Genomic DNA, 71,250 nt, shown 5'->3' on the forward strand with positions numbered 1-71,250 from the left:
CCCTATGTATCTACCAAGCAGATTTAACATAGCTTACGCCATATTTGCTGTAGATCTTTTTTTTTTTTTTTTTTTAAATACCATCACTGATCTCTCTGAAACTGACTTTGGATTCTTCTCCAGTCCCATCTCCTTTTTTCTGTCCCTAGAAGTATCAACTATCCTAAAATAGAAACCACAGCCAAACATGTTTCTCTCTGTTCTTATTACATATATATGTATCGGTGAGCAATGCATACATATTCACTTTCCATTTCTGTGTAAGAATTTGCCCTAAAACATAGTGGCTTAAAATGACAATAATCTTTTGTTTTCTCAAAATAAATTCCATGGGTTGGGAATTCAAGAGTAGCTTGATTTGGCCATTCTGGCTTGGGGTCTCTCTTAGGGTTGTAATTAGATGTTGGCTGGGGCTGCGATCATTCGGCGGCTGGAGGCTGAGGCTAGAGGGTCCACTTCCCAGGTGGCTCATTCACAGAGTTAGAACATTGTTAGTTACTGGCAGAAAGCTTCAGTTCATCTTTATGGAACCTCTCCACATGGCTACTTGAGTGTCTACGGCATGGGAGTTGGCTTCCCCAAAGCAAGTGATGAGAAAGAGAGAGAGAGAGAAATTATATTCCTTTTTCTACTTAGCCTTAAAGTCTTATAACATTATTTCCATTGCACTCCATTGGCCAGGGCATCTCCATTTTCCCACCCAGATTCAAGGGAGGAAACACAGACCCCAGTTCTTGGTGAGATTAGTTCTGTTGCAATGTGCTTAGGTAGGAATGTTGGACTGAATTTATCGTGGGAATGCTGCACCCCCACTCACCCCCAACTACTTTCCATAAGAGCGTCCAGAAGACCCTCTCAACAGAGGCTTTGAGAGATACATAAGTGAGGGGAGAATCTGAACCCTTGAACAGTGTGTGGTGGCTCACCTTGGAGTATAGGTATGGAAGTCCTGGAAAACACCACTGAGATGGGTTCTATGATTTCAAGGGCGATAAAGTCACCCTAGAGTAGCAGTAAATGAGTGGCTGCATTTAACTACCAAAGTCAAAGTGGGCACATCTTCTGTAAAGAGCAGCAGGGATGTTACCAGTGATAAGAATGCCTTGGACTTCAAAGATCTTTAGTGGTGGTGAATTGATTCTGGTGTTTCTTTCTTTTTTTTTTTTTTTAAATGTTTTTTATTTATTTCTAGGAGAGAGAGAGAGACAGCATGAGCAGGGGAGGGTCAGAGAGAGAGGGAGTCACAGACTGAAACAGGCTCCAGGCTCTGAGCTGGCAGTCAGCACAGAGCCCGACACGGGGCTCGAACCCACAAACCGCGAGATCATGACCTAAGCGAAAGTCGGACGCTTAGCCGACTAAGCCACCCAGGCGCCCCTGATTCTGGTGTTTCTAGGAAGACAATGGATAGACAGCCCACTAGAGTATTGTACTGTTTTAGATAACAAGAAAAAAACAAAACAAAACAAAAAAACCCTCTAGGTCTGGTAGCCCCAAATCTGACTTGAGTAACTCTCATGACCATTCACTGAATTTCCAGATATAAATCAACTACCAGATCCAGAGTCCTTAGCTGCAGAAAACCTGGGTCTCCTTGAGGAAGTACATAAGCATACACATTATAAATGTACATAAAAGTACATATTATAGGGGCGGCTGGGTGGCTTAGTCGGTTAAGCGTCCGACTTTCGCTTAGGTCATGATCTCGCGGTTCGTGGGTTCGTGCCCCACGTCGGGCTCTGTGCTGACTGCCAGCTCAGAGCCTGGAGCCTGTTTCGGTCTGTGACTCCCTCTCTCTCTGACCCTCCCCTGCTCATGCTGTCTCTCTCTCTCTCTCTCCTAGAAATAAAAAAAAAAAAAAGTACATATTATAAATGTACAAACAATTGATGTATGCATTGTAAATCTTCCTTAAAGCTTTCTCCAAAAGGATCTGAAACCATTTACTGGAGAGACGGTGCATTGGGGAAATGGAAATATCTAGACGTAGATAGTTTGGGACTTACTAGACTGTGGCTCTGAATTGACCTTAATTCCTGGAGGCCTAAATGTGACTGTTCTCACACATCAAAGTGAGGGCTTATAGTGGTCAAGTGAATGACTGGGCCTTAGCCCCAGTCTGACTCACAGTGGGATTAATCGGTCTACAGACTCATCCAGTGGTTATTTCCTCAGTTCTTAGATGTATATTCAGAATAGATGTACGTGGCCCCTTCAGAATTCTCCAAATTCTCTCTGACATTCTTCTCATTATGGTAGGAAGGGCTAAGTTGAGGCCTACGAAATGTTCCCTCCCTACCGAGATAGGGGAAGCCATAGAGATCAAGGTCATCATCAAAAGATTGAAAGATGCAGGGTGGGAGGTGATATCCATCACCATTTAACTCACCTGTTTGGCTTGTGCAGAAGTTGAGTAGACCTTGGAGAAAGTCTACAGATGATTGTAAGTTTAAGCAGGTAGTAATTCCAAATACAGCCCCAGCCCAGATGTAGTATCTTTACTTGAACAATTCCCTGGGACTTAGTACACATCTGCTGACCTAGACAATGCCTTTTCCTCCATACCAATGTGCAAGGACCATCAAAGACATTTGCTTCTCCCTGGGAGAGCCAACAGTATACACTTACAGTCTTGTCTCAGGGTTTTGTCAATTCTCTGTGCCCTCTGTCATGATATGGTCTAGATAGACCTCAGTCATCGACAGTCCACACGACGTTACGGGTATACCACACTGACGTGCTGATTGAATTTGATGAGCAGGAAGTAGGAAGTAACTTGAGATGCCCTTCCTAAAGGCACACGCACATCAGAGGGTGAGGATAAATCTCACGTGATTCAGGTGTCCACCACTTAATTGATGATTCTGGGGGTTCGGTGGCCCTGGACATGTCAAGCTTTTCCCTCTATGGTGAAAGATAAATTGCCACACCTTGCATCCACTAGGAAAAAGGAGGCATAGCGTTTGATTAACCTTTTGAATTTTAGAAGCAACATATACCACATATGAGTGTGTTACTTTGACCAACCCACAGAGTCTCCAGTTAGACTGCTAGTTTTGGGAGGAGACCAGAGAAAAACTAACATCTTACAGCCTATTTGACTGTAATGCAAGCTCCCCTAACATATATATATGTGTATATATATATATATATATATATATATATATATATATACATAGCTCACCATATTTCATATATATATGAAATATGGTGAGCTATCAATAATCAAAGAATTCTGAAACAGCCAGTTGAAACCTAACGCACTTTTGCAAACTCCAAGGGACAAAATTAACCATGTTTCAAGCCGGCTTCAAATATGATTTCATAATCTGTAATTTACGACTATGCTCTGGCCTCTCATACTTTTATTAACGTGCCATTTTTCTCCTGGTACAGGAATTTCACTCTCTCTTTCTTAATTATTTCTGCTTTAGTCGGGGCTGTCAGAAGTTATTTCCTTGTGATTAGAGATGCAAATAGCCTCAGCCTTCCTCAGAGGTTGGAATCTCAGGGGTGGGGGGGTTGGGGAGGTGGTTCTCCCTGCCTTCCTGCTAATTCCTCTGCGGGGGAAGGGCTTACAGAAGAGACTCAGAACTCACAGCCAAGTAAGCCAGTGTTTGGGGAAGAAATGACATCAAAGACACCCCTTAGTGGTGGCGATCAGGGACATGTGTGCAACTGGGGCCCCTGCTTAACAGTTCCTGTTAAATGACACCGCTGAGTCCTGAAGCGGGTGTTCAGAGATACTGAGTGGAATATTCAAGCGAATTCTTTTATTCACTTTCACCCGACAGACAAACGTATCTATTAGGCACCCACTCTCAGCTCAAGATTTGTACATACATTGCTTCCTACGATCTCTCCTGGAGCGCTAAGAAAACGGATAGGACCTGGCCCTTGGGGGAAAGACAGGTGATGAGGGCATGTGATTGCAGCACAAGCAGGTCAACATGAGCTCAGATGGTAGCCTTACACGGGCATCACAGAGGGCGCGGACAGGACAGGGACTATCCTTTCATGCTGCCTCGAGGTTATGGTTGGATTTTTGTGGCTCAGCCTCCCAGCCCGGCTACCTGGCTAGGAGAGGACATACCTTCTCACCTGGGCTCTGGTCTCCGTGTAGCGTCGACACCTTGACCGAGCCAAATCAGTACAGTCACCTCCTACCCTACCCAGGCAAGGATCCCAGGTCCCCCTCGGGCCGCTTCCCTCCCCTGCGACGCTACATAACGCAGTCAGTCCAAATGTAAACCCAGAAACTTCCGAGGAAGGTGTGGGAGGGAAGTAGCTTCCAATGGCCTTGCTCCGACACGTGGCCCAATGACCGTGGCCCAATGATGAGCACCACCAGCAGCACCAGAAGTGTGTTAGGAATGCAGTCTCAGGCCCCACCCCAGGCCTCTGAGTCAGAATCCACATTCTGACAAGCCCCCCAGGCCATTCCTATGCATGTAGGGCCACCCATGGGCGGGGAGCAAAGTGCCAACCTCCCTCCCCACTCCTCCCTCCCCTTCCCAAGTTCTTCAGATACACACCCCCCCTTCTCAGACCTGAACTCCTGTGAGTGGGGAGGGACCTGGCACTAGTGCCCAAGGAGGAGGGGAGGGAAGAAGTGGTTCTAGGGGGAGGCATTTGCGCCCTGGTAAAGGCGGGGGGTGGGGGTGGGGATCAGGTTCCGGAAATTCTGGCGAATTGAGAGGATGCAGGGCTTTCTTGCCCTGGAAATACCCTCTGGAAGAGGAATGTCTGACCCAGCCTCACCGGCCCAGGTACAGTCATCTGGGCGCTTCACAACATGCACGTCTGGTCCCGCCTGCAAAGACCCCTGTGGGGATCACATGTGGGGGGGGAGGGGGCAATGCTCAAACACGGTTTGCCCAAAGTTCCAGGAGATTCGAATGGGTGGCCAGGCCTGAAAACCGCTGATGAACATAGAAACTCAAGTTGCTAGGTCTACCCCAGCGGAGCCCTCCCCACCACTGGCCTCTCCCTGCCTCTCTCTACCTCCCCACTTGGCAAAAGCTGGAAATGGCAAGAGAAGGGGAGAGAGAGGAGGGGGCTCCACAGCGCACTGGGGGCTCTCGAAGACTTGGGTCCTAGCAGCGAGTCCTGGTTGCAAGTGAGAGGCATTCTGACAAGAAAACCCATCACAGCCCTGGGGGGCGGGGGGACAGTGTGGCTCTCCTGCCCAGGCCTCCACCCGACTCCCCACCCGCCACCCCCCCAACCCGGGAGGCCCAGGCTGGAGCTGGGAAGAATTACAGGTGCGGCCCGGAGCTCCATTCCCAAGCAGGTTCTTAACTTCTCTTTTTATCTGAGGCCATTTGTTTTTCAAATGTTGGCTTAAAACCCTTAATCTCCATTTTATATCTTAACTGTCAGAGTGCCCACTGGGATTCTGACATTGCAAGTTCCTATCAGTTGCTTGAATGATACAAATTTGTTATTTTTAAAAATTTATTATTATTATTTTACCAATTTGGAACACAACTTTACACTGGCCAATCCACCAAAAACCACTTACAAAAGAGCACATGTTGTGAGGCAGGAGGTGGCTCTGGGGTGGCTGTTGCCAGTTGGGTCTACACCTGCTGAAGAAGTTGCAGGTAGGATCTTGGTGCAGGGCACCGAATAACAATAGCAATGTGATTCCGTAGCCCTGGGGCATTCACATTCCTCAGCACCTCCAAATTTTTTTTAAAAATTTTTTAATGTTTTATTTATTTCTGAGAGAGGGAGACAGTGTGAGCAGGGGAGGGTCAGAGAGAGAGAGAGGGAGACACAGAATCTGAAGCAGGCTCCAGGCTCTGAGCTAGCTGTCAGCACAGAGCCCGACCCGGGGCTCGAACCCACGAACCGTGAGATCATGACCTGAGCCAAAGTCGGATGCTCAACCAACTGAGCCACCCAAGTGCCTATCAAAGCATCTGCAATGGCCTCATTTGTATTCACTCTTTGGATATAGAAGGCCCTCTTGTCTAAATTTTCTACCTCCAGGATCTCAGTATGGGAGGAAATCTAGAAATGTCTAAGAGAGGGGCGCCTGGGTGGCTTAGTCGGTTAAGCGTCCAACTTTCGCTTAGGTCATGATCTCGCGGTTCGTGGGTTCGAGCCCCGCGTCGGGCTCTGTGCTGACTGCCAGCTCAGAGCCTGGAGCCTGTTTCAGTCTGTGACTCCCTCTCTCTCTGACCCTCCCCTGCTCACGCTGTCTCTCTTTCCTGAAATAAATAAAACATTAAAAAATTAAAAAAAAAAAAAAAAAGAAATGTCTAAGAGAGACCTTTCTCATGGGAAGAATACGCTCAACCCCATCATCTATGAAGCAATAGACTCACGAGATTCTTTGAAAATAAAATTCGAAACGACAGAGGAAAAGATTTTCCATGGGAATATTTATTCCACTTAGTTTCTGAATAGGCAAGACTACTCACAATGACCTTTAAGGTAGCAGCCGACCTCACTCCTGCCTCGCCAGAGGACAAGTAAGCACTTGGAGAACACGGACTCTCTACGTTCATGTAAGGACGTTCTTTTATGGGTCTTTGCTTGGCTTTAAAATGTTTCACAGTGGTTCATTCATGTTGCCATTAAAAATTGGAAAGTAGGAAATATAACATTGCAAGCATAAAACTGTGAAAAATGGTGTTTTAATGCTATTTTCCATTTTTGGTTCCCATGTTGACTTAAAAAGGCATCTGGCCTATGTACAATGCATGACGTGGGACCATGAAGCGTAGCTTTGGACTCACAGGAATTAAATTATCCTATCTTAAGGATGATTTGTTAACTTCAGGAATGAATCACCAGGCTCCCTTTGGGTCTCTCATCCACTACCAAGCTCCAGTCGAATGCTCCCAGTGCTACCAGGTAGAAGCTCTAAATGGCAGCCTGATCCTGTTACGATGCGTTTTTTCCTTAGTGAGAAGCCAGAGTCAATCCATCTGCCTTTAAAGCCACTGATCTAATCAAGAGCTCTTGAAACTGATAACCAAGAGGGAGGGGAACATGTATGCAGCCACAGCAGATAAACCAGATGCTATGGAGGATATGAGGCATGTCACAGCAAAACAGAAAAATAACAAAGGAAGCTCCTGGCGAATCTCAGGGGAAGAAGAGGCTCAGGTATTTCTATACCGATGCCCAAATGGGATAAATATTAACTTGATATTTAAAAGAAGGTAGGAATTTTTCATTGATGGGTATAAGGGATGGAGCTGAAAAGAAAGACAGCAATGGAAGAGTCTATGTTTTTGCCAAATATGAACATCTAGCAAAACTCCTGCAGTGTGGGTATTGACAAACTGATTCTCAACTTTCTATGGAGAGGCAAAAATGACCCAGAAAAACCACTCAGTATTGAAGAACAAAGTTGGAGGGCTGACACCGCCGGACTTCAAGACCTCCTATGAAGCTAGAGTAATTAAGACAGTGTTGTATTAGTAAAAGACTGGACAAATAGATCAACAGAACAGAGTGCAGAGCCCAGAAACAGACCCACATAAATACAGGCAGCTGATCTTTGACAAGTGAGCAAAAGCAATACAATAGAGCAAATACAGTCTTTTCAAAACAAATGGTGCTGGGGCACCAGGGTGGCTCAGTTGGTTGAGCGTCCAACTTTGGCTCAGGACATGATCTCACAGTTTGTGAGTTTGAGCCCCGCGTCGGGATCTGGGCTGAGAGCTCAGAGCCTGGAGCCTGCTTCAGATCCTGTATCTCTCTCTCCCTCCCCACCCACACTGTCTGCCTGTCTCTCAAACATAAACAAACACTTAAAAAATGGTGTTGGAATAACTGGACCTCCATGTGCAAAAAAATCAGTTGAGACACAGACTCTACACCCTCTATACAAATTAACTCAAAATGGAGCATAGACCTAAATGTAAATACGCAACTATCAGATACCTAGAGGGTAACAGGAGAAAAATCTAGGTGATTTTGGGAATGGCAATGTCTTCTTAGACCAAAGCCGTCACTCCTGGAAAAAATGATTGACAAGCTGGACTTGTCAACGATGAGAATCTGCTAAACGGTCATCAGAACGGCCCGGCTCGGGAACACCGACAACGCGGAATGCTGGCGGGGGTTGGGAACAATGCGGACTTTAATGTGTTGTTGGTGAGGATGCAACGTTCTTCTAGAACTAAACACACTCTTACTGTAAGACCCAGCAATCACATTCCTTGGTATTTACCGAGACCTGAGAACTCATGTCCACTCAAAACCTGTATATGCATGTTTGTAACAACTTTGCTCACTGCCAAACCTTGGAGGTGAGCAAGATATTCTTTGATAGGTGAATTGATAAACACACCATACATCACTGTATGGTGATACATCCATACAACGAAATATTGTGATAAAACTAAATGAGTCATCAGGACATAAAAAGATATGGAGGAAATTTAAAGGAAATAATCAAGTGAAAGAAACCAATCTGAAAAGGCTACATACTGTGTGATTCCAACCACATGACATTTTGGAAAAGGCAAAATCATGGAAGCAATACAAAATATCAATTTTTGGGGGGGGTGCCTGGGTGGCTCAATTCGTTCAGCATCAGAGTCTTGATTTCGGCTCAGGTCATGATCTTGTGGTCGTGGGATTGAGCTCTGAACTGGGCTGTGCGTTGGGTGTGGAGCCTACTTAAGATTCTCTCTCTCCCTTTCCTTCTGTCTCTCCCCCATATGCTGGTGCAGCCTCTCTCTCTCTCAAAAAAAAAAAAAAAATCAGTGGTTTCTAGGGGCTGGAGGAAGCAGAAGCATGAAGAGTCAGAGCACGGGGGATTTTGGCAGTGAAATGATTCTGTATGGTATTATGATGATGGACACGCATCATTACACATTTGTCAAAGCTCTTGAGGGGCGCCTGGGTGGCTCAGTCGGTTAAGCGTACAACTTCGGCTCAGGTCATGATCTAGCGGTTCGTGGGTTTGAGTCCCATGTCAGGCTCTGTGTGGACAGCTAGCTCAGAGCCTGGAGCCTGTTTCAGATTGTGTCTCCCTCTCTCTCTGACCCTCCCCTGCTCACGCTGTCTCTGTCTCTCAGAAATAAATAAAAACAATTTTTAAAAAAGCTCTTGAAACAACACCGAGAGTAAACCCTGATGTAAACTATAGGCCCCAAGAGATAATGACGTGCTACCGTAGGTTCATCCATCGTTAACAAACGTACTACTGTGCTGTAGACGTCCATGGTGGGGAGGCTATGTGTTTGAGGGACAGGGACTCTATGGGAACTCTGTGTACTTTCCACTCAAATTGCTGTAAACCTAACACTGCTCCAAAAAAATGAAGTCCATTAAAAGAAATGCCTGCTGAATAGCGAAAGCTACCCCTGTGGGGAGAGCATGAAGCCTGACAAGTGGCTGCTGGTCGCTGGCCTTGGGTGAGGACTGAGGGAAGCCTAGAGGAGACCCAACAGAAAGCATGTGGAGGAAGCTTCCGCGCCCACACTGAGTGGAACTGGCACTGAGAACAGACGCAGAGGTGAGATCAAATGTGCTCCTCTCACATCATCCTCAGGCTTCATGTGGCTAAAAGCTGAGGCTCCAAGGGAACATGCCCCTGTCGTGGGGTTTGTTTGCAGAACATAGGGATGCAAATGAGAAGTTCAGAGAAAATCTAGAGAGCGTTCCAGGGCACAGACGATAGGAAAGAAGGTTCAAGAGGCCTGGGAGGCAGTCCGTCAATCAGTCCTCAGTATTCAAACTCCAGAGATGTTGAAAAAGAGGGTGAAGTTCTATTGGATTAAGACGAGTGACTAATAAGCTCTCGCTCTGCTTTGACGCTAATTCTGGAGATGAGGAAACAGAGTCTGAGTGAGGTGCCGACCACATATCTAGAGAGTGGAGGCAGGGCTTAAGCCTCCCTGTAATTGTAAATCCCTCCTCTCACCACACCCCGCTTCATCGAGGCCTCTTACAGGAAAGCCAGGGAACGTGCTGAATCCAGAGGGCAGTGGTCGGATCTCTGCCCTGAACTTTTGGGTGAGACCCGACTGATTGTCCGCAGCCCCGGGCCAGGAGGCTGCTTCATAAAGAAGAGGTGCCCGAGCAGAAACCCAGAAACCGGATGACCATTGCTGGAGGTGTCAGCATCGGGCTGGGAAATGGTGGCCGGAAGGCAGCCCATCCATACGTTGTGTTTCTGGGTTTTTCCATCACACCATCCGAAAATGCCTTCATGAGGGAAGACACGACCAATCCCGCATCCTAATCACATCTATTCCGAGCTAATGTGTCCAGCTGTTTCTCAGTGGTTCTCAACCCTGGCCGCATATGCATTACCTGGGGAGTTTTCTAAGGTGTAGCCGTCCAAGCTCGCTTCCCCTAAGTGAAAGATTCTCACACCCTGCTCACTTCAAACGGGCAGACTTCCCTCACCTCTCAGGAATGCTTTGTCTGCTCAGTCTTGCTGAGGACAGTGGCAGGCCCCAAATGCTTACAGAGCAGGTTAGAGTCCCCAGTCTGCTTGCTGTGGTGTGTGCGCATGTGCAGCACCCGGGTAAGGCTGACGCATTCGTTGTCAAAGGACAAAGAGGTGGATGCAGGCCCGTGGGCTGGGCAATCAGAGGCTCTGCCACTGGTTTAAAAAAACCGAAGCCCTACTCCCATGGTAGAAACTTTCCAGGTTTTGATGGGAACCTATATTGATTTAAACACAGTAGGGGCCCCTGGGTGGCTCAGTCAGTTAAGCGTCCGACTTTGGCTCAGGTCATGATCTCATGGTTTGTGGGTTCGAGCCCCACGTTGGGCTCTGTGCTGACAGCCAGCTCAGAGCCTGGAGTCTGCTTCAGATTCTTTGTCTCCCTCTCTCTCTGACCCTCCCCTGTTCATGCTGTCTCTTTCTCAGAAATAAATAAAAACATTAAAAAATTAAAAAAAAAAACACAGTAGAGCAACAGCCATTTAACTTCGGAAGGCCTCTTAGAGTTGAGCCCCACAGATAAGGGAACTTCACTCCAATGTCCGCTCACATCACTTGTGCTTGAGAAGGCACCAAGGGCATCTAAGAGGCCCCTAGAGCTGTGCTTGCTGACGAGCCACCACGGAATGGCTCCGGCTGGGCCACAGTACAGTTCTCAGCTGTCACTGTAAAGTTTATTTCAGGATGTCAGACACGTGCAGAGAAGTAACGATAAGCTTCGCCGTGTTAAGACTTTTTTTAAAAGTGTATACTAACCAGCTACAGAACCCCGGGAAGATGATAAAATAATAAAGCTCTGACCCAACATTTTCAGATTCCATTTTTAGTTAAGGAAATCAAAAGCTCTTTTTCTTGAGAATTTATTAATGGGCACAAGCGAATAATGGGTTTGGAAAGTATCCTGTAAATGCTGGGTCTTTCACTTTGTTGATTTCGACAGGATGAGGGTCATTATTGTTGCCACAGCCTATTTCGGCAGAGATAAAAGATTCCAGGGCCAGTGGCACCCCCCGGATCACTCCTGCTGGTCTTCCCCAGATCAGGAGCCCACTCAGAGAAGAGCAGGTGTGGGACGAGGCACAGGTTTACGCTGAAAAGGAAAACTTACGTAACACCGGGTACCTTTTATGAGTGTGCACTGTGCACGTGTCGAGCGCCCGTGCTGAGCATCGGTGAGGGAGCTGTCTGTCCCCGGGGGTGGCCAGTGGGGGGTGGAGGGGACGGGTAAGTGCGACCGCTGTCCCCCATGTGAGGCCGTGCGAACTGAGCCTGCTCAAGGCCTACGGGTGGTTAAGTGGCTTTTAGGGATTCTCAACTCTCACATCAGGTTTGGACAGACCTCAAAGGAGGAAGACTTGTAAGTTCTCACTGGAAGGATATCACCATCACATCGTTCAGTGAAAAGGGAACATTTCTGTAAAACTGAAGAGTGCACTTGGAAACATCACTGGCCTCCTTTCTGCTCCTTTAACACGGCTACACGTACTGTGGTCCGGGCACCAGCAGCATCGCCATCCTCGGGGAGAGGAACAGAGGCAAGTTCGGAATGCAGAGTCTCAGGCCCTGGCCCGGGTCCCCGGGCCCTGAGTCAGAATCCGCATTTAGCAACAGCCTGCTGCTCTGCGTGCTCAGGAAAGCTTGAGAACCTCGTTCCCTTCTCCTGGCCTCCTCCATGCCTGGGGGGAATGCTCCTCCCCAGAACTCCCCTGCCTTGTTTCTTTTTTTTTTTTTTTTTTTATATTTTTTTATTTATTCCTAGGAGAGAGAGAGACAGCGTGAGCAGGGGAGGGTCAGAGAGAGAGGGAGCCACAGACTGAAACAGGCTCCAGGCTCTGAGCTGGCAGTCAGCACAGAGCCCGACGCAGGGCTCGAACCCACGAACCGCGAGATCATGACCTAAGCGAAAGTCGGACGCTTAACCGACCAAGCCACCCAGGCGCCCCTCCCCTGCCTTGTTTCTTAACTCTGTGCTAGTCCTCCCCCTGGGGGGTCTTCCCTGAGCTCTGTGTGGAAAGCAAGAATGCTCTTTTGCTATCAGCTTACCCTGTTTCATCTCACCCAGGGCAACTGTCACTCCTGAAATCGTCGTCAGTTTCTTACCCGTCCTTCCCAAACGCGGCGAACGCCATCCAGGCTAGGACTTCGTGTCCCCAGGACCTAAGGTGCTGGCTGGGAGAGAAGTGCCTGATAAGCATTTTAGCGATGGGCCGCTATGTCTGCCGGACTGCACAGGGCGCCCGTACAGCTCAAACAGTGGAGACCTTCAGAGGCTGCGGAAACAGATGAGCTCCTTTTACCCGTCTGTGCTTCTTGTAAGTTTTCAAAGGAGTATGCATTGTTTTTATAATTTATGAAAAGCACGTTTCCAATAACTTATCCAACCATCTCAAGATAGATCACGCCACAAAACAAAGCGGGTTACATCTTTCCTTTTAAAAAGATTTTAGGCTTTATTATTAATTGATTGGGATATACTTTAATAAACGAGAAATCACTTCCTTTTAAGGGCCTGTGTGTTTCCCTTGGAAATGCTATGATGCTATGCAAAGAATTCTATCTGAAACTCAGACGTTACAACTACACCGTGTGGCTTGTGCACTGCCCCCACCAGCAGGTCCAGAAGTGGCCGCGAACCCCCGTGCTTGGTTCAGAATGACTGCCGCGAGGGCCACAGAGCCTGAGCGGATTCAAACCGGAGCCCACAAAAGAAAACAGTCTTCACTGATGAATCATTTATTTGGACAAGACAAAAATGTCTCCACATTGTTTCCTTTTATACAGAAAAGTGGAACATTTCAAATATATTAGTTTTTCTCTTTTTCAACAGAATTCATTTCAATCTGGTGCCGGGAACTTCTCATCTTAGGATTCGCGTTTGAGTAACACGTATGCACCCATTACAGCCAAGAGAGCGTACTGGGGAGAAAACACAGTGGAAAATTACCGTGAGGGCTACGGGTAAGTTTGGTCTATAAATGTATTCAGATGAAGCCTGCTGGATACTAGGCTGAGGACAGAATCAAAAGATGACCTCTTCCCCCATCCCTGTTCCCCAACTAGTGGCTCAATGCCATGCTCTGGTTTTAAAAGCCCCCGGTGTATTAATGGACCAAGGATCAAGCACCCAACAAACACAGCTAATTCCCTCCTCATTCTCGCATCCATTCCCTATTGTTCGTCAAGTGGTTTTTTAAAAAAACATAGATACCATTTTTACTGAACTAGGGAGATCAGCATTACTGGGTCTATTGTATTACCTTTCTTTTTCTTTTTTTTGTTATGTTTGAAGATTTTCATGATAAAAAGCAATAAATACAGAAGTGCCATTTTAGAGGATGCAATGAACATAAAAGATGAAAGTAGCTATTTTAAATAACTAATGCAAATATTGATAATGTAAATGGTTATGTTAATTTGTATTTAAATACAGATGTTCTGCAAAATAAAATAACCAGCAAAACATTTGAAACCGACTGCATCTTTACAACTGCACGTGTAAAAGCGCCAATATATAAATATATATGTGTATATGGTTTTTTTTTAAATGCAGACATACACGCAAATTCCTACCTTGAATTTTGGATAGTCATTCATTATTATGGTGACCATACCAACATACGGTAAAAACCTAAATTGTGGGATGAGAAGCCAGAAATATAAAAACTGATTGTAACATGATGACAGCAACATTTAAAAATACTCTAAATCAGCCTTAGGGAACAAATCTTCCTTGGGAATAGCACTGATTGGGGCTGTAAGATTAATAGTCACTCCGGCCTCCAAAGGCTTTATTAATCAAAAGCATCACGACGATCGGCCGGGACCATTTTTTAAGCAGGCACATGTTTTCCACTCGAGACGCTACTTGACTGTACTAGCCGCATTCACTGCAACAGAATTAAAATAATTAGTGGAGCCACTTGTACAAGTGGAACTGACAACTTTCATCAAGCTGGTTTTTAATGTTTTTCGGGGAGAAGTGACATTCAGAGACAGCCTGTGTGAAGACCGCTGTTAGAGGAAGCTTTCAAAGTACACAGAGAATTAGTTTGCAACAGAAAGATCCATCATCATTTTCATTTCACAGGGCTTTTCAGATGTAACGAACACGCTCGCTGGGCAGCAAACACAGATGTGAATCCCATCATTTCTACCCACACATGATTAGGCTCCCAGATGCCGCCGGTCCAGGGCACAAGCCAGCCAATGATTCTGCTGACGAGGTGAATGTCAATATGCAATCAGTGTGGCCCAGGTCTTCCCTCACTCCGGGGAAACCATATTAACACGTGGGGACCCTTCAATCTTATGTAAATCGGCAGCTCCAACTCTCCTTTATACAAAGCCTGTCCCCAAGACGTCTAAAAGCAGAGGACAGGCCAGCTGGAAGCCACTCCCATCTCCCCACAGATGTTCAAGGGGCAACGTAACCGCGTACAGTAGTTAAAAGGTGAGCCGGGGGAGAAAAGGAGCAGAAAGAAAGAGGCCTCAAATCACAAGCTGACTAGTAGAGCTGAATCGTAGAAAAGGGTAACCGGTGTTCTCCGGCCTCAAACACTCATGGGATTTAAAGATTAAAAAGAAAAAAGAAAAAAAAAAGACACTTCCAACAAGGGTTAAACATAAAAAAGGAAGAACTGCCTTCTTTTTTTTTTTTTTAAATAAGAGGCCACGCGCTCTGCTGTGCCAGTCAGAAGCAGGACTCCTTGCTGGCGCAGTTATGCAAAGGTGAATATCACAAGATTTATCACATACCTGTTTTGGGGCATGAAAAACAGGAAATAACCTAAATGTGTCCCCCCGGAAGAGGACTGGCTAAATAAGGTGTGATTTTGTGATTCCCAGGGGAGCAACAGTACGTAGCCATTTAAAAATACACGGATGTAGATTTGACACAGGAACCAGGAACCTATTTCTGACTTCTTGTTGGGTCAACAGAGAAAGTAAAACCCTCGTACGTAATATGCACACGCACCTGTATACGTGCAGGGAATGCCTAGAACATTCACCCAAGGGTTTGACAGTGGTGATCTCGGGAGGATTTCCTGGCATTGCTATTTAAAACCACAGGTAACTAACCTCTAGGGGACGATTTCTTTCAAGAACAGGATTAAACCAATGATAGAGCTCATTTGCTTGCATCCAGCTTTAGATTTTCAGCCCCTAGCGCTGAGCTGTATGTATACCGTGAACACAGTACCTACAGCGCAACTCAGCCCCCTCCCAGCTCCTCGGACAGACAATATTGGTAATGAGTGGTTCTATTCAGCCTGTACATTCAGTGTGTTTCTGATTATGTTTCTGGTTTCCGAATCCCTTACAGAACTTAAAGGTTCACGCTCACCCTCTGGCTCGTCCCACCACGTCCTTCTTTTCGAGCCAATTCTGGCCCTCTTTGTACAAGCCTCTGTCGTCGACTTCATTATTATCTCCTTTAGTCAAAAATTTGATGTCTCCGTTGTCTCTGGAAAGCGAAATAATGTCTTTTCAAAAACGGTTTTTGGCACGGCATCATTAGAAAACAGTTTGTTTACCTGGCACTTCATGGTCAGAGGCGGGCGTCGGAACAAGCATTCAGCGAGAACGTGAGCTTTTGGTCTGAGGGGACTGCTCACGAGTAACCATCCAGCTAAAGCACAGATCTACGGGTGGTTCTGTGGCTCCACTTCTAGAATGCTCAAGTTACCCTGACAACCAAAAGGCACGGCAAAGCACAAGGGCACTGATAGACAATGATCAGCTTCCAGCAACTGCTTTCACTTCCTTAGTCAGCAAAGACCGACGTGTTACCGTGGGTTATATACATTCCTCTTCACCCTGGACACGAACTTGGGTCCCGGGTCAATAGATTTGAGCGCAAGGTAATTCACACGCGAGTGTGCCCTTACCCCTCCTCAAACTTACTTTGCCTTGCCAAATGTGGAATGTTCATGCATTACCTCCTTCACCACTGAGAGAAGTGGTGTCAAATCCGGTTTGCAGAGAAACAGAAACACAAATGGCATAAAACCAGTGTGTTAAAAAGACATGTGGGATTAATTTTAAACCTTCGAAACTGGTGCTTACGCAGCCCTGACACTAGAAACACAACATTACAGCATTCTAGAGCTCTAAAGAAGGCTTTCTTTCAATAAGACAAATGGAAAAATACACTTTTATAATTAGATAAAATATTGAAAGCCCACAAAGATTTGAAGCCATTGCCAAAAGGAGCAGGCTGATTTGCAGCTGCGGTTATAAAGGAAACCCAGAGGATAAAAATCCACGCAGCCTCTCTCACAACTCATGCAAATTGCAGAAAATCATTATTTCCTCAACTTTGAATAATTTCTCCTTCAAGTATCAGCGTCTTTAGCAACTTCTTTGGGGAACAGCTGGAAGCAGTGAGTGAAACGGGAACCTCATTCCGGAAATGTTCACGTAGCTGCACTACATGTGTACATGCCCCGCACCCCCCCACCCCGTCCACACTATGAGAAAATGAGAAACGCTGTTACTTTAAAAACACAAATACACACATCTAAGTGCAATTCCATACCTCAGGCCGGTGAAAATGCTACACTAAGCTGCGTGAAGGTAAATGATTAACCGAGTATGTGAAATGTAACATTCCCACTAATCCTGTGGCTGTACTCTCTCCCATGGGAACTTAGTATAGTGGAGATAGAAATTTCTAGTTTCCAAAAAGCATCTTCAGAGGCCACCACTGGCATGTAAAGGAAAGGAAGCGCATCTGTGGGGGGAGAACTGGTGCAGGAGATGCGCTGCCCGAGCCACAGGGTGAGCCGGGGAAAGGAACGTTCGTCCATCCAGGGCTAAGGTGACCGCCGAGAGCATTGCCACTCGGCCCAAAGTGACACAGGGAAACAGGCACTTTTTGTGTCTCAGACAACAGTCCTCATATCAAGGTCAACCTCAGCTGCGGCGGGATGGGGCTCCCGCTGAGCCTCCCTTCAGATAACTATGATGCTACAGCAGGTTCACCTTACGTCACACAGCAATTTAAGTTTCCGAGCGCCTCAGGAAACACCTGTCATTTGGTTCTCATGATGGCCCTGTGAAACACTGTGGGCAATGATAATGCTATCAGTCCCGTCCTACAGACTGGGCGAAGTGGCACGTCCAAAGTCGCCCAATTAGCAAACGGCGGGACGAGGAACATAATCCAGACCGAGCTTCTGCTACTTTCTAATCAACCATTAAAACCGGCTGCCAAAACCGAATTACTAAATTCTGCACCTGAAACTAACAAACTGGAATTTAAAGAAAAACTTGAGGAGGGGGGGAAACCGTGAAAAAACAAATAAAAGTTTGATAACAATCAGTGCTGATGAAAAAATACATTAAAAATATATAAAAAATAAAACTGGCTACCGAAATGTACCAAACCCCACCAAAAGGAAGGAAAGCCTCCTTACTTTTCATGAACTTTGATTACTCTGTGAACTATTGGAATGTCTCGTCCCTCGACTTTAAAGACCACGATTTCACCAGCTCTGATAGGGTCTTCCCGGAAGTTAGTGAGGAACAGAAGGTCGCCCCTGTGGAAGGCCGGCTCCATGCTGCCACTGGGAAGAGACACGTCACATCCGAATTAGCCTGGGCTCCCAAGGGGAATGTTCCAACTCACGAAGAATCCAATCGTAGACACGTCAGTGGGAGTCTCAACTTCCGCCGTCGTGGCGGTCTAGGGCCCGAAGGACAAGTGTGGCGGTTTCCTCCTGAGTGCTCCTGGTGAGGCCACTGACCGAGACAGGAAACCACCTCCTCTTAGATTTAAGTAGGAAAAGGGTAGCAGCAGGCCCCTCTGCACCGTGTATTAGGGAGACAAAAGAAGCAAGTATAATGTGAACCCTTTGAAGTAAAAGCTGCCAAGGTTTAGCCTTAAAAAAGTCCTACATCGGGGCGCCTGGGTGGCTTAGTCGGTTAAGCGTCCAACTTTCACTCAGGTCATGATCTCACGGTTCGTGGGTTCGAGCCCCGCGTCGGGCTCTGTGCTGACTGCCGGCTCGGAGCCTGGAGCCTGTTTCAGTCTGTGACTCCCTCTCTCTCTCTGGCCCTCCCCTGCTCATGCTGTCTCTCTCGCTCTACTAGAAATAAATAAAACATTAAAAAAAAAAAAAAAGTCCTACATCTACGGAGACATTACTATTCTCACTCAGAACTGCAGACTCCGCAAGCTGGTGGGTTCTCTAGGGCAGTTCTTGTGTTTCGTGGCTCACCCCCAGCACCTAGGACATGGCACTTCCGCTCGAGGAGGAGAAACGAACATGTGAATGCCTTAGGAGAGTGATCTATCTGAAAACCAAGCTGAGGGTGGGGACGGAATTCGGACCCAGGTCTCTGGGCTCCTGCGGCATCATCCGTCAGGCCATACTCTACAGAGAGCTCAATTCTAACAAACGCTGACTGTATCTGATGTGGAGGTCAATGAACAATCCCACACCTTGCCGGTTTAAATTCATGCCCAAAATCTTCGATGGATTCAAATAAATTGTAATCTAGCAGAAGCTGAGATTATCACAACAGAATTCATTTTACATACGTTCATGCTCTGTCTTAACGCAGGAGAAAATAAGTAAGGCCTGAAAATATAGCAACACAGGGGCCACAGAATCAAGAACCGGTGAGTTTGTTGAGGGCAGGATGGGGCAGGAAGAGCCAGACTGGTGAAGAAATGGGGTGCTTTAAAGGAAAACGTGGGCTCAAAATGGGAGCGGCTCAAGAAGTTGACCCTCCTGTCCCTCCGCACCCTGAAACACCTTAAGCTTGTCAACGAGTGCAGATCACCAAGGAGAAATACAGTGGGCTGGGCCTGTCACTGGGTACCTGCCGATGTAGTTATTTTTAAGTTAAACCAGTGACGCTGCGTATTGTAATAGATCTGGCATCCCAAAATAGGAAATCTGAATAAAAAACAGAGAGGGGGCTAGAAATATAAATGACGAAGAGGGAAAGAAAGAGAAAACAATTAAGAACTACAGCTAGAAAACCTTCCGGACAAGTCTCGGAGGCAGGAAGAGCACTGTTTGTCACCAAGAGTCATGACCATGGCCCATGAGGAGAGCACTTCTGTGAAATAATTCACTAATATCAACTACACCTGCTTTCCCCATGAGTCAGGGGTTCCCCAAAGGTTAGTGTTCCCCAAGGGCACACATTTCTCATGATGTCAACAGTTTACATGACAGACCAAATTGCTTTAGAACTATAAAGGATGCTTTAAAAAAAAAAAGTCCCCATACACTGCAATGTTACAACAATTTCTGTGTACAAGCGTGTCTGTGTGATTTAAGGAAAACCAGGGAATGTGGGGTCTAGTTTGGGTTCTGCCAAGAGCAGCTGTAATGGCTCGGCCTTGGTGGGCCTCAGGCTCTTTATCTGTTAAGTAAAAGGGCCCGTCGAAATTTGAGGTTTTTAATTTCTATTTAGAAAAAAAAGTCTAAAACCCTTCCCTCGAATAAAATCTTACGAGGAAGCATAACCACATACAATACATAAAAATGGAGCTGTCACAACTAAAGCAAGGCTGAGGTGTCTCTAATCCACACACGTGGTCCCCTTCTCCCTCCTACCCTATCTGCTGAACCCCAGGGCACTCAGAGCGCAGAGTGAGAACGAGTGAATGGGGGCCCGCATGCTCTCCTAAGGCTCTGACATTTATGGAAGCAGCGCATCTCTAGAAGCAGGCTGCTTGGCCAGCCACACGGGGGGCAAATGGTGAGGCCGGGGCCTCAGCCGAAGTTCCGTCATGTGGCAGCAGGTAGCAGGGGAGGGAAAGGGCACTGGTTTGGGAGCCAAGACCCCTGCGTATTGGCCTGGGCTCCTGGCACTGGCCAGCGGTGGCCCCACCTATAAAACAAACAGGCTCCATTCCCACCCACAGGAAGGCCCAATGGTCAAAGTCACATGGACAGAGAGCATCCGGAGGGACCTAAGGCTCCCACATATGGTTATTTAATTTCGACTTGATTAAATTTCCCCCCCGAATGACTTTGTGGCTATATGAAGTTAACTAAAGTATTGAGTTTTCTAAATTTAACATCCTGTGCTTTATAAGAGTAACAGTCCTGAGAGACTAGCCACCTACATCAGTATTGCAGAAGCGGCTTGAAAAAGTACAGTGTGCTCTGCTGGGCCCTGGGGGTACACGCTCCCCTGTCTGCTCTGTACAAAGGAAACCAAGTTTTCAATTATGTTTCAAAATCAATCAACGCAGTAATAACATATGCTTGTTACTTTGGGCAGATTAAAGCATGAAAACACAGAAGCAAATATACTGCACTGGAGCATTAGCGAAAACATCTGTTGAAAAGACCAGATTTGTCAACAAAAGTCAGAAACAATGAAAACAGGTCTCAACAGAAAATTCAAATACTTTATCCAATTAAAGTCCCGAGTCCGGGTGGCCGTGCAGGCTTTCACTCCAGGCGACACCGCTCCTCCGTCACCTGTCACGAGGCGGCCGCGTCACAGCCTGCGGAACCTACCTCAGCACCACCACGATCGGGCTCTCGCTGCCGGTGAGGACGATCAAGCCCTTCCAGATCATAAGTGCCGAAGACACGATCATGGCAAAGTTTAACACCTGGTAATAGAGCTGGAATGAAAGAGGCCAGACCCAAAGTGAAAAGCAGTGGAATTATATTCACTGACCCCAAGCTGGCCATGAGCTGGTTTTTAAACAAACAAAACACACAAAGCTGTGTTTATTTTAGGACGTTAAACTAATTCGTGCAAACCACACACATAGGTAGCATTTCAACTTTTGTCTGTGGAATGAGCCTTCCATTTATTGTTTCTTTTACAATAAGAGAAAGGGGGAGGGGAGCAGAATAATCCATGGGACCTACTTTGTTAAAGCCTTGGTGGAGGCTCCACTTACGTCTTGCATTTCCCAGAAGCTTCAACCCTGAAGAGTCCGTGACTCAATTTCTACCCCGGGGGCTACAACTCTGGCGTAGAAAGCCCACATCTGATGTGAGAGCCCATCACAGGCAGTGTGCTTTACGGAGAACCACCCCTGAGCCCCTGGCCAAAGAGGGCCCCAACGAGGCTTCAGAGTCCTCTAGAACTTAGCAACAGAGTCCTCTAGTACTTAGCAATGAGGCTGTTCTGCATCTGAAATTACATTTCAAAGTGAACAAAAACTTTAAATACCTGGATGTTCAAATTTTCCATGAATGTCTTGTGTTTTATTTACTTTTTAGAGAGAGAGTGACAGCGCAAGCAGGGGAGGGACAGGGAGAGGGGGAGACACAGAATCTGAAGACAGGCTGCAGGCTCTGAGCTAGTTGTCAGCACAGAGCCCGACGCGGGGCTCGAACTCACAAACCGTGAGATCATGATGTGAGCCGAAGTTGGATGCTTAACTGACTGAGCCACCCAGGCACGCCTCCCATAAATGTTTTAAAAAGTAAACAGTATCTGGTTAAAAACATAGGCAGGAAGCCACACAAGATGGTATCTAGTTCTAAGCTGACCTCGTCCCACCTTAGACGACTGAGTTAACATCCACAGGGCTGGCGGTGCTGCAGCGCCAGACTCTTCCTCGCTGACAGCTGCCTGCCACAGCCACCAGCCCCTGAGGACTCCAGGGGGGAAGTACCTGCCCGCAGCACAACCCCCTATCGGGCTGTAGCGGAATTGTTGGGCCGGATGCCTACAGTCTTCCAAGTCACTGTGTCTACTACAACTCGAAATGTAAGTCCGTCCGGGCATCTGCCCTTCGTGTCCTCCGGGATGGCTCCTTACTCCAGTACCTGCCTCCATCTTCCTCCTCACAACCCCTGTCCTGGGTGATCCCATGAGCCATGTGGACGGTCTACCCAACGCTCAGTGGGTAGGAACTGTGCCTCAGTTCCTAGACATCCTCGTTTCTAAAGACCTTCTCCCTCCACCAGAACCAACCACTTTCGGCAACATACCTGGAACTGAAACGGCTCAATCCCCATGTCTCTGCTTCAATGATCCCCTTCCACCTGCCCGCATACACCTGTTCTTCTGCCCTATGTAGTCACCTACCTGGCAGGTCTCTTGTTCTTTCAGGGGCCACCCCCCTACCCACCCATTCACTCTATACATTCTGACCTCCTAAATACTTCTGGACTCTATTCCATTCTCTCTGTTCCCACTGGCTGCAGTCTCATCCAAGTCACCAATGTCACCCACTGGGCAACTGCAAGAGCCTGCTAACCAGTCTCCCAATATCCATACACACCTCTTCCCGTGCATTCTCCATGTTACACTCTGTACTCCTTTTCAAATGCACCTCTGGCCATCTGATCATCTCTACGCCCTGCTTCGACTGCATTCCTTCAACCGTATCCCACTACTCTGAGGATGAGTGTGGTCTCTTAGGCCCTCTCTGGTACACCCCCCAAATCCACAGCTTCAGCTGGTGAAGTGCGCTGCATTCTCGGTACCCTAGTGGTACCTGCCAGTGCTTCAGAGAGCACACACCCCTCTCCACTCCTTCACCTGGCTGTTTCCTCTGCCCAGAGCCCAGAGGCTCTCCACCCGGACTCCTTAGCATACCTAATACTCACTCATCTTAAATCCTACTTTCAACATCACTTCCCCAGAGAAGCCTTTCCTGACCTACTAGACTAGGAGTCAGCAAACTTTTTCTGTAAATGGCCAGATAATAAGTGCTTTCGGTTTACAAGCCACATGGTCTCCGTTGAAATGACTCAACTCTGCCATGTAGTGAAAAAGAAACTAAAGACAATGCGTAAAAGAATGAATATGACTGTGTTCTAATAAAACTTTATTTATAAAAACAGATGGTGGGCTGGAGTCGCCACCCTCTGCTGTAAACCAGCCTAAGTTGTTACATATTCTCACTGCATCCTGCACTTCTTTATGCCACCTGTCACTACTGTAATTAGTGTAATTTTTTTTTTTTTTTTTTAGAAAGAGAGGGCACAAGTGAGTGAGGAGTAGAGAGAGAAAGAAGTGGGGCTCACCCAGGGTTTGTGTTTTTCCCTGAAGTGGGCTCCTGTTCACCCAAAGCAGGGTTCGAGCTCACCCAGTGTGGGACTTGAACTCACGAGCTGCGAGATCATGACCTGAGTCAAAGTCAGATGTTTAACAACTGAGCCACCCAGGTGCCCCATATACAGGTCATTTTTCATGTGTCTTTCATTTAGACTGTAAGCTCCACAAAAGCAAGGATCATTTTGGCCTTGTTCGCAGCTATATCTTGTTCAGTACAGGTCTGGCAAAAAGTAAGTACTCGATTTGTTGAATAAAAAGTGAGAAAATAAATATCTTCAATACACAGTGGGTACAAACAGACTAGTAGTAAGGAAAACACTAAAATCCCAACAGCAACAAAAAGAGGTAAAAGCTTAAGATCATTAATTTTCCAAAGAAGACATACAGCAGTGAAGAATCACTCCAGGTGTTCAAACCAAATCCTGCCTTCCCCCTCCCCTCTCCTTTTTTATGTTGAGCAAATTTCAAGCTTAGGTGGGGTTTTTGTTTGTTTGTTTTTAACGCTAATACTCAGTGCCTGCCCAGGGCGCGCTGAGGTGCGATACGGATACGATATGGATACGCGCAACGTGCATGTGGGTACCACCACTGTGAGAGCCATCTGACCTTAGTATCACAAGGTTACTTCTGGCCCAACAATTCTACCTCTAGGAATTCAGTCTCCAATAAAGGCAGATAGAGACGTATCATGGTCCTATTTCTCATAACAGAGAGAAAGAAATGAAGGCGCGACAACAGAGAAATGCCGGAGTAAATACTGGCAAGTTACTGCACTATTTAAAACAAAAGTGTGTGTAGGCTGCAGGAAAATCTCCACACACTAAAAGTTTGTCAGATAAACACAAGGAGACGCCCTCAACTGCTGACAGAGGCCAACTCAGCACGGTGCAATTATGAGGTGTTGGATTTTCTTCTTTTAAGCTATTCTCTATGCTTTAAAATAGTGACGGGTATGGAAGAACTCCAAAGTCTGGGGAAGATAAACGTTTAAAGGGGTTTGACAGAATATGATATGGTCATTAAAATAACTACTTTGAAGAGTGTGACAAAACACGAAAGCACATCTGACATGGCGGTAAGGTAGGAAAAGCAGAGCCCGTATTGCTACGACTAGACATCTGTGAAGTTATGTAATTCCAGCTAGTTATGAAGGAAACTGAAAGTGGAAACATAAAAATGAATTAAAATAACCATGACGGTGTTTTGATGTAAGAGTTGAAAAGAAGACAAACGTAATTCACAATTAAAGCTACGTACCATATATGTGTATATATGTATATTTTTTAATTCTTTGGTGGGGCACCTGGGTGGCTTAGTCGGTTAAGCGTCTGACTCTTGGTTTCGGCTCAGGTCATGATCTCATGGTTCATGGTTTTGAACCGCGATCAGGCTCTGCACTGTGCAGAGCCTGCTTGGGAATTCTCTCTCCCCCTCCCTCTCAAAATAAGTAAATAGAAACTCAAAAATACAACAACAAAAAAAAAACAACAAAAAAAAACACAAAACCTCTTTGGCTACTGCGTCAATAGCAAATTAAGAAACTCTCGGTAAATTATCAGAAAAGCAAATAAGGAAACTGGAGTGCCAAGCAGACAGCGTATAGGTGTGGGGCTGTAAGACATTAAACTGTTGCTTCCAAAGTAAAATCGGCCTTGCAGGGCACATCAGTCTCAAGCAGAAGTTGTTCACCGTAGCTCACATTCAGAAACTTCTCTACCCGCTCTGCCTGACTTGAAGGATTTGATAAGTAAATGCTGTTTCATTATGAATTACAGATCTGACTGGGAAAGCCACAAGCCACAGTTTTAAACAGAAGTTGTCATTTGTAGACCAGTTTTCAAACCATCGGTCTCCACCCTGATCAAAGCAAAGCATAAAACCTCGTCATTTATGTAATAAAGATCTGGCACTGAGAGTATCTTTTCCAGTACGATTTTCTAGGCTTGCAAAATTCATCATGGGGAAGTAAAATCGATTCTCCAACCCCCCCCCAAAAAAAACTTCCTTTGAGCAAGACATCTATTTGCTAAAAATATGACCGACTATACAAAAACCTAATCATCAAGCTAGCTGCAAAACCACAGATCATAATTCAATACCCTACTTTTAAGAGACCAATGAATCCGAGTCTAGGATTAAAACGTAGAATCTAGAAACATAATTTGGATCGAACGGCTGACAAACTGGGATCTAAAGAATACGCCACCACCTTTCACTGGGGCCTTGTTTTTCATCTTTACCTACCAATTCTATACGCTCAGCAATTCATAATCCCAGCAAAGTTTAGAAGGAAACCCACGCTCAGTCTTTGTCAACCAAAAATGAAATAGGCAATGTCTGAGAGTTTTAAACACACATTTCAGACCAGAGATTCCGGCCCACAAAGCAACAGAAATGCCAGTCGCTGTATTTCTTCCTTCTTCTGCTCCTCACTGCAGAAACAAAGAATCCTTGTGTTCACATGTGGCCCTTGCCTTACTTCAGAGCAGGCTGGGGCAGCAGAGAGAAGGGATCCGACTTCCAAGACTGGCGAAGCATGCATGCCTGACAAGGTGTCAGAGGATGCCGTTTTGGAAGGGAAAAGAAAAAGAAACAAAGGACAAAGCTTAAGGGGGGGGGGGGGGAAGTACCGGGAGGCAGCAGATTTGAGCTTCTGAATTTTAATGAGAAAACTAGCAAAACACAGACAATGCAACGGCTATTGACAGGCCTGATCACCGAGAGGGAATATGGAGGTTTTTCAAAAAGCAAACGAGTTTAGGAATTGATACATGCATCAGAAGGCCTTCTCTGAGAGTCTGCGATGATAACCACCAGGATTCGGTACCAGTTTCAGAGACGTTTCAAAATGCTAGCCAATTAGGTCTAGATTTTTAAATAAAGCTCTATTTTCTGGAGGATTTCCTTGGGAACGGCATCGATGCTCAGGGAATTAGCTGTCGGTCTGTCAAGCTGCTGATAATCACTGCCACATCCATCTTTTATTTTTTTCATGTTTTTATTTATTTCTGAGAGAGAGAGAGAGGGGCAGCGTGAGCAGGGGAGGGTCAGAGAGAGAGGGAGACACAGAATCCAAAGCAGTCTCCAGGCTCTGAGCTAGCTGTCAGCACAGAGCCCAACGCAGGGCTCGAACCCATGAACTGCGAGATCATGACCCAAGCCAAAGTTGGAGGCTTAACCACTGAGCCACCCAGGCGCCTCTGGCACAACTCATCTTAACTGCAGAAACTCTCAGGACCTCGTTGGCTATGAAAACCTACGAACAACAGGATTCTAGACAACTGTTCATGAAATTCAAGTCACCAAACTCTCCTAGGCTACCGCACTAGTATAGAATTCTATTTGGACAAAAAAACAAATAAATAAACCATGTGTCCACAGGAGTAAGTTGTGCCATGCCACAGGCATCGCCCGACTCCTCAATCTAGTGGCAACAATTGCAGGATGTCTCAAAATCATGAGAATTTATACAATTTTCAAAGACAATCAAAATTACCAAAGGATGGTTCTGTTTTTCTTAGCATAATTTATTGTTAGGATCAACAGAAGAATTAGGATCCATTAGGATGTACCGTGCCCTCCAGGTCCCCTAAATTCTCCTTCTAGAAGCTTACACTATTGCGGTTATTTTTTCCTGGCGGAGAGGGCCTCCTTTCCAGTCCCTCCTCATTCTTTCCTTATACTGAAGACTTAAAGGCAGCGATGCTGGCCAAGGAGCTAAGACACGAGCAAGAAGGACGTTTTCCTCTGAGGTCACAAGAGTGAGAAATCAACCCCAGCTGGGCGCCTGGGTGGCTCAGTCGGTTGAGCGTCTGACTTCAGCTCAGGTCATGATCTCACGGTTCGTGGGTTCGAGCCCCGCGTCGGGCTCTGTGCTGACAGCCAGCTCAGAGCCTGGAGCCTGCTTCAGATTCTGTGTCTCCCTCTCTCTCGGACCCTCCCCTCTTCATGCTCTCTCTCGCTCTCTCTCTCTCTCAGAAATAAATAAAACATTAAAAAAAAAAAAAAAGAAATCAACCTCAGCTGCCCACAGGCCACACGCTAACTGCCTCCTATATTCAAGGTGCAGCCAGATGACAGAGTGGGAGATTAGGGAAAACTTCTGGAACACTGCATCAGTCTAAAATGATTGAGCACCACCAGGGAGCTCGCCAGGCGCCAAGGAGCTTTATTTGGTCCCGAGTCAGGTGGACAAAACACTTCCCAGCACGGGAAGCAATGACTTCGGGGGGCGGTACTGGACAGTTCCCGCTGTCAGAAAGTTCTTTCCTTTCGCCTGCCTTTCGGCCCCTTCCGTCCGCGGGTAGCCTTCGGATGTCAGGCCTCCAGAGCCTCACGGAGAAATCTATTCCCTCCTCCAGGGGGTGGTGGCCCTTCAAACAACGTGCAGACATTTGTCACTCACGCCCGACCCATCCCTGGCTTTCTCAGCCACATCTGACATCCATGGGACCAGACTGCTATTCTCTTCCCCTTCCTGGCCGCCCTCCCCTCACTGCGCTCCTGTCAGTGCAGGAAAGCGTACACACGTGCCCACGCCTCGGTTTGCACGGACTTGAACCCAGGGCCTCTGAGAGCCCCGTGGGCGAGCCTGGGGGCGCCGGGCGCTGTCCTTGCCGGAGCCCCACCCGGGAAGCCCCGACTCCCCGCAGTCGCAGCCGCTTCTCGCTGCCGGGCGCGCCCCCCGCACGGGTCTCCCTTACCTGGCGCTTGTTCATCTTCCTCAGGTCCCCGAAGATGTCCAAGCCCGAGGCCGGGAGATGCGTGCCCACGGCGCCCGCGCGCACCATGGCGGGCTCTCCAGGGGCCGACACGGCCCGCCGGCTCCGGGTGCCACCGACAGCTGCGGAGCACCCGCCTGGCCCCCGCCCACCAGCCCCTCGGCCTTGCGCACCACGTGACCGGCGACTCGCTCGGGCGTCTGGGAGTGGTAGTCCTGCGAGTCTTAGCCACCGGGCCACCTGGAAGGAACTGAGAAGAAGAAAACTACCACTCCCAGAATGCCGCGGGGCGAGAGGCTCGTCCAGTGAAGACCCAGAGCTCCTAGGGAGGGCAGCGATGGGACTCAGGAGCCTTGTCCGACCCTTCCGAGCGAACTTGGGAAAGAGAGTGATCCTGCATATCGGAGAGACAACTCGGGGACGTGACTATTCAAGAGGAACTGAATTCCGCAAGGCTCTGGTCAGGCGCCAAAAGGACACCTAAAGCTCCCTGGCATTCACCTAACCGTGTATCTCAGCCATTGGATGGTTGCGCCGAGCGGAGGCGGGGCCTCTCTTTTGGCCGCGGCTGAGCTGAATCCGGGAGGAGCCCGAAGAAAGGCCAGGCGGGTGGGCGGGGCTTAGAGGAGGCGGGACTTTTGAAGCCCTGGAATTCTGTGCTCTGGAAGAAGTGGGAGGATTTTGAATGCAAGAAAGCATCTTTGTATCCTTTTGACCGTAGTTGTGTTGCACCAAATATCACTTGAATGAGTAAATAGCCACCTAATTTTATACACTAGGAGACAGAGACCCGCAAAGGCTAAATGACATGGCCAACGTTAAAGGTCCGAGTCTGGATTAGAACTCAAATTTTACAAATTCTAAGTCCTGGAATACTGCGGCCTTGACCCTAGATTAGCTAGATCATTCATTGACTCAGTTATGCGTTATTTATTTCATTCGTTTATTCACAAATCGTTTTGAGGCATCAACTATGCGCCTGGCCTCGTTCTAGGCACTTGAGAACCATCAGTGAACAAAACGGGCAAAGATCTCTGGCCTCATGAAGTTTACGTTCCAGCAGAAGTAGATATAATAAATATGCAAATTATATAGTATCTAGAGGGCAGTGGTGCTACAGAAGAAATAAGAAATGCAGGCAAGAGGGACAAAGTGCTCTGGGGGAAGGGGGTAGGCTGTAGTTTAAAATATCCCGGAAGCTAACTTACTATAAAGCTAATGAAAGGTGAACTCTGGGACCCTTCACTTGCAAAGGCCGTTTGGAAGGAGTTGGAGAAAAAATGGTCATATAGTTTCGTAAAATATTCAAACGCAAGATATTTGAATTGCTGTTGGTTGAGTCTTGTTTCTTTGCATTCCAACCTCACCTCCATCATACTCATGTCAGAGGGACAGAAGCCTTTTGAAGATCCAGCTAAGGAGAAGTTGGGTTGGAGAGACCTTTAGTTTGGGTTCAGTAGATTTATTTGTGTGGTTCATGGTCATTCCCTGCCACCCTGGTGTAGGAATGGCCTTAACACTAGGCTCTTAAAAACAGGGAAAGAGGCCCTTTGAAGGAGATAAAGCAGAAGCTATGATATGGTTGTGACAGGGGTGATCCCTCTAGAATCAACTCCTGATGCTCCTGGGCCCTCAGTTTTGTCTGTTTGTCTTGTTCTTACACAGGAAGTCATGAAAGTAAGAGTGAGGTCTCGAAGTACCACAAAGCAACCCCAAAATCTCCAACCCCACCCGTTGACTGGGCTTTGGTCACTTTGTCTCTGTTCTCAGCTCCTCATTCTCCATCTCCAGCAGTTCTGTGATTTCAAATACAGAGTCTTAGCTCCTAGTAGCTTATTTCCTCCAAAGACCTAGGAAAAGGAGCAGAATCGAATTACTGTAGGCCCTGCTGCCAGTATCTGCGGAGATCGAGTTTAGTGCCAGAAATCAAGCATTCTTCTGGCTAGGGGTTGATTCTGGAGCTGTCTTTGATTCACTGCATGTCTTAAACCAAAATGTAATATTGCTTTATTTTCCTTTTTCCATGGAGAAGTAAGCATACTAATTTTCTGAGTGAAATCCCCTAAACAGAGGCCATACACCCTCCCTTCCCTCATGAGACATGATCAGAAACAAAACTAAGAGATCTCCTAGACGATAATCAGTTCAGTCTTTTACTTACGGATTTGTCTGCTCCACTGAGCACTAGGAACCCTGAGGTGAATAAGACACCTTTCTGGAATCCAGCTGAAGCAGACATGATTATCATATGGTATAATGGGTGAATGAGGTAAGGCGCGGTAAAAGGTCTGGACTCTAGTTTAGAGCCCACTTAGCAAATCTGGATAGCCCTTTTGAGCAGGAAGGGGGTGAAGAATTGCTACAGAGTCAATACCAACTAACATTTTCCCCCATATTTACTTTATATCAGGTAAATGCTTCTTTATACTTATTATCAATAACAAAACCGTATTTTACAGAAAATGGAAAACAAGCCTTGGATATGATAAGCAGCCTTCTCAATGACATAGAGCTAAGAGAAGACAAAGGCAGAATTTGAATCCAACGCCCAATGCCGACTCATTCTCTCCTTCCCTATGCCACGCAGTCTCTCTCCTCTATTCCTTTCTGCCTTTTGAAGCCCCTGGGACTGCATGAGCCCACACAGTTCCAGGTGGGAGTTTCAGCGTTCAATTTCCAAGTTCAAGCTTGCGCCTACAGACCGGTGGTATTGGGAACCATCACGAACACTGCAGACTCTCAGGGACCTTCGTGTACTTGAGCTTGGCGGAGACAGGTAGGACTCGTTCTTAAACGAAGACCGAACAGGAAGACATCTGTTGGATGACTTGGAATTTGGTCGATCCTCGAAGGAACACTGGAGCTCGGCTGGGTGGGCAGCGATGAGTCGCTTCGTGTCACATCTGAATCCGCAGCACCTGGTCAACGGCGCCAGACACCAACCCGCTGAGTTGCTCTGTGCCTTGCCTCTGCGGAAGGATAGCCTCAGAAGAGCTGCACTGCCTCAGGAATGGCATCATCAGAGCGTGGAAATTTGGCCGCCTCTCTTCCTCAATCTACCTCCCACCTGCTGCCCCAGGGCTCTTGTAAAAATAAGCCATTTCTCCCGCTGTCATGTCTTCTGATTACCTCCCTCTGCCTCACCGGTTGTTACAGCCGCCCTGAAGGGACTTTATCCCAAGTGTCAAGCATAGCAACAGGAAGGGGGTTGGGGGTGGGGGTGGAGGGTGCGGAAGATGATATTCACTAACCAAAGATGCTCATTTCGTTGTATGTCCCACACTACTTGGCTGTCATGTGACTGTCAAAAGAGCTTTGAAAACTTGGTTTCCTGGGGCACCTGGGTGGCTTAGTCTGTTAGGCATGGGGCTCTTGACTTCGGCTCAGATCATGATCTGGTGTTGGAGCCCCGCATTGGACTCTGCTTGGGATTCTATCTCCCTCTCTCCCTGCCTCTCCCATGCCTGGGAGACTTAAACTTAGCTACTAAGCTACTTAAACTTAGCTACTAAGTTTAACTCTATTTGGGGAAAAAAAAAAAAGCTAGTCAGACATTTTCTTACATTTGCTTTGTCCATGAGGCTTCAGTGCAAGAGTTTGATGGCCACAGGAGGACAATGCCCTGGGGTGCTGAGCACCCCGGGACAAGATTTGGGAGATCTGCGTTCCTCTGGTGCCCACGCATGGCAGAGTCCTCTCGAACCACCCATCTGTCCCCTTCCACCTCAGTTTCCTCATCTGTAGAAACAAAATTGTGGTGAGGCGCCTGGGTGGCTCAGCAGGTGAAGCGTCCAGCTTCAGCTCAGGTCATGATCTCACAGTTTGTGGGTTTGAGCCCCACCTCGGTCTCTGTGCTGACAGCTCAGAGCCTGGAGCCTGCAGCGAATTCTGTGTCTCCCTCCCTTCCTGCCCCTCGCCAGCTCCTGCTCTGTCTCTGTCTCTCTCTTTCTCAAAAATAAACAAACATTAAAAAAAAAAAAAAGGAAACAAAGTTGTGGCCTCTGAGGTTCTGTGGCAGGTATCAATTTCACAGCGTGGCCTCTAGGGAGCAAAAGGTAACTAATTCCAGCCTGGAATGACTTTTCCTAAAGCTGAGAAAAGTTATATTAAAGCCCCCCTTCTGCCTCATTCGCAGTAACTTAAGAGAATCACATTCAGTTTTAAAACTGGGTCAGTTTGAGAGTATTTAAATACTCTCTCTACCCCCTCCCTTTCCCGCCCAGATGGCAACCGAGTTAAGGGAGTCAGAGGCTGTGGTGTGCATGCCTCTCCTTCTTGATCTGTTTCCCTCCTGCTCTAGCATCCTTGAAAATGTAGTTTGTCTTACCTGGCCCTTGGATGTGAGCCTTTCCCCTAGTGAGTCACTGGCTTCTGTCCTCACTGCCCCCACTGACGTGCCTGTCATGGCCTCAGCCTTCACAGGCACACACATCACCTCAAGCCCCAGGCTTACAGGATCTACCAGGTCTGCTTTTCGGGTCCCCTCTTGACTGCCTTCCTGAGTCTTTCAATTCCGAAGTGAGTTTTGGTACATCATTCAGCCTCCTTTGGCCTTAGAAGCCTCCATCTCCTTCTCTTCTGTTATCTGACATCACTGCGGCTCAGGAGACACCAGTAAGGTGCTCAGAGGTCCCAATGATGCACTTCCAGTCTGGAATTACCAATCTTAGAACAAAGCACATATGGTGCACCTGGATGGCTCAGTTGGTTAAGGATCCGACTTCACCTCAGGTCATGATCTTGCAGTTCCTGGGTTGGAGCCCCGTATCGGGCTCTGGACTGACAGCTCAGAGCCTGGAGTCTGCTTTGGGTTCTGTCTCTCTCTCTGTCCCTCCTCTGCTCATTCTCTCTCAAAATAAATAAACATTTTTAAAAAAGAACAAAGCATGTATCTTTATACCTTGTTCTATCTTCAGGACTCAGCTGGAAGGGGGTGGAAGTGAAGACAGCCCTTGTAACCTGTACCAGTTTCCCTCTAACTTTCCTCTCCATGCCCGAGCTTAGCATTTTCAAAGGGATTCAAAGAAAAGTTGCTTGTGCTAGATAGCGCCCCCTTCATATCTTTTTGCTCTTGCATCCGAATGGCGCCTTTGATCTTAGAAATCAAGAATTTACCACCTTTGTCTCAGATTCTGAAATGATCCCTTATGCCCCAAAGGGGGTAACTCACCTTTGGTTGTCTATGTTGGGGCAAAGACAGAATCTTGGGGTACAAAGGAAGAGATTAAGAAGTAGGACATGGGGGGCACCTGGGTACTTCCATCAGTTAATCATTCGACTCTTGATTTCGGCTCAGGTCATGGTCTCAAGGTTCATGAGATCAAGCCCTGCATCAGGCTCTGCACTGAGAGCACGGAGCCTGCCTGGGATTCTCTCCTTCCCTCTCTTTCTGCCCCTCCCCTGCTCACATGTGCTCTTTCCCTGTCTCTCCCTCAAAAATAAATATTTTTTTTAAAAAAGTAGGACATGGAGACACGAAGCAAAGCTATTAATAATATACATGACAATTCCATGCATGCATGACTTGCCTCTGCTAAATGTGAATCCCAAGCTTAAAATTAAGAGTTTGCTACTTTTAAAGAAACTCATTAAATGCGTACATTTATTGAGTCTTTGCTGCTTATGTTGTCCTCGGACCCAGGAATTTAGCAGTGCCTAATACTGACAGGGTTCTTGGTGCATGGCATTTGATTGTAGTAGGGAGAGAGACAACAAACAAGTAAATATAAGTAAGTAGGATAGTTTTAGACACTTACAATGTTACGAATGACGAGGGGAGGTCAGCCATGCCTTCTAAATCTCAGGAAGATTTAGAAGCTGATTTTCTGTCAACCCTCTGGGGAGGGACAGCTGGAGGACATGGCATTTCCTGGGAGGTAGTACAGGACAGTGTGGGCATAGACCAGTGTCCCAGCTCTCAGATTTGGTGTCAGTATCTAAGAGCAGGGGGTCAAGATAGACAGGAGGGCCAGGAGCAGCCCCCCTCTCCCCCCCCCCCGCCGCGTTCCAGGAGGATCCTGATCTCAGCCTTGGCTCCTGGCACAGACTCCCAGTCACAATGGGCTGACCTCAATGCCTATCCCATTGGCCTCGGGGATCCTGCCCAGGAATGGGCGCCATATACAGCTTGCACAGGAAGTCTTTCCTCCCGTATCTGGGGCTCCATGCAGTCATGTTTCCTCAGGAACCACGCGAGAAGAGACACCGTGTTCACAGAAAGAAGGAGAGGAGGAGCCAGTGGGATGCACAGGGTGAAACCCAGATGAGAGATGGGGAGCCCTGAGCACGTGTGACGTCCATGTCCCAGAGGTGCCAGGCACAACCTCTTCCCTGTCCTGGATTCCATGACACTCTCAGTATTTTTATAATAAAGTCCCCTTTTGGTTAACCTGGGTAAAATTAGGTTTTTGTCATGGGTTACCAATAATCGTAACCAATCCAGAACATTCTTACAATTGTGTGAGGAGGCTCATGGAAAGGGAGAATAGGAAGGAGATGCTGGCTTCCATAATAGAAGGAATTGCGGGACTGTAAACACCTCTCCCTTCTGCCCTCCCTGACCCCCTTCCCCCCACAGAGGCCCATCCGGAGCCAGAAGTCAGAAGCGTCGTGGGCTGGGCCTCAGGATAGGCTCCAAAGCCAATCCACTCAGAAGCTGGTACATTGGTCGCAGAATAGATGCTACGCGGAATGCGACTTAATTTCATTAGCAATTTTGCATTTGCCAAAATATGTTTTTGCCAGAAGTGCCAGCACATCAGGGTTGTGCGTTTGTTAAAATCAAACACGAGCCTGGGGAGACCTGGGGAGGGTCACAGGCCACCTGGGCAGATTGACTCCCGATTCCCCACGGCAGGAGGAGCCCACGAGGCTGAGGCTTCCTGGGAGCCCGGGAGCCCTTCCCCAGCCCCCACCGAGCTAGGTCTGTCACAGTGATGGCTTGTCATGGGTGGATGACGGCTGAGCAGTCTCAATGGGGCCGCCATCTAACAGCCAGCATGGGGGCGGGGGGGGGGGGGCGATGGAAGTCACTCCCTTCCCAGCCTCACAGACAGAAAGGAAAGGAATCACTTAATTCCCGTGGGGAAATTACGGAGCATCCTAACTGCTTGGAGATATATGCTGTCCCCTGAGGCCAGGGGTAACGGAACAGTGACTGCAGTCCCTTCTAGAACCCTGTGACGGGGAGGTGACAGTGGGAGAGGGGCTGTTCTCTAAATGCGTGTATTCTCCCCATTGGACTGAGCAGGTCCCAAGCAGAACCAGAGGACAGACGACTCTGCAGGGGTCTGCGTCTTACAGAAGAGCAGGCAGAGGCTGGGAGAGGAAGTCACCTGCCTACCTCTCTAGCCAGGAAACAGCAGGACCCGGGTTAGAGAAGGACTGAGCCATCTGCGCACATGACATCGTTTCCAGTCCCAAATGGAGACAACGTTCTGACAACTAGTTTGATGACCTTGGGGCAGAATCTTTGAAAGCAGGACCGGCTGGGAAATCCGACCTTTTTCCTTAAGAAGCGATTACTCCCCCCACAGCACTTCCCATGCGGTAGAAACTCAAACACATGGGATTTTGCACCCTGGTGGCAGTTTATTACTTCTCTTTCTTCTTAATCTCTCCTTCTTTCGATGCCAGAGTTTGCGACGCCGCGCGGGAGGCAAGTGCAAGGCTCCGAGCTTGATGGTCATGCAGTCAGGCCGCCGGAGCCCGCAGCTCCCAGGGCGCTCAGAGTGCTGGGCACAGGCGGGGGGCCTTGAGGGAGCGAGCACCAGGCGCCCCGCTATGCTGGGAAAACACCCAGGACGGGTGCCTTCAGCCAGGGGACAGCAAGACCCCCCCTGCTCCCCAAAACAGGGGCAGCAGCTTGGTTGTTGCTGCATCAGCCTCCTCTTGACCTTGGAGAGCGCCAGTCCCACTGTAGTCCCGAATTTCACTGTAGGGATGCCCTTGGCCATGGGTGTGGCCTGCCCTGTTAGGGGGCTACCCTCCCTCGGTACCAGGCGTTGGCTCAGAATGAACCCACCCTTCTCTTTCCTACCCCAGCCTTCCTCCCACCTCCCCGCCCCCACCACCATAAAGCGGAAGTACAGATGATGGGACACCCAGAGAGCCGAGAGGCATCTTCCTCGCCCAGAAAAGTCAGCAAGCTATAAAGAGCATCTAACTGCTAAAACTAATCACTGGGAAGCACTTCCATTTTGATCAATAATGGCGGACTAGGTATTCAGACAGATCCCTTTCAATACGGCACACTGAATTTGTTTTTATTTTTTTTTTATGTTTGTTCAGTTTTGTGAGACAGAGAGAGACAGAGTACAAGCAAGGGAGGGGCAGAGAGAGAGGAAGACACAGAATCTGAAGCAGGCTCCAGGCTCTGAGCTGTCAGCACAGAGCCTGAGGTGAGACTCGAACCCACGAATGAACTGTGAAATCATGACCTGAGCAGAAGTCAGAGGAGGCTCAACCGACTGAGCCACCCAGGCGCCCCTGAATTTGTTTTTTAATCTAATGCACAGCTGAACTGTTAGGAAAATAAATTCCTGGGAGAGCAGAAAAGACAATAGCTTGGACTCAGTGGGCAAGCAATACTACTGCTGGTATTTTTTTTTTTTTTTTATCTCCAGTGGCCTAGAGCTTGGATTCAGTGGGCCACATGCACAGGGGTTAGGGATACTTTTCAAAATGTTTTTTAAAACACACATTCAAGGGGAGCCTGGGTGGCTCAGTCGATTAAGCATCTGACTTCAGCTCCGGTCATGATCTCATGGTTCCTGAGTTCAATCCCCGTGTCGGGCTCTGTGTTGACCGTGTGGAGCCCACTGCAGATCCCCTGTCTCCCCATCTCCTGCTCGCTCTATCAAAAACAAACAAACAAACAAACAAATAAATAAACATTTTAAAAACACACATTCGGGGCGCCTGGGCGCCTCAGTCAGTTAAACGTCCGACTTTAGCTCAGGTCGTGATCTCATGATTTGTGAGTTCGAGCCCTGCATTGGCCTCTGTGAGGACAGCTCAGAGCCTGGAGCCTGTTCTGTGTCTCCATCTCTCTGCCCCTCCCCCACTCACAATCTCTCTCTCTCTCTCTCAAAAACAAAGAAACATTAAAAAAATAAAACCTTAAAAAAAAAGTAAGTTGCAGTATAATTATGTTTCTATATCTTTCAAAACCAGGCAAATTGACATCATGTATTGCTGAGGGATATATACATTGTGGCAAAACACTAAAGTGAAGCAAGAGAGTGAGCAGTGAACACTTAGGAGAATGGTGACCTGCGAACAAAGCGTGGGGCCCCTGTGAGAGTCAGGGGTGTGGTAATGTTTTTACCTCTTAAAATGGTTGGTGAACACATCAGTGTCGATTTTATTTTCTTTAAACTCGAAAGGTACATTATACATACCCTCTTTTGCAGACATGATGTATTTCACACACACACATCTTAAGGTCGGTCAGTGTGAAAATAAGCAAAGAGAGGCGGAGGGAGGCAGCAGGAGAGTTTCTTGGAAGCCCTTTAAATAACTTGGGGGAAACACTGCGCGCACACCTGCCAGATGGCACAAAGGATGGGGTGGAACAGGGTTCCCGGCTTTTCTTCCCCTGCCCCCACGCCCTCTGGTGGACGCGAGAAAAGCCACTCGTGTCCTGAGTCCCTGCCGCCTCCTACTGTCCACACTACTCACCCCAGGGGCTTGCTCTGCCCTTGAATATTTCCGCTTTGACTCTTTTCTCTCCCTAGCGAGACTGGAACGGCTTCTGAGGGTCGGATCTATGTCTCATATTTCTTCAGTAACTAGAATGTGTAAATAGATGCGTCAATGTTAATTAACAGGGTGAATACTTCCCTTATTTTTTCCCCCCGGAATCTATACAGGAATGTGATTTTGGAAAGAGTGGATTCAGGCATAGAGTTTGTGGATTATGGGTCATTTTTCATTAGTGTGATTAATAATAATAGACATTTTGGGGTGCCTGGGTGGCTCATTCGGTTGAGTCCCACTTTGGTTCAGGTCATGATCTCACAGTTCGTGAGTTCGAGCCCCGCATCAGGCTCTGTGGAGCCTGGAGCCTGCTTTGGATTCTGTGTCTTCCCTTCTCTCTGCCCTTCCCTCTCTCGCTCTCTCAAAAATAAATAAACATTAAAAAAAATTATCTGTACTTGGATAAGGGTCTAAATCCACACATGCTCTCAGTATTTGAAGAGCAAATCTTTGGTGCCTTTAATCAACAGAACTGGATTTGAATTTGTGAAATCGTGTATTTCCCATCACTTAGTCACCTTGCTGGTTAGGCGTCTTTGTACTAGGATAGCCTACCAGCTATTTATCTGGCAAATAAAGCAGATAAAGTATTCTAGGTGTGGTTTGTCTCCATGAAGCCTGCTAAACAGCTACTAGCAGAAGTGTTTTCCTGAATTGAATCGAGGACCTGAATTAATAAGGACCAAGACTTGCAAACAGCAAACAAAGTCCAGCTGGTGAAAAGCAGCGACGAAACCGTGTCCTGTAATTACCTGTTTGTCCGGAAATCGGGTGGAAGTGTCTGGGGAGCCCTTCGTTTAGAGGGCCCTCCCCACGTGCCCGGTGCCCTTCTCGTCATCAATCATCAAACTTGGCCGCAACTCTTCATCTTCTCACTGCCTGTGCCAGGAAAACAGAAGGCGTGGAAAACAAAGCCTTGTGGGTCAATTCACCCAACACTGCCTCTCCTCTTCCCTAGCGATTCTAAAACACACAGAAGTATATTGTTAGTGTCTTTCAGGCAGGCTGATGGCACGCCTTGTCCTCACAGTCTGAAGCAGGGACGTTGGAGCCCAGCCTGGATTTGCTGCCTCGCTCCACGCCATGCCAGGTGTACTCACTGACGAGAGCTACTGTCCCGGAGAGTGAGCGTGGGGGGCTTCAGCAACAGGAATTCACTCTCTCAGAATAAGACAGTTCTGGAGGCTGCAAGCCCAAGATCAAGGTGTTTCTATATGAAGATGTGAAGGAGAATCTGTTCCATGCCAATCTCCTCACTTCTGGAGGTTTGCTGGCAATTTTGGGGTTCCTTGTCTTCTGCTCATCACCCCCATGTCTGCCTTCATCTTCACAACACACTCTCCCGTGGGCGTGTCTGTATCCCAACATCCCTTTTTATAAGGACACCAGTCCTGTTGGATTAGAATTCCCCCCTGTTTCAGGATGGCCTCCTCTTAACTAATTACCTTCACAATGACCCTATTTCCAAATAGGGCCACATTCTGAAGTCTTGGACCCCAATCACATGGATTTTAGGCAGATGTGGTTCATCTCACAACACAAGGTGAGTAACCCGGACAAGTTTCTCAACCTCAAGGTGAGTAACTTGGACAAGTTTCTCAACCTCTTGGATCCTTAGTTTCTTATCTCTAAAATTAGGGGACTATGCCTATCTTGTGGGGACCCGTGAGGAGTGAACTTGATGGCCTGGTACAGCACCTGGTGCCCAAAAGACACTTAAGATCTCTTCAAATAATTGCAGGTGGGGCGCCTGGGTGGTTTAGTCGGTTAAGCGTCCGACTTTCGCTCAGGTCATGATCTCGCGGTTCGTGGGTTCGGGCCCCGCGTCGGGCTCTGTGCTGACTGCCAGCTCAGAGCCTGGAGCCTATTTCAGTCTGTGACTCCCTCTNCGGGCTCTGTGCTGACTGCCAGCTCAGAGCCTGGAGCCTATTTCAGTCTGTGACTCCCTCTCTCTCTGACCCTCCCCTGCTCACGCTGTCTCTCTTTCTCTCTCCTAGAAATAAATAAAACATTAAAAAAAATTAAAAAAATAATTGCAGGTCTCCACGCTGTTTATACTATTGCAGCTAGATTGGTTTGGCCCTTAATTATTTTATTTACAAAAAAACATGATTTTATTTACTGGGTTCCACTTCTGTCTAGAGGAAAAGTTGTGCTACTTTTGTAAAAATAAAACCCACGCATACCGAAGTAAGAAAGGAGATACATCATACGGTGAAGAGTCCTACAGTAAGATTGGAGGAGCAGGGCCCAACCCCACCCTAGGCAGGTGCCGATCCACAGGGTGACCCCAGACTTCAGCGCCCCCATTCGTGAAATGGGATAGCCACCAGACCTCCATACTCTACGGAAGAATGAGCAGGATAATTTAGGTAAGAGCCGTCTACGAAACATATGCTGTGCAAAAGAAAGTACTGTGCTCTGGCCGCACTCTGTGATCAGAAATATGAGAGGAATTAGTTCCACATCCGCATCGGCTATCCCCTATTTGCCAACTCCGTGTTTTATCGATCCCTCTCACCAGCGCCTCCCTTGTTTCGTGCTGATTTACGGGGGGAAGGGTAGACTTGTAATGCCTCTTTCATTCATTATACCTCACGCTACCACAGAATCAATATAAGCATTACAGGAAAGATCAAAATTCTCCAGACTCTGGCCCACGCCCGTAAACTATGGAAAGTTCTGGAGTCTGCCATTCGATGCAGCCATAAGTCTCAGGAGAAGCAAGAACAGAGAAGGGAGCAGAAGAGAGGGAAAAACACCAAGAGAAGTCAGGATCCCAAACACAGGGCTTTGGGACTCCGTTGCCAGGCACTGGGTTCTGGGGTTTGGTGGACTGTTGGGTTCGTGATCCCAGTGATTCCATTTTCCTGCCCAAAGCCCATGTAACCCCAAAGACCCTTCAGGGAGAAGAACCCTGGTTTTAACACAACTTAACTAAAATATTCCTTGGAGAAGGCCAAACCAGTTGTGTAAATCAGATGTCTTCTCAACGGTGACCAAGATGAGCCAGGACCCGTAAGAGCTTTGGGAAGAGGGATCCAGTCAGTCTTCAGAAACCTATTGCATGGCCTTGAGTTAGAGGCACATCAGAAACCAGGCTTCAAATACGACCTGAAGATTTCAGAGACCACTGCACATCAGCAGATGTCTCCCTACCTATGTCCTTCAGATTAAACTTGTGTGGTTTCTTGCTGATACCCGCACCAGCCCCAGCTGCCTCTTATCTTGGGTTTTTCTCAGATTTGAGATTTTCCCATTTCTTCGGTTCCGATTTCTCCATTGATTGTTGACATTTCCTTCTTGACCAAGGCCCTTCTGCCATAACTACAATCTGTCTACTCGTGTCTGTTTTGACACTGGCATCTGTCTCTTGCCAGTATATAAATTCTAGAAAGACTCTCTTCTGAGCAATGGGATGATCAAAATCAGACTAACAATCAGGGCCCCAGGGGAATGAAGAGGGTTGAGGCAAACCAGACAGAAAGGTGAGACAGAACCTAGAGAGGAACGTGGATATTGGCAAGGAAGGTAGGACCATCAGGGATTGAAAAACCGTAGGAACCCTGGGTAAGCAGGAGGCCAGCCAGACCTCCCTGATGCTCAGGAGAAGCAGGTCAGGAAACGGGGAGAAGTCTGGCCACAGCCCAAATGCGATATCGCATGCACTGTTCTGAAGACAAATGACCTTGGAAGTGACAAACAAGAAGGCCTTAACCCTAACGAAAACATTTAGCTCATTTGAGGAACTTCTAGAACTCTTTCTTGGGGAAGGGTCAAGACAATGGGCTTGAAGACAGGGCACTCGTAGGAATGAAGACAGACTATGGACACCAGCCTCTTGGTCCCTTAGCACTAAGGCAGGCCATGTGGGTGGAGGTGGAGATAGCCTCATGCACAAGTGAGCCTCCAGCCTGATTCTGAGTGGGGTGCCGGAAGGAAGGAAGGAAGGAAGGAAAGGAGGAAAGAAGGAAGGAAGGAAGGAGGGAAGGAAGGAGGGAAAGAGATTATCACATCTTCCAGTACAGTGGTAGGCTCTCAATCCATGTTAACTCTTCAATAGGCTCACTTCCCCAACCTGATAAAAACACCACCCTCCTCCTCTCCCCTCGGACCCCCCCCCCCATTTTGGCTTAACTAAACCCACTCTCCCTGTTTGCAGCAACAAGTTAAAATTCTCTTTTTGTAGGGGAACCTGGAGCAGGCTGCATTAGAAATTGATCATTGGATATTGGCCACACTCCAGTGAGGGAATGAAAGGAAATCATATTTTCCCACACCTGAGGGCCAGGCGCAGGTCCCCACCGGTCTACAGGCTGGAGAGTTAGGTGGCTTGTTCCTTATGTGTATGCAGAGCGAGCATTTGCACATGTTTACAAGACACTGCAGAGAAGCAACGTGGTAAGCTGGACATTCTGGGAAACACTGGGAAACAACCGCATTCTTTCGGAGCTGGCTTGTGTCCGAGTCGGGACGAGTCCATAACTGAGAGTAGATGAAATTCTTCTTGCTGAATCTGTAACAACCAGCCCATCTCTGCCCACGTGGCCAGCTGTCAGGCAGCCTCTGTGTAGACTTTATAGGGCAAACATGTCTGTCTCTAATTGTGGAGTCAGGAATACACAATACGTATATTGGCACATAAATTAAATAAATAGACATGAATTCCTGGTAAACTATATTAAAGGACCTTTGTTAAGAGACCAACTTTTCCTTATATGCATGCCATTATTGAGGGACTTTTTTTTCTTTTTTATGTGAACCCATAGGCATTTTTCTTTCAAATACCAGAGGAAAAAAATGTTCTCATATGCTTTCAGAGTTATCATTTGTAACATAAAAATCAACAATTGCAATGTGGATATATTAAGACCCAAAGTGATAAAGTTACTCCGGAAGGCAATTTAAACAGACATTTAAATTTTGTTGAAGGAAAAGTGAATATGGACATAGAAAAAAAATTCCTGGAAGTTTGCACCCCAAAATGTTAACAGTCATCTTTTTACAGCTTGGGGAGGTAGAACTGTGAGTGATTTTATTGCTTTCTTTCATTTCTTTTCCTGTAGCCTCATTAGTTTTCTTTTCATTTCTTTTTTCTTTTTTCTTCTCTTCTCTTCTCTTCTCTTCTCTTCTCTTCTCTTCTCTTCTCTTCTCTTCTCTTCTCTTCTTTTCTTTAGTAGGCTCCATGCTCAACATGGGACTCAAACTCACAGCCCTGAGATTAAGAGTTATGTGCTCTACTGGCTAAGCCAGGCAGATGCCCCTCTCTAAGTTTTCTTAATTGAGAATGTGTATGGCTTCTTTTTAAAGATTTTACAAGAGCAGTTTTAGATCCACAGCAATGTCAAGCACATGTATAACCTCCCCCATTGTGAATATTCTCCGTCCGAGTAGAACATTCGTTAGTTGATGAACCCAGAGCAACACATCATTACCACTCAAAGTCCATAGTTTACAATATGGTTCACTCTTGGTGCTGTGGATTCTATGGGTTTAACAAACACGTAATGATATTTATCTCCCATTGTGGTATCATACAGAGTAGTTCTACTGCTCAAATAAGCCTCTGTACTCTGCCTACTCACCCCTCCCTCCCCACTAACTCCTGGGAACTGCTGATTTTTTTACTGTTACTCCATCGTTTTGCCTTTTCCAGAAAGTCATACAGTTGGAATCATACAGTCTGTAGCCTTTTTCAAATTGGCTTCTTTCACTTAGTAACATGCATTTAAGATGTTTTTTCATAGCTTGATAGCTCATCTCTTTTTAGCACTGAATAATATTCCGTTGTCTGGATGTACCACAGTTTATTTATCCTTTCATTCACTGAAGGCCATCTTGCCTGCTTCCAAATTTTGGCAATTACGAATAAAGCTGCTATAAACATCCATGTGCAGGTTTTGGGTGGGCATATGTTTTCAGCTTCTTTGGGTAAATACCAAGGAACACAATTGCTGGATCGTATGGTAAGAGAATGTGTAGTTTTGTAAGATACTGCCAGTCCATTGTAGTTATGCCATTAGGCCATTTTGCATTCCCACCGGCAACGAATGAGAGTTCCCGTTGCTCCAAATTCTCTCCAGTATTCGGTGTCGTCAGTGTTCCAGACTTGGCCGTTCTGATAGGTGGGTAGCGGTATCTCACTGCTGTTTTAATTTGCATTTCCCTGACGATGAATGCCGTGAAGCATCTTTTCATATCCTTATTTGCTCTCTGTATATCTTCTTTGGTGAAGTGTCTCTGGTAACGTCTTGGGCCTGTTTTTTAATCAAGTTGTTTGTTTTCTTCTTATTGTGTTTTAAGACTTCTTTGTGGGGCACCTGGGTGGCTCAGTCGGTTAAGCGTCCGACTTCGGCTCAGGTCATGATTTCACGGTTTGTGGGTTCGAGCCCCGTGTCGGGCTCTGTGCTGACAGCTCAGAGCCTGGAGCCTGTCTTCGGATTCTGTATCTCCTTCTCTCTCTGACCTTCCCCTGCTCACACTGTCTCTCTCTCTCTTTCTCAAAAATAAATAAAAACATTAAAAAATTTTTTAGAAAAGACTTCTTTGTATATTTTAAATGAGAGTCCTTTATCAGATGTAGCTTTTGCAAATTTTTCCTCCCAGTCCGTGGCTTGTCCTCTCATTTGAAACACAATGTCTTTCAAAAAGCAGATATTTTTCATTTTAATGAAGTCGAGTTTATCAACTATTTCATTCACAGATGATGCCTTTGGTTTTTGTCCAAAACATCATCACCAAGCTTAAGGTCATTTAACCTTATATCCTACAAACCCATTAGAAATGCTTATTAATTCCAGTGTTCCTTTTATAATTAGAAAGTAATTATTTTTTTTAAGGCTTAACAATGAGAGGTGCTGAGGGCACAGCCTGACTGGAATCCCAGCTCTGTCATTTACTAGCTGTGTGATCTTGGGGCCCTCACTCAACTCCTCTGAACCTCCTTTTCCTCAACTATAGGACAGGGCTATTGATAGTGTCTACTTCACAGGGTTGTTTACTACCTAGTTGTGTGGAGGAAAGGGGATAATCCTGTCGGGCATGTGTGGTAACAAGCACTTTACGGATGGGGAAACTGAGGCTCAGCTCTGGTGGCTTGTGTAAAGATCCAAAATCAGGTCTACCGACTTCCAAGTCCACTCTACCTCAAGGTGTGGATTTTGTGGGGTCGAAACAAGATAACAAGTCGCTTGCGGGATTGAATGAAAATTAAGATTGGGAAGCAGCTCAGCGGGACATTGAAGGGGAGGAGATGACTGTGGCCGAGAAGGGATCAAGGAGGGCGACGAGAGGAGAGAGAAGGAAGAGATGGGCAGAAGGGGTAGAGGGCTGTCCGAGGCACTAAGGCCCTGAAGTTCTCATTGTCCAGAAAGGGAAACTGAGGCCTGAGGGTGTCACGTGCACCTCCGACAGCTAGAGCTGCAGAAGTCCAGAAGGAATTACGTCACGCTGGAGAACTTTCTCATTCTGGGGAGAAGTGCTGAGCAAAGCACCTGATCTGCTTTAGCCCCCCCTCCCCCTCTGGCTCATGGTGCTGTTTTCTGGAATGACCTCAGGCCCTTCGCACCGGCTGCCCACACTGTGGTCGGGCAAGTGGTGGCAAGCTGAGGGAGGACAGCCCCCGACACACATCACAATACGTCCTTCTCTCTTTTGTTTTATTGTAATCCCTCCAGGAACGGGCCCCAGATAACCTTTCAATAATCCGAACTCCCAATAAAAAGAAGTCTCGGGCAAGTGCATGGTGTTTGGGAAGGCTTTAGGATTTTGTAGACTTTAAAGATTTTTGTCAGCCCTCTGAGTTCTGTGTGCTCTGGAGGCAGGGAGGGGAGCAATATTAGCTGGGTAAAAGGTCATGACCACAGAGGTTGTCTTTAGCCAAATAAACTTGACATAGTAGAGTGGGAGGCTCTAGAAGGAAGGGAAGTTGGTGACGATACCCTGGGGCAGGGGCCTCTAGCGTTTCCCACCCGCCCAAGCAGGAGAAGCCTGTCCGTTCTGTACTTGCTCGAAAATGCTTTTCTCCTGTTTTCCTTCTTTTTCTATATTTTCTCGTGTTTCCTCCACAATTTATTTCAGGCTTCACCTGGTTTGGCAATCATGAACACTGCCGCTGAAATACGGCTTTGCTGGTTTTTCTCAAACTTGATCGAGCATCGGAATCATCCGGAGGCCCCGCTGAAGCACTGCCTGCCGGGCCGCATCCCGCACATCTCGGATGCAGCTGGTCCAGGACCGAGAAAGGAGAATTTGTGTTTGTGACAAGTTCCCAGGTGCTGTCGCTGCTGGTCTGGGGCGACGCTAAGGAAAAGGACTCAGATAAACCTCCTTGGGCTCTGCCTCTGCCCGGGGCCACCCAGGGGCTCTGCACTCAGACTCCCAAGGAGGGTCAGGCTCCAGGTTTGTCCTTAAGTTCATGGTATCTCTTGGCTGGCCCCACAGTCGGGGCAGATCACAGGTCCTGGAACCCCGAGAGCAGCCTGGGGCTGAGCACTTCTCCCAGCTGGCCTCTGACCAAGGAACAGGGCCAGTACCTTCCACCGAGATTTCCATCACCAAGGAGCCAGCACTGTCCCTCGGCTTGGGTCAGGAGATGGAGGTGGAAGGGACACATCTGGGGGCGCCTGGGTGGCTCAGTTGGTTAAGCGTCCAACTTCGGTTCACGTCATGATCTCATGGTTCATGGGTTCGAGCCCCGCATCGGGCTCTGTGCTGACAGCTAGCTCAGAGCCAGGAGCCTGTTTAGGATTCTGTGTCTCCCTCTCTCTCTGACCCTCCCCTGCTCATGCTGTCTCTTTCTCTCTCTCTCTCTCTCTCTCAGAAATAAATAAAACGTTAAAAAAATTAAAAAAAGAAAAAAAGAAAAAGAAAGGACACATCTGGGCATTTGTCTGATGTCCTGGGTGTTAAAGATCCAGGAACTTGAGGTCAAGTGTGACAGGCTGACCTCATCTTAACAATTGAAGAACAAATGAAGTTGGGGCGCCTGGGTGGCTTAGTCGGTTAAGCGTCTGACTTTCGCTTAGGTCATGATCTCGCAGTTCGTGGGTTCGAGCCCCGCGTCGGGCTCTGTGCTGACTGCCAGCTCAGAGCCTGGAGCCTGTTTCAGTCTGTGACTCCCTCTCTCTCTGACCCTCCCCTGCTCACACTGTCTCTCTCTCTCTCCTAGAAATAAATTAAAAAAAAAAACATTTAAAAGAAAAAAAAAAGAAAAACAAATGAAGCATAATGTTCATTTCAACTTCCTCAGAACAAAGGCAGTAAAATCACGGAGAAGATCATAAGCTGTTTTCAGTCGAAAAGAACAAATAGATTAGATTAGAAATAAGAGATACATTTCCAAAAGGATGCGCTGGAAACCTTATTCCGGTCCTCATGATGTTCTAAATCTCCAAGGAGGCTGGCCATTTACGAGGACACCATGAATACTCTGACTCTTCTAATTAGCCCAGCAACAGCGCTACAGTTTTCCTAGGAAGCTTCTGGCGAGTTTCCACAAGGCAAAGGGACCTTGCACCGGTCTTTCCAGTGCTGCCCTCTTGTGGCCACCTGAGCACATGCAGCTAAAGCTTTCTTCTGGATCCTGTACGGCAGAGACCAGAACCCACTTCTCCCATCGAAGGGGGAAAAGGGGGGAAGGCCCCCACAGCACAGATGTTTCCCTGGCTCTGAAAATGTTGCTATGGCTGTCGCTTCATAGTGCTTTGTACCAAAGGAGGTAATAGAAATCATCGAAGCAGGTCGATTTCCCTAGACTTTGCTAATAGGAAATTTGGAAGCTACGAGGAGAAAACCACAAATGTGTGTGTGTGTTGTCTGTGTCGGGTACATGTAAGAAGACACAGACAGAGGGTTTTCTTGTCTCCTCTGCCCGACTCGTGTGGCCCTGGCTCCGTGGTGACCTGCGTGTGAACCTGGACCGGTAACAGCCTTTCCGGCTGCAGCTGGGTCACTGTAACACGCGGGCACTGAACAGATAATCGCTGAAGTCCCTTCCTGTTCCGGATTCTGAATCCACTTAAAACAAAACGGACGAGAGACCCCTTCTCTTCACTCCTTTCAGACGCCTGAGCTGCTGCTATTCTTTGCCTACCGTTTGCCTTGCTGCCTTCCTGCGTCCCTTCCCGTATCTGCTAGCAGAGAACCCCTTAGGCTGTCATTCTGACTTATCTACGTGCTACCCTCTTTTTGAGATTTTCTTATTATGTAGGGAAGTTTTCATTGTTCTTTTTGAATCTCAGTCAAGGGTATTCAGTGGTCACATCTCTGTTTTTCTTCTTCTTTGCACATTCCCCTAAAACCTGGTGTGCGTCTTCCCATGTCCTTCACTGCCGTCAGTCAGAAGTTCCTGCTTGGAGGGGTCAGGGTCGGGCTGCATCACAGAGCTCAGGCTTTTGTGCAGGTTATACGACAGTCAGTGCTCTCGTGTATGTATCAATTTAGAGCAGTGATTCTCAAAGTGTAATTTGGGTACCCCTCCCCCGTACCCCGAGTCCCTGAGAGCCTTCCAGGGCACCCAGAAGGTCAAAGCCATTACCATAACACCAAGACACTATTTCCTTTTTTAACCATTATTCCCTCATGAGTATACACTGGAGACTTCCAGAATCTCCATGATGTGCGGTATTGCAATAGGCTGTAAGCAGTAGCAGATGTGAGATGCAGATGTATCATCTGAGAAGCTGGACATTAAAGAGATTTTATGACCGTAACACAATGACAGGTCTCTTGCTATTATCTTTGGTTTTGAAAATATAGGTATTTTCCATAAAAATATGTTACACTAGCATGTAGTAGACTTACTGTTCTGTTTAGATGCATTAATAAATGTTTTCTCCAGTTTTAGGTTCTAATGAGTATCGAGAGCAGCAATCCACGTAATAAAGGCTCTGTGGGCTCCCAGATAATTGTGAGCGTGTGAAGGGGTCCTGAGACCAAAAACAAAGACAGTAATTGTATCTGCTTTAAAGCGACAAGAAGTTTGAGTCCCCTGGAGAAACCAGGGGACCTCCCTAGGGTCCTTTGCAGCCAGCATGCTCATAGAGACTGAGTATGTTCCCAAGAATTCCCAGGTTGAAGCCCTAACACCGCCTCCCCCTCCCCCCCAGTGTGACTATATAGGGCGACAGGGCTTTAAAGAGGCAATTAAGCTTAAATCGGGTCATCAGGGCAGGATCCTCATCCAAAAGAATTAGTGTCCTTGTAAGAAGAGGGAGAGAGGCCAGAGATGCATGCACAGAGAAAGGCCACGTGAGAGCACAGCAAGGGAGCCATCAACAAGCCACAGGGGGAGAGTGGCCTCAGAAGAAACCAAACCTGCGGCACTTGGATCTTGAATTTTCAGCTTCCAGAACGGTGAGAAAATAAATGTCTCTCACTGCATTGAATATTTGAAAATTGTGAAGAGAGGAGATCTTTAAAAAAATTCTCATCACAAGGGGTGCCGGGGTGGCTCAGTTGGGTAAGTGTCTGACTCTCAGTTTCGGCTCAGGTCACGATGTCACAGTTTTGTGGGTTCGAGCTCCATGTCAGGCTCTGCGCTGACAGTGTGGAGCCTGCTTAGGATTCTCTCTCTCTCTCCCTCTCTCTCTGCTCCTCCCCTACTCTGTCTCTGTCTCTCTCAAAATAAACAAATAAATTCAAAAAAATTAAAATCATTATCACAAGAAAAAATGTGTAACTACGTGAGGCGATGGGTGTTGACTTACTCTGGTGACCATTCCAAAATATATACAAATAACCAGTCTCTGTGTGTTGCCTCTGAAATGCATATAATCCTATAAATTAGTGATTCTTCAATTTAGAAAAGTGAGTCAATAAAAAAATAATTGTGTGTTAAGCCCCTCAGTCTCTCGGATTTTGTTTAGGCGGCCCTAGCAGACTAACACGGCCAGTGACCTTGATTTAGATCCTGTCCAGTAGGTATTCGTGTGCAGTTTGGAGGGCGGAAGTGAGATAAACACAAAACCTTGGCTGCTCCTGTCGGATCTGCCGGGAACCCTCGTGGAAGTGTCCGGGTCTCCCGGGCAGCTGCCAGGCCGTGGTTGTCTCCGGCTGTATTGGAGTCCTGATCGCAGCAGGTTCCTGCTTATACTGGCTTCCACAACATGGCAGCAGACACATGGCTCTGGGGTTAGTAGCTGCAAAGCTGAGGACTCATATTGATGGGTGACTTCCTGGTCACAGAAGAGGCAGCAGCTCCCATGGCACTGAGGTGTGCTTTGAGAAGTGTTCCTGAAAGTTCTGAGCAAGAGAAGGCTGTCCAGGGATTGTAGCTTGCCATTTGGCCCTTGTCGCCCAGCTGATCCGATGGTGCTCCAAGCACCCAGAGCAGACAGATCAAGATGTTCTGTGGATCCCGTGACTAGCCTTGAGGCCAGGGATCCAAGCCAGGCCATCTCTGGCTATTGATATTCTTCCCTTGAGAAATAGTTCCTAACCTGGTGCTGCGCCCTGGTGAAGATAAAATACCTGGCTATGGGGTGTCAGCCTTAAGCTGTCCATCATAAAGTGCCCACTGTCTAACCCAGCAAGTCATAGGGTTGGATGCATGCAGAGGTACGCCATCACCGAGTGGAAATGGAATATACCAGCAGGACCTGGAGCAGTCAAATTGCTGGCCAGACGCCGCACAACCCCCACACACCACCTTCTTCCACGCTCCCCCCCTGCCTTCTGCTCTCGGCCATGACCTCACGGGGGGTTCCCTCGAATTAGCTGACTGAGAAGAAGTTGAGTCTGGTTTTCAGAAGGTTCCACACAACAGTCCGAAACAAGGCAGAAGGCTGATACGGTATCATAACCCCACCGCAGAGCATAACCCCACCTCTGTAGGACAGAGGAATTCTTGCAGTGAGCAGAACTCTGGGTTTCCTGAAAGTAGACGTGTTCAGACACGGCTCTTCACTAATTTCTGGACAGCACCTAACCATTTGGCTGGATGGTTAGCAGCTTGGGAGGAGCGAGAGTAGGGGCACTATTGACAAGTCTAGGCAGGGAAGTTATAGGTAAGATCCTCTCAGAGTGAGTCCCCGGTGTGGCAATAATTTCACCCCATGCGACTGTCACCAAAGAGCACCACGGCCCATGAAACTCTTTTTTTTTTAATTTTTTAATTTTTTTTTTTTTTTTAATTTATGTCTGAGAGAGAGAGAGAGACAGCATGGTCAGGGGAGGGTCAGAGAGAGAAGGAGACACAGAATCTGAAACAGGCTCCAGGCTCTGAGCTGTCAGCACAGAGCCCGATGTGGGGCTCGAACCCATGAACTGTGAGATCACGACCTGAGCCAAAGTCAGACGCTTAACCAACTGAGCCACCCGGGCGCCCCGAAACTCTTAATAATCCAGTGAGCAAGATGGCGCCTTCTGTGGCCGTCAGCCAGCCTCTCCCCGTGCAGCCAGCATGCCACCTTGTTGATGGCCCGGTTGAGAGCCAGCACTCAGTGGCTAGAGAAAGAGGTGGAAGCATCACGTTTTTGGTTCTCTTCTTGCTCTGGTAGCCGGCACCATTGGTGGAGGTATCTGACTGGAACCTTCGTGCGGGGCAGTAGCCCTGCCACTTACAAGGTGGAGCCTTAAACCACAGAAGAGCCACACGCCAGGTTCACGTCTCCTCGCTGTTCCTAGGAGAAATATTCACATTTCAGAACAGAGTGGGCCGTGCCTTACCAGCATCCTGTGTTTCAGCCCGGAAATCGCCCTGCTGACGGAGGAGGCAGGCAGCGGGAGACCAGGAGGCTGGAGATCCCATAATCAGCAGTCAAGAGGAGGTCCCCCAAGGGGACACGGCGCCTACACTGCCAGCTGGGAACAGAGCCTGGGGAAAGAGAAGCTCCTCAGTGCAGATCCATTCCCAAAGCAGAGAAGGCACCTTCTGGTTCCCTCCAGTCTCAGCCAGTTGTATGGCTTCCTGCAGCCACACAGGCAGACGCTACTGCCACCATTGCCATCTGATCCCTCTGTCCCCACCCCCCCACCTACTCCTCGATGAAACTCTGCTGATACTAGTTGCTGCCTAGGTGTGCCCAGCCTCCTTAGCCTTTCAATGCAGCCATGATGACCTGCTCAGTTGCCTCAGACCGAAGAGCAACTCACAAATCAAATTTTGGAAACTGGGAATAGTTACTTCACCAACCAGATGTCTGTACGTCAGGCCCGTGATGGATGGAAAACATTTTGGATTTTTAAAATTCACTTAGTATTTCTAATTAAATTAAATCGCATTTCCCCACCATTCCCAAGAGCAGGCAGTGAGTCACAGGCTCCTGACTCTGATAAAATAGACCCTTTTAAAATCTGTCCTCGAAGATTTAGGGAGTGAAATCGTGGGTGACGTTTACCTTTCCAACGCAGAGGCAGTAGTATGGCATCTATCAGAATAAACAATGCTTCCTCATAAGGCTGGGATCGATTACTCATGTGGGACATTGATTGGCTGTGTGACTTCAAGCACATTTGTCCAAGGTCATTCTCTACAAATGAATTTTCTAGGGAAAAGCGTTTCCCTACAAGGGGCTTCTCTGGGCCTCAGAAGGCTCTCTGAGGCCATGAGCTTCATTGGATGCTGGAGGAAGAATTACCAGCTCTCTGTGCACATGTCCATCCCATTCCCGGCGCGGATCCAGAAATCATTGCTGCCAACCTGGAAGGGTCTCGGTGGTTTCTGGCCCAGACGTGTGCAGTTGCTGAGCATGCTGGCAAATCTGGAGGGAGCCAGGGGGCCTTCTGGGGTGGGGGGAGGGGTGCAGGGAGACTGAGGGAAGCTGCGGAGAAGCGGCACATGTGAAGGAGCCCCAGGTCGCCAGATCTTGTGAGTCCTCCCTTAAACGTCCTTGGTCCTCATTTTCGCTCAAGTGCTGAGGAAATGCGCAAGTCCTCTCGGTATCCTCCCTAAGTGCGAATGTGCTGCCTTTCTATCCTCAAACTGCCCCCCCCTTACACTCCAGCTCTCCTCCCCTCCCCTCCCAGCCCACCTGCTGGAAGGAATTTTTCATGCACCCCCCCTGCCTGGCTAACAGTACTCATCTTGAAAGCCCCAGAACGTGGGAGCTGAGAGCGTGGGCTCTGGACTCAGGAGTTCAGGTTTCAATCTCAGTGCCGCTACCTGGCTGTGGCCTTGGACAAATGACTTATCTCAGTGCCTCAGTGTCTTCATGTGTAAATGAGGATGAGAACAGAACTCATCTCAGAGGGCTGTGTTAAGGATTAAATGCCTCCGTTTCTACAAAGTGCCTAGAAGAGTATATGGCATGTAATGGTCCTTGCTAAACACAGCTATGATTGTCTTTCAAATCTCAGCTTAAGGCTAATGTCTCAGAGATTCTGTCCACGGCCTCCCAGTGAGGGTCAGGCTTTCCTAATTCTCATCCAGGCTGTAATAATTAGGTATGTCTGGTGTGGTTTATTATTACTCTCGCCTGGCACACTATAAGATCAAAGAGAGCAGAAATTGCCTCTGTATTTGTCAACATTGTATTCTCATGCTCAGCACAGTCCCTGGCACATGACAAGAGCAAATAAACATTTGTTTGGTCATATAGTTCCCAAAGGATTGGGTGAGTGAATATGTGCGTGTCCATTTGCCTCCAAGTATGAATGGACACTGCCTGCAGGGAGCCAGTGCCCCCGAGTCCCATGATAAACTCACTATGGAAGACTTCTTTGGCCAAGGGATACCTGGTGGCTCGATCGACTGACTATGACTCCCAGAGGGAGCCTTGTAGGGAGTCCCTTTGGGCACGAGAAGTCTCCCTTTGAGCCAAAGACTGTGCACGTGTTACAGAAGTTGTTTGCACGTGAGTGTCATTAATTCAGACTCTGACATAAGACAAATCCTATCAATCATTGGGTTCAGGGGTTCAAAAACATGGTTAGCTACTTACTAGAATCCTTCAGGAATTTTTGAGAAAAGTGCAGATTGCTGAGTCCCATCCCACCTGCAAATCCCCAGTAATTTATCCTGGGAATCTGTATTTGTTAAAACCTTCTCAGATGATTCTGCTGCAAGCAGCCCACGTGGATCAGCCCCCAAGAACCCTGCATCTTGTCAAGTTCTGTCATTTTACAGAGAAAGAAACAGAGGCACACTGACACCATGTCAAGATTGACAGCATGACTTTTTTAATGAACAACGAAGTAAACATAATTTGCTTGGGACCGGAAAATACAGTATGCCTTTTGAAACAGCGCACAATACAAATAATACATGTTCGGGTCCATCAGCGTGGCTGTGAGACCTGATGAAAAAGCGCTTCAGGACTCCCTCCCCTTCTCTTGTGATGTGAGCAAATATCAGGTTGTTTGGCAGATTCAGTCAAGTTTCCCGCAGGAGACTTAGCACGCTTGGCTGGGGTGTATCTGCCAAGTTCAACACAGAATGACCCAGTGCTGACGGCCCCAGATACACGCCAAGTCCTTCCATATGGGGCTTTGCCTCTGAGTGTTCCTGGTTTGTGAGAAATCAGCAATCAAAGCGATCGTTCTAAACTCAGAGTTTCTCAGCCTGGGCACTATTGACTTGTGTCAGATAATTCTTTGATGGGGGGTGGGGGTAGCTAGCCCATGTATTGTAGTATCGAATAGTATCCACGGCTTCTGCTCGCTAAAGTACAACAAAAATGTCAGCAGACGTTGCTAAATCTCCGCTGGGAAGACAAAATCGTCCTCTCTCGCCCACTGAGCACTATTTATTTATTTAACCTTACAAACTGATTATGTTATTTATCCAACCTTACAAATCTACCTTACAAAGAAGCAAAGGACTTGTAGCGTGAGATCAGGAATCTTTACTGGGGCCTTTTTCTATGGATTTCGTGAATAAAACCGCAAAAAGCACAAGCCAGAAGGAATAAGTTGGTAATTTTGCCTATATTAACATGCAAAGCATGTATCATATACAAAGTTGCCGCTGATTGGGAGAAGGTACTTGCAACACAAATCATCAACAAAAAATCCACCTTTGGGATAAATAAAGGACATCTTAGAATCAATAATAAAAAGAGAAACACCCAAGAGAAGAATGGACGAAGGATGCGGCAGGCAGGCTCTGGAAGAGAAACTCCATGGGGCCATTATGCACTTGGAAAACAGTCAGCCCCATTGGTAGGCCCGGAAATGCAAACTGAAGTAATCGTGTAAGGCCACAAGTCTAAACATCTAAACCAAACTGATTCCATGACAGGCTTTAAGTTTCCCCTGTAAACTAGAAGGCCTGAGTTTCGGCCGCCCCCGAAACTATCAGGCAGTTACACATTGCCCAAGGCAGGAGAAACCACCCTTGCAACACCCAATCAGGAAAGGCCAGTGACCACCCTCCACATTGTTAAGGGAGAGGCCTGGAGATAGAAACTATAGATAGGACCCTGTTACCTAATATTAAAGTTAACCTGTTAGTTGCCTAACAAGACCTTAGGCTCGCTCTGTGATTGGTTGAATTTAAAGGTACTCTAAATGTTGTAATTGGATCCCACCAAAAGTAACAAATACTCTAGACAATGTGTATGGTCAAACCCGCTGTCAATGATGTTGAATTATTATGATTGGATCACTGTTCCCATGTCACAACTTCTGTAACTCCCCCGTCTCAAACCCCATAAAAACCCTACTCTGCCCTTGTTCGAGGCTCTCAGCACGGACCCATACGCTGGCAAAGTCTGTGAGCCCGAGCTTAAGCCCGTAATAAAGCCCTTTGCCTTTGCACGCGTGACTCGGTCTCCCTGGTGGTCTCTGGTCGGTGAGGATACTGCGATCTGGGTATAACATTCAGATAACACCTTACATTCATCAGGGATTTAACAGTAAAATAACAGGCTAATAGAACTATGTGCTGGGGAGGGTCTTCACTAATGGTATCTACTCCCCTTCCTCCACTAGTGAAGGTGAAAATTGGCAAAATCGCTTTAGAAAACTGGATAGCATTATCAGCAAGGGTTGAATAACCAGATACCTTGAGTCCCTGTAATTACTCTCCTGACTATACACCCTGGGAAACTAACATATCGCCATGAGGAAACACACACAAAGAGTTGGTTACAACCATGTTTGCAATCATGGAAAACTGGAAACATACCAAAGGTCTACCTACCAACTGGTGAAAGGATAAATATTTAAGGCACACATGCACTCAGTAAAACACTATGAACACTTAACAATGAATTGACCGGCTAGACAGATGATGTTTAACAGGAAAAATCATATTTCAAAAGGATATTAACAGCATGGATTTAATTATATAGGGCTTGAAAATAACATAACATATAAGATTTATAGACATCTGCATGTTGTTAGTAAACATATAAAAATGTGGCTGAAACTTGGATAAGGGAGGAAGGAAATGAGATGCAGGAGGCCTACAATTGTGTTTACAATGTTTTATTTTTAAACAAAAAGAAACACAACTGAAAGAAAAGTGCAAAATGTTAGCCTGTGTTTATTAGAGATGATGGACATGTGGGCTCTCGGTCATTTCATTTCTGTAGACTTGGAATGTCTGAAATATTTTATATTTTTAAATATTAAACGTTTGAAAATAAATACATCTGGACAAGGCAGAACTATAGGGATGGGAGACAGTTGCTAAGGACTGGGGTGACTACGTGCATTTGTCAAAACTCACATAAGTGCACACTTTTTAAAAGTTTTTTTTTTTTAATGTTTATTCATTTTTTGAGAGAGGGGGAGACAGAGCACAAGTCGGGGAGGGGCAGAGAGAGGGAGACACAGAATCCAAAGTAGGTTCCAGGCTCCAAGCTGTCAGCAGAGAGCTCAATGCGGGTCGGGAACTCACCAACCAGATCATGACCTGAGCGGAAGTCGGACACTTAACCGACTGAGCCATCCAGTTGGGTATACACTTTCAGAAAGTATACACTTTTAGAAAAGGTGGATTTTTAGGAGTGCTTGGGTGGCTCAGTCAGTTAAGTGTCCGACTTTGGCACAGGTCATGATCTTGCTGCTCACGAGTTCGAACCCTGCACCGGGCTCACTGCTATCAGAGTCCTCTGTCCCCACTCTGTCCCTGCCCGTCCCTTGCTTGCACTCTCGCTTTCAAAAATAAATAAAAGATTAAAAAAAAATAAATGGTAAATTTTATTGTATATAAGTTATACCTCATTTAAAAAAATTAAAAATTCATCTAATAAATGTGAGGGGAAAGGTGCAGAATTAGACGTTGTTTTACGAGCCTCTTAGCAAATAAAAATGAAATACTACATAAAATTACATTGTTGCTTGAAAAAGTATATTAATGCATTCCTAGTCATAATCCATGAATTTTAAAAATTCAACCGCCATTTTAAGTCATAATCATCTCAGTGTACTGCATAGTCTGCTGAGACACCCGGCACTTTGTCCCCTCCTTAGTCCACAGCAACACGTAGCTGCGGGCCATTGCTTCCTGCTCTGGCAGCCCTTTCCCAACAATGTGTGACATTCACGTTACTGGTCCTGAAGTCCTTACAAACAGGTGGTTATTAGACACATTCGGTTATTGACTGAGGACTGAACAACGGAAGAATCGCTTCTTTGTCCCGCCATGTTTAGCGGAGGCAGTGTCTTCGCTCATCTCAATGACAGTGACGGTTCTGTTCTCTCCTGTGTAAACTCTTGCCTCCAAAGGCCTTTGCTCCATGCGCTCGTTTTAGACTCGGTCTTCCAGATGCTAAAGACGTTCCTCAGGTGGGACCTGGTTCTGCCCACGATTAGAGGGAAGAACTAAAAAGCTGACAGAAGCCAGCTCGGTGACCACACGTCCCTGTTAGCTCATGACCGAGGGGTGTCAGGACAGGTGTGGGCCCAAACCCACAAAGTCCTGGGCAAACAGGGATGAGTTGGTCACCCTGCTTTGAGCCCATGGTTTGAACCTGTACCGTTTGAGCTTCACTGGAGGGCACCCGGTGAGGACACTTTGGGGACAGACTTTTATGTCAATAGTTTTCAGGCTTTGGTCTTGGGCCCATCAGAATCCCCAGAGAAGCAACTTCCAGTCTTCTACCCGGAGGGTCAAGCCCTGCGAGCCTTCAGGATACAACATCCAGACAGTCCCTTGCTGCTGGGGTTTTAGTACAGGGTCTCCACCTCAAGTCGGCCCGGCGTCCCTCAGACCCGCTGTCGGCCTCCGTGTGCCAGCCTCGCCCACCTTCCTGTTCACAGGATGCTGAACAACAGCCCCACATCCTCACAGGGCTGAGGGACGTGAGGACAAGAAGCACGTTCTCCTTGACGCCCCCAACCCCCACCCGCTTCCGCGAGGACAGCCTTTCCCAGAAGCCCCCTGGGCATACTCCTCCCTAGGTCTCATTGGTCAGAGCCGGGTCACATGACCAAACTCGGACCAATCACCAGCAAAAGCACCAAAATTGGCTTCTACGAAGTATGGGGCTTCCTCCCTGTGTGGGCACGTGGATGCCGGAACGTCAGAGTTCGTTTAGCAAGGGAGGAGGGGACAGGAATATGAGAGGCCACTGAAAATGGCTGCCTCTGAGCATCTATTAGCGCAGCATTGTTTCAATCCCAGTTGGGGGTCTATGGACTATAGTTCTAAAGGCTTCTCACCTTTTTGAAAGTACTTCGGAGCTTCTCAGCTTTGACCTTCACAGGAAGGGGGTCTGCTTGGGCCATTTGAGGGTAAGTATCTTATCAAACTAAACATATCTAAGACCTGGTTGAGAGGTGCCTGCCTGTATGCATGAGAAGCCTCCTAGAAAAGAAATCACCTACAAAAAGTAGGGGTTAGGGGCGCCTGGGTGGTTCAGTCGGTTAAGCATCTGACTTCAGCTTAGGTCATGATCTCACGGTTCGTGTGTTCGAGTCCCGCATCAGGCTCTGTGCTGACAGCCAGCTCAGAGCCTGGAGCCTGCTTCGGATTCTGTGTCTCCCTCTCTCTCTGACTCTCAAGAATAAATAAAAAATATTTAAAAAATTTTTTTTAAAAAAGAAGGGGTTAATTCCATCACTGCATCAGCCTCCCCACCATTTATTGAATACCAACTGTGTGCTAGTCATGGTGGTCAGGGCTAGTGGTGAACAGGACAAATGTAAAGGGGAAGCAATTGTCACTCAGATTACCCTCCATCCCAGCGCCCATCAGCTCACTGGTGCACCCAAGGGAAAATGACCTCTATTAGACTAAGGAAAATCTGCAAAAGCAGTTTCTGTAAAAACATGCTGAGCATTTAGCAGAGCTGCATCAAAGCCTACATGAGAACGCACAGATGGCACAAGGTGGGGCAGAGGGGACTTATCTGCTTGTGGCATTTATGTAGATGATTTGTGCTCTGGGTGAACACAGTGGTCTGAGCAACAGCCGGCCCAGCCCACATCCTGCCCAGAGAGGTCAGAGGAGAAGGCGGCATGCTTGGAAGAGTGGAATGGGGACCAGCGGCTCTGGGCAGTCTGAGGGCTGGGTGGGGGTGGGGCAGCGCAGTGGAGAGCCAGCCCCATAGAAAAGGAACTAGGAACAGGTGTTTACAAGCTCAGTGAGCTATCCCTGGACTCCCCCAAGGCCAGCCAGGAGGAACTTAAGGGCTGGAATTCCTTTAGATCTGCCGGGGGTGACTATACTGTCTATGTGACCTATCCACGGGTTAGTATGTGTGGATAAAACATGAATTTCCGAATTTAGGGAGAACTGGAGGAGGCATTGATGCTTGCTCTGGGCTGATGTTGCTGCCTCTATAAATTTGCTTCAGTTTATTATACACAAAAATAGAAAAAAAAACACAGTACAATGAGGCCCCCCATACCCATCACCCAGCTTCAAAAATGATCACTACATGGTCAATCCTGTTTCATCGTCTCCTCTTCCTCCTGATATTATTTTGAGGTAAATACCAGATTTTATCATTTTGTCCATAAATATTTCAGTATGCAGCTGCGAGATAAGGGCTCTTAAAAAAAAGAACACGACCACAATACCACTATCACACGAAAACATCAATAAGTCCTTAATATCACCGAATATCCAGGCAGTGTTCAAATTTCCCACTGTCTCATAAATGTCATATGCTTTTTTTATAGTCTGTTTCAGGATCCAAAGAAGTTCCACACGTTCTATAAATCTTAAACTCCTAGGGAATTCCAGGTCGAAACAGAAGCCAGAACAAAATTGGATTTCTCCATCCCTACTTTATATGTTATGAAATTGCAATAGTGGAGAGGGTATTATTTTCCTTATTTAAAAAAAAACAACAACTTTCAAAGGCCATGTCACTAGTCATTATGAAAGCTATTTCCACAGCCCCAGTTTTCTAGCCTCATAACCAGAAGCGCTTGGCAATTTGACTGCCCAGGCATGTTAGCAGGCAAGTCATTTCCCACCAGAGTCCACCCAGACTATAGTGTTCCTCCTATAAATGCCAAATACCCTCAAGGTCTCCTCTGAGGCTTAATTAAATCAGAGGTGCCAGATCAGCCACCAGAGGGCTCCCAAAGAACTCCATGAACTTGGGGGTTTCCCAAAAAGCCAACTTGGCGCCAGGCAGGGACTTATCCCCTGACTCAGGTCAGATTCTGCCAGGAGAATAGACAAGGCCTCCGGGAGATGAGTCTCCCCAGGGTTGGCTGGAAAAGGACAAGGTCAATTGCCCTGTCAAAGGATTTGAGGCTTGTGGCCCCTCCCACCCTCCAGTGGTAATCTTAGCAGATCCGCTTGGAGAGAAACAGTACATACAGAGATGGGGAATATTTCATGCTAATTAGCCCCTCATGGCTCTGTGATTGTTAATAAATCCTTTATTTATTAAGTACACAAAGAGAGTGTTGTTGTACGTGATATTAAGCGTATGTAAGTAGAGATGGGTAACGTGAAATCACACACTCAGGAAGGAACACCAGCCTGAGAATCTGCACGCCCTGGTCTTATAAATGTCTCCATTTCTAGGCCTCGTTGCTGGACACAGAGAAGCTGAGATGGAAGCCATTGACCAGGATCTCATCCTTTTCTGTTGAGAGTTTTGTTGAGGGACTATATTCCTTTGCTAGGGTTGCTGTCACAAAGTACCACAAACTGACTTAAAATAGTAAACCCCCTCACTGTTCTGGAAGGCTGGAAGTCCTAACTCAAGGTGTGGGCAGGGCTCTGGTCTCTCTGAGACTCGAGAGGAGAGTCCTTTCTGTAGTAGCTTGTGAGGGGATTAGGACTTTGCATCCTTTTTAGTGGACACATTCAACCCATAACAGTGACTGTGTTGTAAAATAGATAATGTTTGGAAGGCCTGTAACACACACCCATGAATTGTGCACGCTAGTGGGCCATACAGTCCTGAGGCTCCAGGATAGAGTTACAAGTCTACAAAGGTATCATAATAACACCAAGATAATTATGCTGTGAAAACCTACATACTGTGATTTTACCAATAAATGTGAACATCATAACCCAAATTGCACTAAATTCACTAGATTTGATGTTTTCCTATGATCATTGGTATAGAATGTACATGCAGAACAAGACACCACAAATCTAGATTGTTTCGTTTTGTTTTTTCCTAAAAAGGTACATCAGAGGATGATTATTATGCTACCAAATAGGCTATCACAGGACTCTTTTATATAGTAAACACTCAGAACTCTTGTATGCATTAAGCACAGAGAATGTGTATACCTTTTTTTTTTTTTTGAGAATGTGTATACCTTAAGCATTCACAAAATCAGAATCCGCACACCTTTTCAGGAACACAAGCATTTGTTACATAAATGAGGCCATGTCTACTTTTGCCCATCACCAGCAGAAAAAGATGCTGCCATTCTTTCAGGTTTTACCAGAATGTTCATGGCCCAGCAGGCATTGGTCCCAACAGGTACCGCTTCAGCTCCTGACACGGTTTCTCAATGAACAGCGTCAGGGCCAGCCCAGTGATGAAGGTCAGCAAACAGTGTCCAGAGAAAAGATAGAACTGGAGAGAAAGAGGGGCAGAGTGGATGCAATCCTACTACCAGATTCGTACTGTGTTTGGATTTAAAGGGCATCACCCTGGCTGTATGATCTAGATCTGTAAGACCAATAGCCCTGAACATTAAAAATAAAGTAGGGGTGCCTGGGGGGCTCAGTCAATTGAGCATCCCACTCTTGATTTCGGCTCAGGTCATGATCTCACAGTTTGTGAGTTCAAGCCCTGCATCGAGCTCTGTGCGGACAGTGCAGAGCCTGCTTGGAAGCCTCTCCCTCTGTCTCTCTCTGTACCTCCCCCACATGTTCTCAAAATACATAAAAATAAACTTAAAAAAATAAGATAAATAAAATCAAAGAAAGATATTATCCCAAAGCCCCCCTCTGAGAAAACAAAGGATAACAGGCTCCTAGCAACCACCACAACAAAACAAGCTTCTCCCCAAGCCAGTGGGGTGCTTGGTTGCTCCGGCAGAGAAGGGACAGTCGAGCCACGACAGAGCAGAGTGCGGGGACTCACTCACCATGTTGGTATCGCTGTAGTGAATGAGTGTTTCTTGAAGTCCGTTGTAGAGCATGATGAGAATCGGATGTACCAAGTAGCAAGCATAACTGATGCTGGCCAGGAAAGCCCAGATCTGGCAGGAAAGCAGCCGGTTCACCAGCCCTGGAGGGAACAGACAGCATGATTCATGGAGCCAGGAGCTCCTCTCCGATTCCACGCGGGTCTTGCTGGGCGGTGTGCACCTGTGTGCGTGGGCTTCTAATAAGGTCTTTATTCTTCTAATTTTTAAGAGAAGTGCCAAAAACAAAACAAAAAACACTTCCCTTTGCAGGAATATGAAAACATAAGATATGCTAATGCAGAGTTTACAGTCAGTTTACTTCCTTCATATGATTTTAATTCCCGAGCACAAAACACCCCACATAGAAAGCAAGGTGCAAAGTCCTTCCGCTGGCCTGGGTTTTAGCTCAAGATGCAGCATGGATGCTGCTGGGCCCTGGGACGAGGCGGTTCACGTCGCCTGGCTTCAGACTCGTCATCTGTTACTGAGGGGCTTGCATCTGCTCAACCTGTAGGTCCCTTTTGGAACAAATATTCCATAACTTCTAGAACTGTGCTGTCCCACATGGTAGCCACTACCCACTTTGGGCTATTTAATTTAAATTAATAAAAACTGAGTACAGTGAGGAATCCCTTTCTGCACAGGATTTACTGCCATCTGTAGTGGTGTGACTAGCGGTCTCCCAAAAGCTCTGTCCAGAGCTGGGCTTTATTTGGAACAAGGGTCTTTGCAGATGTGATGAAGGTAAGAAACTCGAGATGAGATTATCCTGGTCTAGAGTGGGCCCTCAAATCCAAAAACGAATGTCCTTGTAAGAGACGGAAGAGAAGGAAGGGAGGAAGGAAGGGAGGAAGGGAAGGAAGGGAGGAGGGAGGGAGAAAAGAAAAAGAAAAAGAAGAAAAGAAAAAACTTAGGTTTCTCCTTTGCACGAGGCTCAACTCAAGTGCTCAGTTGTGCATCACTGTTGTATCAGTTTCTCAGGACAAAATCCTTAGCACCATCCCAGATTCTGTTCTTTTCTCCATATCCCAGAGTGCTGCTAATCCATCTTTAAAACTATCTATCTCAAATTGGACCATTTCTCCCCATCTCCTCCGCTAAGCCCCCCATCAAATCCACCAACTCCTACTCCATGGCCCTGTATGGTAGCTTCCTGATGGATCGTTTGGTCTCTCTGCTCTCATTCTTGCCTCCCTCCAGTCCCTACAACATCCAGAGTCCTCTTTTAAATCACAGGTCAGGTTATGTTACATGACTTTTAAAATAAAATCCAATCCTTCCGCATGGCCTTGAAGACCCTGCATGACCGGGCTGCTACCCTCCCCTGCGCTCGCATTCCCATCTCTCTCTCCTTGCTCCCTGATTCCTATCTCACTGGCCTTTTTGCTGTTCCTCCCACCCACTAAGCCCATTCCAGGCTTGAGAGCTTGCCACACCATCCCCTTTGCCCGCAATGCTTTTATACCACATATTTGCAAATGCACGCCTATCCCAGTTACCCTCCGGTCCCTGCTTTATTTTTATTCACTATATATATCCACACTGAAATTATAAATGTATTTACTTAACATGGCTCTAGACTTATTTCCTACGGCTGCTGCAATAAATTGCACAAATATTTTGGCTCAAAACAACAACAATTTATTCTTGCATCATTACGGAGACAAGAAGTCCAAAATCAGTATGGCTGAAATCATGGCGTTGACAGCATCCCATTCCCTCTGGAGGCTCTAGGGGAGAATCTGGTTCTTGTCTCCTCCAACTTCTGACACTCCGTGGCTTGTGGCCACTCCCAACAACATCAGCATTTTCAAATCTCTCTCTGCTCCATCTTCATACCACCGTGTCCTCTGTGAGTCTCCCTCTATTCTCCTCTTTATAAATTTGTTTTGACTTTATAAATTGATGTACTATAAGGATACACCTGGATAGTCCAGAATAATCTCCCATCTCCCACTCTCATGACTGCCACCATCACATCCGCGAAGTCCCAGATGGACCTGATATATTAGGGACCATTATTCAGCTTACTAGTCTCCTGATCTATGTCCCCCGCCCCATTGTGATCTCCTACAAGAGAGAGATCTTTTCTTGTCTATTGCTATATCCTCTGCAACTTGAACAGCAGTTGGCATAAAGCAAGGCTTCAGTAAGTATTTTATATGATTGAGAGAATAAATAGAGATGGGCTCACAGACTAAAGATACATTTGCCCCCAAGTGAATGCCAAGGGATAAGATCAGCTAAGACGTTACTGGGGAACAATGTAGTTATAGGGAAATTAAGTCAACAAAGAGCCTGTGTCACACAGGTAAACCAAACACAAAAGAACATCCTTAAAGCAAGCAAGATCCTGTTCACGTCATGAGCTACAACTGGCTCCAGTCAACTATTAATCACATTAAATTAATGTTAATTCAGATCTTGTTGGTTTTATAGTTTTATGGTCACCTTATTATTTTTTTGAAGACTTTATTTTTAAGTAATCTCTACCCTCATCATGGGGTTCAAACTTAAAAACCCAAGATCAAGAGTCGCATGCTATACTGACTGAATCAGCCAGGTGACCCATATTTAAAAAAAAATTTTAATGTCTATTTATTTTTGAGAAAGAGTGAGACAGAGTGTGAGCAGAAGGAGGGGCAGAGAGAGAGGGAGACATAGAAGCAGAAGCAGGCCCCAGGGTCTGAGCTGATAGCACAGAGCCTGACACGGGGCTTGAACCCATGAACCATGAGATCATGACCTGAGCCTAACTTGGATGCTTAAATGCTGAGCCACTCAGGTGCCCCAGGTGCCCCATTTTTATGGTTACTTTATAAATTTGTTTTGACTTTATAAATTGATGTACTATAAACATAAACATTTATGTCTAGATTTATGTATGCTCATGTTTAGGTAAAATTAGAATTAAAACAATTTAAGCTAATACTAAAGATCCAAAGACTCCTTATTCCTTTGGAATGGGTCCATATATTACTAAAGTTTGAGGACCACTGATGGAGAAGAGGGTACTGGTGAGAGAGTTTAACTGGGGGAGTCACACAGTCAGAAAATGACTCTGGCAACTCAGCAGAACATGACTTTGCGTGGATCCAACCCCGCATGGTCTACACTGGCCCTGACTGAGATGACGGAAAGATGATTTGAGGCACCAAGACCCCTTCTCATCCTGAGAGTCTCAGCGAAACACTTCTTCAAATGTTCCTTTACAGATGTACTTTTCTAAAGGTCACCGGGTGGACACATATTTTCTAGAATTGCATCTCACTCATCACCTCCTTCCTCTACCTGCTAACCAATCTAGCTATCTTATAGCTCTGGAGAGGCAAACCTGGAACATCAGTGGCACCTGTAATTGTGATTGGCTAATGAGAACACACTTTGAAAATAGATATCACTCAAGAATGCATCCAAGGACTTGTCTGTCATCTGGATTAATGGAGGTATTGTCGATGCTCAGGCTAATAATTGATAGCATTTAACTCCACTGTAATGATAATGCTGCAAATTTGATTGATCTTTTTTAAAATATTTATTTATTCATTTAGAGACAGAGAGAGAGAGAGAATGTGAGTGGGTGAGGGGCAGAGAGAGAGAGAGAGAGAGAGAGGCCCAAGCAGGCTCTTCACTGTCAGCGTAGAGCCCAACAAGGGGCTTGAACTCACAAATGGTGAGATCATGACCTGAACCGAAACCAAGAGTTAACGCTTCAGTTGACTCAGTCAGTTGACTGAGCCACCCAGGTGCCCCAAATTTGATTAATCTTCCTTTTTTTTTTTTTTTGTAATGTTTATTTATTTTGAGAGAGAGAGAGAGAGAGCGAGTGAGCCAGGGGAGAGGCAGAAAGAGAGAGAGAAAGAGAATCAATCCCAAGTAGGCTCTGCACCATCAGTATAGAACCTGAAGCCGGGCTTGATCTCACAAACCATGAGATCATGACCTGAGCCAAAATCAAGAGTCGGACATTCAACCAAGTGAGCCACCCAGGTGCCCCAAATTTGATTAATCTTCTAACTTGACCTATGACCCTCCCTCCAGCAGGTTATTCTTCATTCAGCATGACTTTTACATTAGCCAGGAATCCAGTGATGTTACCCCCATAGCCTGAGGAGCCTGGGCCAGGCCAGGGAGAGTAGTTGCCTATGTTCTGAGGCTCTGGGGACAGCTTATGGTCATTGTCACCAGGTAGGAGCAGTGTTAGGGTAGGGTCCTGTGATTCAAACAGTTGCCCAGAAATGCAAATACATCCATCAGAGAGAATGCAGCCCATTTCTCTTTAACATCATTTCTCCATATAAGGAAACGCTTTTAAAATTAAAATATTATATATTCATCAAATTCAAAAACGATTTTATTAATCAAACATCTGAGAGGGGTTCTATCGCACAGAAATGATGAGCATGGGCTTTGGGCATTGGCTTTGCACTCGGTCTGAGGTTCATTTTCTAGCTCAACCACTACCAAACTGTGTGACCTTCATGTTTCAGCTCCAGACACCATCTTTCTCACAGAGAAATAGCACGTGATAGTTGTACCCATAGGGGTGTGACCAGTGTCAGCCAGGATCACATGGGTGACATTCTCCGTGGGGCCTGGCATAAGCCTGTGCTCAATCAGCAGGAGTTGTTATGAGCATTTTATCATTTTCCTCCTTAAACCATGAATCTCAAACACCTTGGATGATGCTAAGTGGGTTGAGTTCACAGCCAAACTTTAAACTCAACCTGATTGGGGGCACCTGGGTGGCTCAGTCGGTTAAGTGTCCAACTTTGGCTCAGGTCATGATCCCACAGTTAGTGAGTTCGAGCCCCACGTTGGGCTGTGCTGACAGCTCAGAGCCTGGAGCCTGATTTGGATTCTGTGTCTCCCTCTCTCTCTGCCCCTCCCCTGCTTGCACTCTTTCTCTCTCTGCACCTCCTCCACTTACACTCTGTCTCTCTCTCTCTTCCTCAAAAAGAACTAAACATCAAAAAAATTAAAAAATAAAATAAATTCAACCTGATTCTCTCCCTAGCCTTAAAGGTGTCATGGCTCCACCTGGCTCTATTTCCAACCCTTCCGGGCTTCTGGGCAGTGTGGGGCCAGAGCTTTTTCTGGATGATTCTTGCCAGCCTGTCTCCTGTCTTTTTATGACACCTCAAGCATCCAGTTCCTACCTCATGCCAACTGGAAAAGAAAGGGAAAAAAACATCAGGTGATTTGGATAGACATTTCTAATCTGAAGAAAATCCTTTTCTTGTCATTTAAGCCCCTTTTCTGCTTGACTTTCCACACATTGAGAGCCAGGCTCAATAGACAGTTACCCCGCCTACCACAAGGCTGGAGGGGATCTTGGGAACTATTTGGTCTATACCCTCTGATAAGGAAACCAAGGCCCAGGGTGGTTGTGACCACAATGGTGTCACTGGTATTTTGTTCTTGCTATATGACCCTCTGTTCTCCTCCAGCTTCTAAACTAGCTTCATTAGAGGAGCTGCAGATTTTTCTCCCAGAACCTGCATTTGTACATAAACCAGTGTAAAAATCTAAAACAGAATATGGGGGGGATCCCCCAGGATATAAACAAATTGATGTCTTTGAGTCAATATCAGTCATTCAACAGCAAATAAAAAATCCCTCTGTGTACACTGTGTTTTCACATTTGTCACCTTTGAAGGGGCACAGTGTGAACCTATAAGCAACCCCCTCTGCTGCGTTGTACCTCCATAGCCTTCCTGACACGCAAACAGGACCCAGCCCACGGCTGCCGCCCACAGGGTCCGGTGGAGGGCCTGGTACAGAGCAGTGGCAGGTGAGGAGGTGGCAGACGAATCATCCACTGCGTATGCCAGAGCGACGACTGTGAATAGGGTAGACAGGCAGCAAATCCAGCCCAGCAGGGCCTGCGTCTGCAGGGAAAGCAGAGACACGGGTCAAGTTCATTCTGGCCATTGTGTATTTACCTCCTTTTACATTAATTTACTTTTTTGTGTTATTATGGTCACGTTCGGTATCTATTTGTAAACCTCAAAGTTCAAAAAATAGAAGGCTCAAAGTTTCATTAAAATAGAAGGCTCAGATTACTGGTTATGACAGGTTAGGTTAGGGGTCACTCTGAGGTGTGTGACCACAGAGAGATCTTTGTGGTGATGGCAGAGTTCTGTGCCTTGCTTGTGGTGGCAGTTACACAAATCTCCACGTGATAAAATGGCACAAAATTGCCATGAATCCCAAATAATTATTAAATGAAAGTTAAGAGGAAAAAAAAGGGTAAAAAGAAAAGAAAATCTTGGAACCCACTCTTGATCTCCCATTCTGTTCCTCAACCTAATAAGGCTCTTTGATTGGTTCTGTCTCCACCAACAACTCAAGGGCCTCCGGCACCCAATCCGTACCTAGTCTGCACCCTAGTCATGGGGTCATAAAATGGCAGAAGGAGTGGGAGAATGGAGAACTTTCCAGCTCAGAAAATAGCTCCATGGGCTAAATTCTATTATAGACCTCAGTTCAAGGTTTTAGATTTTAGGTCACCTAATTTGACCCTTTTAGACCCAGACCTGTCTTCCAAAGAGTCTCTCACGCTTCTAAGGTGCAGTTCCCAGGCTGCTATAATGGTGTCTCCATTGACCTGAACTAGCATCTTATCAGTCCACCATCTTGTCCCTGAAGGCAAGCTCTCCCCTCCTGGGCCTTTCAGATTCCTGCGGGAGGCTCCGGCTCCATGCGAGGAAAGGCATTTCCTCAAGGGGCTCTCCACAAGCCCCCTCTTTTAGGATAGGATCCCCTTCACTTTTTCACTCACAATGCACACTGCCTCATCTCATTCCTAGTATATGGTAGAGGCCCCCACTGCCTCAGGCTCAGACTCTGTGTTCTTATTTTCTGGGCTCTAGGGGTTTGTGTTTGGTCTACCCATCCCTTCTCCAGCTCAGCTTGACTTGTGGTCTGAATCTATGCTCCCTGGTCCTGACTCAGCCCTTGGAGTGGTTCACAAACTCTCTGTCCTTGGGGCACCTGGGTAGCTCAGTCAGTTAAGTGTTCAGCTCTTGGTTTCAGATCAGGTCATGATCCCAGGGTCATGGGATCGAGCCCTGCATTAGGCTCTGTGCTGAGTGTGAGACTGCTTGACTCTCTCTCTCTCTCCTTCTGCCCCTCTCCCTACTTAAGCACTCTCACTCTCTCTCTCTAAAATAAAATGAAATAAAACAAAATAAAATAAACACATGTTCTGCCCTCATCTTGGGTTTCACCTCTGCTCCCTGGGTACCATGTGACCTGGATGACACTGAAGCACCTCTTTAATGGGACTCTGTTGTAATCATCAACCGAATTGTGCATCTACACGGGAATATCATAACTCCAGCCTATAGGAGAAGTCACGCAGCCTTTGTATATCCATTCTTCCCGGTGAAGCCCTATGTCCTGTTCCTGCTGTGAGTGACACAAGATTTCCCAAAGACAAGGGCCTCTTCTCTGGAACATCTAGGTGAGGTGCTTACAAGACCTAGACAAACAAAGGTAGTGCCTAAAAGGAGATTTGGCACTAGCACTGTACCCTAAGAGTGCAAGGGACTTCTTGGCCTTTCATCCACTGAAAAGCAAATTATCCTTCATTCGTTCACTTATTGAGTGCCTTCAGTGATTTCAGAACCAGATGCTGGGGAGTCAGAGGTAAGTCAGACGTGTTCTACCTTCAAGGTCTTGTGGGTCAATGAAACCCATATGAAGCACTCTCGCAGAGTTCAAGGGCAACACCAGCTAGTGTTTTAAATAGATTGCCCCCAGTATAGATTTGAGATCAAGAGGTGAGAAGAGCTTCCACAAGGTCAGTTGGACAAGCTAAGAGAGGACAGCCGAAGAGACGATCAGCAGGGAGTGGTGGAAGATTGCATGGGAGGAGTGGTCAAGGCGGAAGACAAGTGCAAGACGAACCCAGATTTCCGGTTTGAGTATTGAGGTTGGTTGGTGAATCAGAGGAGCCAGTGAAGGAATTTTACCTGCAAGGTAAAATCACAGCTTCTTTCCCCTTAGATACCTCATGTCTTGATTCCCAGAAGGAAGCAATGAATCTGGCCAAGAATCCTACCTATAGAAACCAAGGAGCTTGTGCTATTAAAAAGTAGCTATGGGTGGTGGGGGGATGGGGGGGAACCTGTGGGGTTTAGTAGGTTAAACGTTCGACTCTTGATTCTGGCTCAGGTCACGATCCACAGTTTGTGGATTTGAAGGCCCCGTTGGGCTCTGCTGACAGCGTGGAGCCTACTTGGGATTCTCTCTCTCTCCCTCTCTCTCTACCCCTCCCACTGCACATGCTCATGCATGCTCTCCCTCACTCTCTTAATAAATAAATAAGCATTTTTTAAAAGTTATAAAGAAAAAAAGTAACTATAGAGGTGCCTGGGTGGCTCAGTCAGTTGAGCGTCTGACTCTTGATTTCAACTCAGGTCATGATCTCATGGTTCATGGAATCGAGCCCCACATTGGGCTCTGGAGCCTACTTGGATTCTCTCTCTCTCTCCCTCTCTCTTTGCCCCTCCTCCTCTCTCTCTCTCACAAAATAAACAAACTTTAAAAAAAAGTAACAATGAAAAAAACAAACAAGTAACTATGCCCTTTCAGAAGAGAGCCTTGCCATAGCCATCTCATTGGGTGTGTTTTTCCCGTGTCGGTGATTTCTCTGGGTCTGTACCAAGGCTCCAATGGGTGAAACACCACTGGGTTCCAATTCTGGAGCATTCTTAAAGGAGCTCCATGAAGATAGCAGAGAATCAGGCTTTTGCAAGAAGATAAGGTCTCTCTTATTTGCCAGCACCAAGAGACATTGCTAACACAACACAACACAACAAAGTACTGAGCAGTCTGATTTCTGCCCATGGCTTTGGAAGAGCCTGGCCAAATGGGCCACTCCATTTCCAA

General features: G+C 46.9%; 2 protein-coding genes and 1 long non-coding RNA gene across 3 annotated transcripts in view; 1 reads left to right on the top strand and 2 right to left on the bottom strand.

The window, feature by feature from the left end:
* Window positions 1–13,143: 13,143 nt before the first annotated feature.
* Window positions 13,144–28,293, bottom strand: SEC11C (SEC11 homolog C, signal peptidase complex subunit). Its single transcript, XM_039230512.1, has 6 exons — window positions 28,129–28,293; window positions 20,917–21,026; window positions 17,845–17,994; window positions 15,771–15,890; window positions 13,997–14,054; window positions 13,144–13,342 (listed from the first exon to the last, which is right to left on the bottom strand). The coding sequence occupies exons 1-6, from the start codon at window positions 28,213–28,215 to the stop codon at window positions 13,289–13,291; spliced, it is 579 nt and encodes a 192-aa protein (XP_039086443.1). The 5' UTR covers window positions 28,216–28,293; the 3' UTR covers window positions 13,144–13,288.
* LOC120230774 lies at window positions 16,078–20,723 on the top strand. Its single transcript, XR_005528162.1, has 2 exons — window positions 16,078–16,287; window positions 20,675–20,723. It is a non-coding gene; the product is annotated as an uncharacterized LOC120230774 (long non-coding RNA).
* A 33,312-nt stretch (window positions 28,294–61,605) lies between the features above and the next one.
* LOC120230793 (O-acyltransferase like protein) overlaps window positions 61,606–71,250 on the bottom strand; it is a 64,413-nt gene continuing 54,768 nt past the window's right edge. The window contains exons 14-16 of the mRNA XM_039230534.1: window positions 68,057–68,243; window positions 62,311–62,453; window positions 61,606–61,793 (exon numbers count right to left, since the gene is read on the bottom strand). Of these exons, the coding sequence (XP_039086465.1) occupies window positions 61,668–61,793; window positions 62,311–62,453; window positions 68,057–68,243 (456 nt within the window). The 3' untranslated portion in view covers window positions 61,606–61,667. The remainder of the gene's footprint in view (window positions 61,794–62,310; window positions 62,454–68,056; window positions 68,244–71,250) is intronic.

The sequence above is a fragment of the Hyaena hyaena genome, unplaced genomic scaffold (assembly GCF_003009895.1).
Source record: "Hyaena hyaena isolate Hyena2069 unplaced genomic scaffold, ASM300989v1 scaffold_47, whole genome shotgun sequence".
NCBI classification, from domain to species: Eukaryota; Metazoa; Chordata; class Mammalia; order Carnivora; family Hyaenidae; genus Hyaena; species Hyaena hyaena.

What these genes read in the sequence shown, in the direction of transcription:
- SEC11C (XM_039230512.1), bottom strand. Translation starts at nt 28,215, where the DNA reads ATGGTGCGCGCGGGCGCCGTGGGCACGCATCTCCCGGCCTCGGGCTTG. An exon ending in GTAATCAAAGTTCATGAAAA is followed by an intron (nt 15,891 to 17,844) that starts GTAAGGAGGCTT and finishes TTCGCTTTCCAG; the next exon opens with AGACAACGGAGACATCAAAT. An exon ending in GTGGTGGGACGAGCCAGAGG is followed by an intron (nt 14,055 to 15,770) that starts GTGAGCGTGAAC and finishes CCCACAATTTAG; the next exon opens with GTTTTTACCGTATGTTGGTA.